This window comes from Xiphophorus maculatus, chromosome 6 (genome assembly GCF_002775205.1).
Source record: "Xiphophorus maculatus strain JP 163 A chromosome 6, X_maculatus-5.0-male, whole genome shotgun sequence".
NCBI lineage: Eukaryota > Metazoa > Chordata > Actinopteri > Cyprinodontiformes > Poeciliidae > Xiphophorus > Xiphophorus maculatus.
Genome location: NC_036448.1, coordinates 6,535,336 through 6,603,445, shown reverse-complemented (window position 1 = coordinate 6,603,445; position 68,110 = coordinate 6,535,336). Strand labels below are relative to the sequence as shown.

Here is a 68,110-nt window from a genome sequence, read left to right as displayed (position 1 = left end):
GTTGCTGCCGCTCGCCGCGAACTCCTCGTCTGTTTTATTCATGAAAAGAAGAAGAAATAAAAAGAAAAATAAGGCCACTAAAATCAGAGATGAGGGAAATGCATTCGGATCAGATGCCAACAAAACATGCGATGCGGCTGAATACAGCGCAATTCAAGAGAAAGGTTTAGAAGAGAAAGGTTTCCAGCTTGACGCACGGAAAGCGATGTCGATTCCTCTCTGTCTGTTTCCTATGGAACCTCTACAATGTCCTCCAGCCAAAGTCTGATGACATATTAGGGCCATTGCAGATAGAAAAGAAAAAGTGCAAATTTCCACAAAAAAGGAGATTTCTGAGTTTGAAAGTCTTTTGAAGAGTTTTGAATCTCAGAAATTTTCTAGAAAAAAAACACATGCAAGTATAAAAATTTTAGACTCTCGGAAATTTTGAAACTCAGAAATCTCCGTGTTTTGTTTTTTTTGTTTTTTTTTACAGAAAATTCCTGAGATCAATCTCACAATTTCTGAGTTTTTCTAGAAAATGTCAGATTTTCTTTTTTTTTTTGCCAGAAATTTACTCCTCTTTTTTTTCTGTCTACAATATCCCTAACATGCCATCAGAGCCAAGTGACCAATGACATTCGTGCATCTGAAATTTTGTTTGGCGGTTGCTATTCGACACGAGAAAGTCGAAAAATGTTGACCTATTTGTGGCCGTCGTTTCCCGTGAGTTGGGTTTCAACTCGAGTGGCAATCGCTTTCTGTTCCCTGTCAAGACCGTTTACCAATGATAGACACAAAAAGCTAGCTAGCCTGTTAGCAACGGTAGATTAGCAGGTAGTTAGCTCAAGTCACAGATTGCGATGAAGTTATCTGCGTGCAACTCAAAACTTTACAGTCCTGGGGGGAAAAAAAAATACATTTACAAGAATATATGAATATATAACACCTGTGATTAAAATTCTATTTTGTTTTATAAATTTAAGACATTTTAAGACTTTAAAGGACACTGTTTCAACAATGTTGCTGCTTTGTGTTGTTGATAAAATGTGAACAATTTCAAAGAAGTCAAATGCTTTGCATGTTCTGCTGGACAGTAAAATAAACGGACCCTTACCTGAGCTCAGAACTCCTGATGGGATGGTGGGGGGCATGACTGGAGGCATTGGTGGTGGGGCGGGGTAGCCCGATCCCGGAGGTCCTGCAGGTTGCGGCTGTCCTGGGTACGGAGCGGCAGGATACCCCGTTGGTTGGCCCGGGAAGAGAGGGGCATTTGGGCCGCTTGGATAGGGAGCGAAAGGCTGACCCGGCTGAGGACCACCATAGGAGGGGAAGCCATAAGAAGGTGGAGGCGGGTAGCCCCCACCCTGAGGTGGGTACATCGGACCATGGGAGTTGTCGTACCCTGGAGGGTAGTCTGACCTGGACATGACGCCTGTAGGGAAGGAAGTGGAATCAAAGAATCCTCATTGTAGTTTTTTTTGCTATTTTTTTAAACAGAAAATAAATAAATAAGTTCTCGGAAAATTGCGACTTTCTTCTGATAATATCCTCATAATATTCTGGTAATAATCATGACTATTCTTGTGATTTAAAAAAAAAAAAAAAGTCTTAGCCTGGCTGCAATATTCCGTTATAGAGTTGACCCGAATTCAAAGTCCAAATGAACAGAAGCTGTAAAACACGCTTGCCAAACAAGATGGCGGTCCTGCTGACATCACTCTGAAATATGAAAACCCAAAAAGTGCGTTGCTTAAAAACTTTTTTAAAAAATCCAAAATATTAAATCTTCAAAAAACTAAAATTCCACAAAATCATTAAAACCAATTTATCGTCCAGTTCTAGACCTGGGTGATACTATGAAAATATGGTATTGCAATGATAATGTTGATAGTGATTAACCCACATTTAGCACACTGCTCTCTTCCTTTACCATGATCACAACATCTCCCTCCCCTCTTCCTCTCATAGATCAGGAGGGGGGGCTCACATATACATGCAGCAACTGAAAATAGCTAGCCGAGCTTCAGCGACTCTTTATATATAGAAACGTTCCTTTCTGGCTGACGTTCATGTGTAACTAGAAACAGACTCTGTGCGTTACGTCACGCTTTGCTCCTCGGCCCTCTCTTCTCCGTCTTTAGAGGAAAGCACAACAAAGTCGGGCCTTAACGGGAAAACCTGTAACCCATCAGCCATTCCCAGCGGTGGATTCCCCCCCCCATGAGACCCTGCTACATTATTATTATTCTAATACACTCCGGTATGACCTTTGCTTTTCCCTACTGACAAAATTAATCATGGAAATCCAAATATTTCAATATAAACAACGGATAAAAAACAGAGTCCAACTATAACCCGGCTGTGTGCGACTGTGTGTGTGTCTGTGTAAATATTTTATTTAACACTTCCAACACGCTGGGCAACATCCTAATGGATGTGGATTCGAATAAGCATGTGGTTAATTAAAAACACATGGACCTCCAGTAAATCTCTTAAAAAAAAGGAGGAACTTTTTTTTTTTGCAAAGCCTGAAATATCATTTAAACAAGCAGAGCCACCGTATTAAAAAGAACAGATTAGTGGGTGGTTTTCCCATTTACATGTTGGCGTCTAAATGCAGCATGGTTTTGTTTTTAACAGGGCTTTTAGGGGGAAAATACACACACACACACACACACACACACACGCCTGTCGTGAGGTCACATAAGTGCGCTGCCAGGCAACCACCGGACACAAAACAGTCGCTGGAACTGGAAAAGCGCGGTCACAGAACAAGCTGCGGAGCTGGAGCCGATGATCTCCTTGTTGGAATCGGACGGAGAGGAGCGTCAGGTTTCGCTTCTAGACGTGTCTGAGCAGCAGGGCGGAGCTTCGAGCTTGTTGCAAACCATGTCTGTCAGTTTTTCATGAGGGTTTTCTGTTTGCTTGTTTGTTGGTGGTGGTGGTTTTTTTAAAAATAAAAGCACCACGATAAGCCGAAGTCATGCGGTTCTGAGTCATGGTGACCCAGGAACAAGCGAATGTGCAACATTTAATAGAAAACTCTCCTACTTCCCATACAATAAAATCCATTTCCTCAATTTGATTAAATATCATTTAAAAAAAAAAGATCAGCCATGTTTCCTAAGATTATTAAAATATCCATTCAAAACAATAATCTTTAAAGCTACTGTAATACAATGCCGCATGCAAATGATGATTCGGGTGAGGAATTGTTGCTAAAACTGTGTTTACATGTAAGAAAATGTACGAAAATAACTTTCTAATCAACTACAAGAAGGTTGGATTATGATTGCTCTCGTTACACGTTTGTCTACAGACTCAGATAAAGTTCCTTGGAGATATATTTCAGTAAAAATATCCAGGAAAGATGGCAGAGAGAAGCGTGTGCTTCTACCTACACTTTTGTTGGTCCACTGTGTTCCTGCCATCGACAGGAACTTCAATATTGCTCAGCTATTTCTGTACTAGTTTTGTCTTTGTTTTTTATTTCAGCATTTTGTGTTTTTTTCCTATTTCTTACACGTGTATGGAAAGATTGAAAATGACCGAAATTAATAAATAAATCTGATCTTTTCGTTAACTGGAAGTTGGCAATTTGGAATGGCAAAATGTCATCTCAATACTATATTTACTAATTTAACAGCTTTAGAGAGTTGAAGTTTTTTTTCATGAGTGAAGTGTGGTCATATTTAAAATACTAATGAAGAGGGGTTTTTTTATAACCTGAATTTACATTTCATGTCAAACCAATTGGTGTCAAATTTGAGATTAAAAAAAAAGTGTTTCTATCAAAGACATCTCTCTATGTTTACGTTTTAAGCTAATTATGCATTTTGTGTTTTAGATAATTGTCAGAAAAAGGTTATTTCTGTGTCGCAAACACTCACCCTGCTCTGTTGGATGTTGCTCTGTAAATTCAGGCAAAGAAAATGTCTGATGAAAGCTTAATTAGAGATGTGATGCACATGACAATAGATCATTGGTATTGCGGATCAATAAACATGGATCACTCGCTACGTCTCTATGACAAATGTGTGCAGAAATGTGCCAATATCCCGCAAATGTAGAGAAGAAAAAAATATTTCACAATTGAGGGGTTTCCCTTAAGAAACACAAACTAAATCATATGTAAATAAGTTTGTTCACCTAATAAATCATTAAAAAGATATGCCCCACCGTGGTCCTCAGACTACTTCCTGTCGTCTACTTCATCTTAGTGGTTTGTGCTGGTGACAACATCTGGATGTTGATCATGTGACTTGTGTGGAGTGAAAAAAAAAAAAAAAAAAAAAGTGTTTCCGTTGCAGTTTTGTGAAATTGCGCAATTATATGGTCAATGGAAATGCAGCTACTGTGTTGTCTGGGACTGCAGATTGGTGAAACTAGACTGGAGTGTCTTTTCTCTTGTAGAGGAAGATTGATGTCCATGAAGCTGCAATGTACATAACTGAGGATTAAACTGATGAGGACGACGTTATAGTTTCCCCATTGGATGTTTAGTTTAGTTCTTATAGTGTTGGACTCCTTATTATATTAGCAGAGGGAAATCCGGCATAATAAATACCACCAGCTATGAAAAGATTCGGGTAGCATGTAGCTACATATGGCTGAGTGGGGGAAAAACAAACAACTTTTAGGAGTAATCTTACTTTTACTTGAGTAAACTTTCTGGATACTCTACCCACTGTGAGTAACTTCACTGAATAAAGAACAAGCTTGTTTCAAACAAGAAAAAAATAAATAAAATCACCAGATAGACACACACCTGCAGTTTTTGTTGAAGTCCCATATTGAAAGAAATTAGTTTGGAAAAATGCTTCTTATGTCTGGCTTTATGATTTTGTAATCATGTTATTTATCTAAATTATCAGTTTGGCCTTTAAAAAACCACGATTTCCACATAATTGTATATTTTGGTCTCTTCGACGGTGTAATTTTTAAACATTAAATGACTGATGTATTGGTCAGTTTCTTCGTACTTGGGTAAAATACTGTTTTACCCGAGTAATTTCTTGGACGGCTACTTTTTACTTTTACTTGAGTAAAAACAAGTGGAAGTAGTTCTTCTCTTATTTGTGTACAGTTTTTGGGTACTCTACCCACCTCTGTGTCCTTTATGGAGTTAACTAACTATGTTTCCTTTATTTTCTTGTTTTTAAGCCAGTCACAGGTGGATTTGCTGGCATCTTTTGAGTCATTGTCCTGCTGTATAACCCAAGTACACAGTTTAGGGTCAGAAACTGATGACTGGACGTTCACCTTCAGGATTATATAAATAGATGCTGTATTCTCCCCCAACTCAGGACTTGTGGTTCCTTAGTTGTCAGGTTCTTTTGTGAATCCCTGGATGAGTTATCACTGTGCTCTCAGAATAATACTGAAAGCTGAGCGAGGCCAAAGATATTCAGCACTGCTCCATGTTTTGATGATAATGGCTCTGTAACCCTTTCCAGCCTGACAAATGTACATTTCATTCAGCCTGTTTAACACTGTCTGCTTATATATATATATTTCATCCTAGAGATTAGGACTGGGTGCTGCTAGAGAAACCACACTCATCTTTTGAAATACTGTTTGTAATCTCAGATAATTCATGGTTTAACATGGTGGGTGGTTGCCTTTTTCAAAGTGAGGTTTAGAGTTGTTTGGGTTTTTTTTAAATTGATGTAAATTATTTGAAAACTGCATGTTGTATTTACTCGGCTTACATTTGTTTGCTAATAATGCTTTCAGAAATGAAGACAGTCTGCTCAGGTGTTGTCTAATCTAAGACTGAGATCAGCATCCAGGTTCAGGTTCATGATGTCATGACTTGCTGTGGCTCTTTAGGAAACCAGCCCTATTGTTTTCACAAAAACCAGTTCTATGCCCAGCTATGAGTCCAAACGTGAACCAGAAACAAAAAGGTGCGTCCCGTGTCGGGGGGAAAACGTTGAAAACGAAGAAGGTGGAAAACAGACGAGATTCACACAAGAAGCGAAATGAAGCTGTTAAATCTACCAAATAAACAATTTTACCTATTTCACAACGGCTTCAGGAAAGGAGACTAAACAGCTGCTGTCGAAAGAATAACTTCTTAAGTGACTTTATTTTGACTGAACGGCGGGACAAAAACATGGCTGATAAAGTTTGAGTCGGAATGCTCGAGCGTCCTCCTCCACCCTGATTCGGAGAGACGAACCCGAAGTAACAAACGAGCCGTTCAGGTGAATCACCGAGGCGCTGTCCGCTCACAAAACTCACCGACACCATAATATCAAAATTTGCCTCCACCGTGAATGTGCAGCCCTGTACGGCCCCATCAGCTGCCATGGAGACTATGAGGTTCAACTTACCAAATTATGAAGCGTCCAGCTGCTTCTTGTATTCCCACAGTTATCTGCCTCGAGGTGGTCACTTCCGGTCCCGTCACAGCGAAGACTGGTCGCTTTTAAGTCCGCGAGACTGAAGCAGTCGGGCCGACGCGTAGCAGCTGCAGCGACACGGTTTTCCACGAAGTGTGGAGAGAGGACGGCTGCTGGGTGGAGTCCGGAGGAATCTGTGAAACACACCCAACACACACCCGCAGAGGGAGCAGCAGGGCCTCATGGTCGGCCCAGGGTCAGCTGCATTAACATTAGCAGGGTTGGTTCAGAGCAGCCCACCCTGGTTTATTCCTTCTTTGACCTCCGGCAGCAGTAACAATATTCTTGACTCTGATTTTTCTACTTTACGCTTCGATCTGAGCCATTTTAAGTATAAACCTGTGAGCCTATTATTACTCTAATGTTTATCCCATGTTGTACTTGGGCTTAAAATCCATCAAATACAACTTATGGGTAATATGACTCATCACCACCCAGAGTAAACTTCCACTAGGGGGCGGCACAACCACTCCCCAAACAGGCTCTTTTAATGCTACTGTAGCATTATAGGGTAAAGATACTGAAATCAGTATCTGATTTGCAGAATCCACATGGCACTTGATTCTATACATATACATAACATTGTTTACATTTGATCATCTGTAGCTTAAAAGGTTAAATTCTTGGACTGGCTTTAAACTCACTTTGGATTAAGACAAACATAATAAAAACATAATTTAAAGACTAGCCTGGGATCAATTGTTTGATCAGAAGGTGATTGAAAACACTGTTGTGGTTTATGAAACTTTTACCCTGCTTACGTCTTAACCTGAGATGTAGCGCTGTATGTGGGAATATGACATGCTCGTTTCAGTGTCTTAAGCAAACGCAGTCGCAAAATCCAAGTGAGACGTCACAGTTGCCATGTCTACAATTTAAATACAGTTAATGTAAAGAGAAATGCATGTATTTCAGCAGTTTATGCTTTGTTATTCTCACTGCTTAGCAACTGAGGTTTATATTCAAATTATTGGAACTGACATCAGAGTGTGACACCGTAACATCAGTGTGTGAGACTGTGACGTCACAGAGACACTGTGACATCACAAAGACACTGTGACATCACAGAGGCACTGTGACGTCACAAAGACACTGTGACATCACAGAAATACTATGACATCACAAAGACACTGTGACATCACAAAGACACTGTGACATCACAAAGACACTGTGACATCACAGAGGCACTGTGAGATCACAGAGACACTGTGACATCACAGAGACACTGTGACATCGCAGTGTCGCATTCTCATGTCAGTGTGACAGTGTGACATCAGACATTACATTAGAGTGAGACACTGTGACATCACAGTGCCTCCTGTAAAGTCTTGGTTTCCCTCAGAATGCTGTGCAGCAAGGAACAAAAAGTGAAATATCTCACTTTTGAATGGATGTGATCAAAACATTTTTTATCTTTAACCTAAAATGCTAAACACATCACTTTTGATGAGTACATTCCTGAGACTTTGACATGTTCCACAAACTCTTTGTATCAAATCTTCTGCCCGTCGTCTGGCCTGTAGCAACACACCTGTATTAAAGAGTCCAAGATGGCCACACAAAGCAGCATTTTTAAGCAATGGAAGATCTTTTCCATTGCTACACTGTGTTCGATCAGTGACCAGCACTGCAGTTCTTCTGTGAGAACGAAACAAGTAACACAGATAGACCTTTTTTCATTTTCTTATCGATTTATTTCATACATTTCAAAATATGTGATTCTATGACAACTTTTATGTTTGATTGACCAAAATGCAAAAATTCACCTATCAAACAGAACCATTCAGAAACTCAAAGACTCGTATCCAGACACACTTGTAAACTAGAGTCCAGCGCACATCAGATCATTTAATACGTAGGCACGGTTCCAGACAGTTCAAACAAATCTCAAGACGAGCCTCTTGGTGAGAGTGTATTTGGGCTCTGGCATCTGCCTACTAGGTATCAAACAATGGTTGTTGACCTTCCTGTTCACACGCGTTAAGACGGTGAGTATGTCATCTCTGTTCGGGCTGTGAAGAAAACAAGAAAAAGAAAACAAATAAAAAAATGATGCAACCTGATTTGTCCAAACTTAGCAACACAACACCAGAACACAGTAAAGAAGACCAGGGTTGCTCCAAACCAGGAAGACTGGAAACATTTTAAGGTTGATTTTTCTGGACTGGATTATGGCTGGCTTCCTGCTTTCTTTGTGCTAACTGGCTAAAATGTTACAAGGGGTCACCAGCTATGTTCAGGGTCAGCAAACGGCAGGACGGGTTCTGGCCGCCATTTTGCAAATTAATGCATAGCTTAAAACCTGTTATTTTACTTCGTCCCTGACATCTACTACTTTTCTCTAAGACATATGTTTTTATGTGTAAACTAATGGCTGACTTACAGACTGGTAGGTCACTAACAAACCGTTTCCAGGGGCCTACTTAAGGAGTGTTAGAAAACGATTTTTTAAGAGACGAAAAGAGATTGAACAGAAAATATTAACCAATACATACCAACATGTATTCATGCTAAAATTAGTTTGTTTGTTTGGTGTTTGTCATATTTACATAAATTTTAGACTCACCTGTGGCTTTAAGTGTTGTACATACATATATACTGTATTTTTATATATATATGTACTGTATACACTATATACCGCCATTGTTGGATTTTAAGCAACTTAAGCCAGGTTGAAACAAATTTTATTGTTTGTTTTTTATGGAGTAGTCTGTGGAAAAATTAAGAAAAAAGATATATATATATACAGTATATACAGTATATATATATATATATATATATATATATATATATATATATTTTTTTTTTTTTTTTCTTAATTCTACTTTTTACAGACTACTCCATAAAAAACAAACAATAAAATCACAACAAATGACAAATTCATCCTGGCTTAAGTTGCTTAAAATCCAACAATGGTCGTAACACTCAAAAATCATACCCGGCCTTTGTGTGACCTGGAGCGAATACTTTGCCACAAAAAAAAAAAAACGTCTCACCTTTTAGCTGCATTTTCCAGCTCCTTGCAGAGTACCTGGATGTATATGGAGCCATTTTCTGTGTGCCGATAAGCTCTGCTGTAAGGAACTGTGGCCATGCCAATCAAAATGTCTCCATCCTTAGAAGGACAAGTCGCGTCCGAGTAGACAGAATTGGATGGCGTCTCTTTGGACGGCTCATCCTGGTTTGTCTTTTGAGGCACCTCTTGCTGACATGCCTGAATGAAGAAGAGCTTGGGCTTCCCAAACAAGGAGGAAACGTTCTTGAACGGCTCGAATATTTGTTCCAGTGTCACTTCCTTTTCATCGGTGCCAATGATGCTGCCTATTTCTCCGTGGGATAGCACACACACCACCTTACAGAGGATAAGAAAGAAGAGGGGGATGGGGGATGACTCCAAGGTGTATCATCTCCTAGTTTGACTTGGATTTAGATCAATTTAGCTTAAACGGCAACAACTAATCAAATAAACCTAGTGGATTTGAGATGGTAACATCCAGCTAACAAATCAGCAGCAATTGTGTGATCCTAGCAAGTCAAAATGGACCAAAAATATCTCAGGAATGTAATCTTGTTTAATACAAGGAATTAAAGCTGCAGTATGCAAATTTTATTTAAAAATAAAGAAGTTTTCTTTCTTGACTTTTTTTTTTTTTTTACATAATTGTTGAAACTGCCACTATGTCATTACAGTATGGTATGAGTCAGATAATCTGTGAAAAAATTGAACTCCTCAACCGTCTCAGTGCTGACTAGAAACAACCAATCCAAGTGAGCCAAGACCCTCCCCTTAGCTCTGATTGGTTGTTTTTGGTCTGCATGTTTCTTCAGGCAACAATAGTGGCTTAGGGAGGAGATGTAGGAAACCAACCTTTTCACAGATTATCAGTCTTGCAACGACATGGTGACAGTTTTAACAAATATGTACAAAACATTTTTTAAAAAAAAATAAAAGTTACAAAATGGACATTAAAGGCAGTTCCAAAGAAGGTGGTCTAAAGTTAGCTGGTAAATGTGAGTGTATGTGATTTACACTAGTTAAAATACATAAATAGAAAACTTTTTTTAAAAATCCCTTACCAAGGCATCCTCTTTAGAAAAGTCCCTCTCGCTCAGCTTCTTGAGCGTCTCTGTAATCTTGTCGGCTGTCAGGTCTTTGTGTATGTCCGGAACAAAGCCGAAGTGTTTGAACAGTTTGCTTAGATTTTCTGCGTCACATAGAAGACAAATCCAAATCAAAGCACATTTAGATTCACGACTGCAACAGGCCATTAAATGCAACTTAACATAAATAGGTGAATCAGGACCGAAAGTTATTTAAAAACTAGAAAAACCTACCGTTGTCCTTGTTGCTTCCAAGACGTTTTTTGTATTTAGAGCCCATGAAGTCCTCGTTGCTGATGATCACACACAAGCCTCGAGGATTCTGTGTCAGACTGTAGAACTCGTCTATCTGCAGGACACAAGCACAGAGCCAGCTGAGACAAAGGCCTGAAATGAACGAACAAATGGCAGAAGAAGCAACTCGGATTGTCAAAAAGTCAATTACGTCTTCGGATGGCGCCGTCGCCTGTTGTGCACTACGATTGTTAACGCCTCCTTCTGGACCTGAAAGACAAACAGACATAAATTGTATTCATTTATTTTAAATACAGCAGCATAAACATATCTTTGTACTTTGGTCTTTCGCATACAAGCACTCTGTTTTCCTGGACAGTTCCTTTAAGCTAAGTTTTAGTAGCTTAAATCAATGTTTAGTTTAGTTATTAGAATGGCTTTCACAAAATGATGCGTTTCCAAAGTAATGAAGGTTTTCCTGCTTTTTGCACCAAATTGTCTACGCCAATATTGTGATTAAGTATAGCTGGATTTGTTCAATTTCTTCAATGCCACGTAGGAAGTCCTAATTTGGCAATATGTTCCGGATTTGTTTTTACCCGTTACACTAAAAGTCTTCCTTGGATTGGGTCATCAAGTCACACGTGCTATCTCTGTCTTTGGCTCTCCTACGTGAGTTGAGTGACAGAGAATCAAAAAGTCAGAAGAACATGAAGAGAAATTTATTCCTTCTAAAATGATCAAATTGCCAATTAGCCTCTTACTTTGGTTAACTGTTTTTTTCCCATCCGCAAAGTACAATACGTTTGAATTTCAAGGGTGGCGCTTCTGGAAGGTTTCTCAAACAGCGCAGTGGAGCCTGCTTTAGAGGGCATTGAGGTTGTTCATCAGCAATTCGGATGCATTCAGAGTCAAGTTGGGAATCTCTTGAACCCTAAAGCCCTGGTGGCAGAAGAGAACTGTTACTTTACAGTAATGTAAAGAGAAATGCATGTATTTCAGCAGTTTATGCTTTGTTATTCTCACTGCTTAGCAACTGAGGTTTATATTCAAATTATTGGAACTGTGACATCAGAGTGTGACACCGTGACATCAGTGTGTGAGACTGTGATGTCACAGAGACACTGTGACATCACAAAGACACTGTGACATCACAGAGACACTGTGACATCACAAAGACACTGTGACATCACAGAGACACTGTGACGTCACAGAGACACTGTGACATCACAGAGACACTGTGACATCACAGAGACACTGTGACATCACAGAGACACTGTGACATCACAAAGACACTGTGACGTCACAGAGACACTGTGACATCACAGTGTCGCACTCTGATGTCAGTTTCGCACTCTCGTCACAGTGTGACACTGTGACATCAGACATTACATTAGAGTGTGACACTGTGACATCACAGTGCCTCCTATAAAGTCTTGGTTTCCCTCAGAATGCTGTGCAGCAAGGAACAAAAAGTGAAATCTCTCACTTTTGAATGGATGTGATCAAAACATTTTTTATCTTTAACCTAAAATGCTAAACACATCACTTTTGATGAGTACATTCCTGAGACTTTGACATGTTCCACAAACTCTTTGTATCAAATCTTCTGCCCGTCGTCTGGCCTGTAGCAACACACCTGTATTAAAGAGTCCAAGATGGCCACACAAAGCAGCATTTTTAAGCAATGGAAGATCTTTTCCATTGCTACACTGTGTTCGATCAGTGACCAGCACTGCAGTTCTTCTGTGAGAACGAAACAAGTAACACAGATAGACCTTTTTTCATTTTCTTATCGATTTATTTCATACATTTCAAAATATGTGATTCTATGACAACTTTTATGTTTGATTGACCAAAATGCAAAAATTCACCTATCAAACAGAACCATTCAGAAACTCAAAGACTCGTATCCAGACACACTTGTAAACTAGAGTCCAGCGCACATCAGATCATTTAATACGTAGGCACGGTTCCAGACAGTTCAAACAAATCTCAAGACGAGCCTCTTGGTGAGAGTGTATTTGGGCTCTGGCATCTGCCTACTAGGTATCAAACAATGGTTGTTGACCTTCCTGTTCACACGCGTTAAGACGGTGAGTATGTCATCTCTGTTCGGGCTGTGAAGAAAACAAGAAAAAGAAAACAAATAAAAAAATGATGCAACCTGATTTGTCCAAACTTAGCAACACAACACCAGAACACAGTAAAGAAGACCAGGGTTGCTCCAAACCAGGAAGACTGGAAACATTTTAAGGTTGATTTTTCTGGACTGGATTATGGCTGGCTTCCTGCTTTCTTTGTGCTAACTGGCTAAAATGTTACAAGGGGTCACCAGCTATGTTCAGGGTCAGCAAACGGCAGGTCGGGTTCTGGCCGCCATTTTGCAAATTATTGCATAGCTTAAAACCTGTTATTTTACTTCGTCCCTGACATCTACTACTTTTCTCTAAGACATATGTTTTTATGTGTAAACTAATGGCTGACTTACAGACTGGTAGGTCACTAACAAACCGTTTCCAGGGGCCTACTTAAGGAGTGTTAGAAAACGATTTTTTAAGAGACGAAAAGAGATTGAACAGAAAATATTAACCAATACATACCAACATGTATTCATGCTAAAATTAGTTTGTTTGTTTGGTGTTTGTCATATTTACATAAATTTTAGACTCACCTGTGGCTTTAAGTGTTGTACATACATATATACTGTATTTTTATATATATATGTACTGTATACACTATATACCGCCATTGTTGGATTTTAAGCAACTTAAGCCAGGTTGAAACAAATTTTATTGTTTGTTTTTTATGGAGTAGTCTGTGGAAAAATTAAGAAAAAAGATATATATATATACAGTATATACAGTATATATATATATATATATATATATATATATATATATATATATTTTTTTTTTTTTTTTCTTAATTCTACTTTTTACAGACTACTCCATAAAAAACAAACAATAAAATCACAACAAATGACAAATTCATCCTGGCTTAAGTTGCTTAAAATCCAACAATGGTCGTAACACTCAAAAATCATACCCGGCCTTTGTGTGACCTGGAGCGAATACTTTGCCACAAAAAAAAAAAAACGTCTCACCTTTTAGCTGCATTTTCCAGCTCCTTGCAGAGTACCTGGATGTATATGGAGCCATTTTCTGTGTGCCGATAAGCTCTGCTGTAAGGAACTGTGGCCATGCCAATCAAAATGTCTCCATCCTTAGAAGGACAAGTCGCGTCCGAGTAGACAGAATTGGATGGCGTCTCTTTGGACGGCTCATCCTGGTTTGTCTTTTGAGGCACCTCTTGCTGACATGCCTGAATGAAGAAGAGCTTGGGCTTCCCAAACAAGGAGGAAACGTTCTTGAACGGCTCGAATATTTGTTCCAGTGTCACTTCCTTTTCATCGGTGCCAATGATGCTGCCTATTTCTCCGTGGGATAGCACACACACCACCTTACAGAGGATAAGAAAGAAGAGGGGGATGGGGGATGACTCCAAGGTGTATCATCTCCTAGTTTGACTTGGATTTAGATCAATTTAGCTTAAACGGCAACAACTAATCAAATAAACCTAGTGGATTTGAGATGGTAACATCCAGCTAACAAATCAGCAGCAATTGTGTGATCCTAGCAAGTCAAAATGGACCAAAAATATCTCAGGAATGTAATCTTGTTTAATACAAGGAATTAAAGCTGCAGTATGCAAATTTTATTTAAAAATAAAGAAGTTTTCTTTCTTGACTTTTTTTTTTTTTTACATAATTGTTGAAACTGCCACTATGTCATTACAGTATGGTAGGAGTCAGATAATCTGTGAAAAAATTGAACTCCTCAACCGTCTCAGTGCTGACTAGAAACAACCAATCCAAGTGAGCCAAGACCCTCCCCTTAGCTCTGATTGGTTGTTTTTGGTCTGCATGTTTCTTCAGGCAACAATAGTGGCTTAGGGAGGAGATGTAGGAAACCAACCTTTTCACAGATTATCAGTCTTGCAACGACATGGTGACAGTTTTAACAAATATGTACAAAACATTTTTTAAAAAAAAATAAAAGTTACAAAATGGACATTAAAGGCAGTTCCAAAGAAGGTGGTCTAAAGTTAGCTGGTAAATGTGAGTGTATGTGATTTACACTAGTTAAAATACATAAATAGAAAACTTTTTTTAAAAATCCCTTACCAAGGCATCCTCTTTAGAAAAGTCCCTCTCGCTCAGCTTCTTGAGCGTCTCTGTAATCTTGTCGGCTGTCAGGTCTTTGTGTATGTCCGGAACAAAGCCGAAGTGTTTGAACAGTTTGCTTAGATTTTCTGCGTCACATAGAAGACAAATCCAAATCAAAGCACATTTAGATTCACGACTGCAACAGGCCATTAAATGCAACTTAACATAAATAGGTGAATCAGGACCGAAAGTTATTTAAAAACTAGAAAAACCTACCGTTGTCCTTGTTGCTTCCAAGACGTTTTTTGTATTTAGAGCCCATGAAGTCCTCGTTGCTGATGATCACACACAAGCCTCGAGGATTCTGTGTCAGACTGTAGAACTCGTCTATCTGCAGGACACAAGCACAGAGCCAGCTGAGACAAAGGCCTGAAATGAACGAACAAATGGCAGAAGAAGCAACTCGGATTGTCAAAAAGTCAATTACGTCTTCGGATGGCGCCGTCGCCTGTTGTGCACTACGATTGTTAACGCCTCCTTCTGGACCTGAAAGACAAACAGACATAAATTGTATTCATTTATTTTAAATACAGCAGCATAAACATATCTTTGTACTTTGGTCTTTCGCATACAAGCACTCTGTTTTCCTGGACAGTTCCTTTAAGCTAAGTTTTAGTAGCTTAAATCAATGTTTAGTTTAGTTATTAGAATGGCTTTCACAAAATGATGCGTTTCCAAAGTAATGAAGGTTTTCCTGCTTTTTGCACCAAATTGTCTACGCCAATATTGTGATTAAGTATAGCTGGATATGTTCAATTTCTTCAATGCCACAATTTCTTCAATGAAAACGTTGGAAGACTGTCTGTATGCCAGAGCTAAACGTTCCCCGGGGTCAAGGGGAGAAGGATGCATTGGTCGCGTTAGCGAAGGGTCCAAATGACAGAATAAGGGATTATATTTCCAATTTTGCTGTGATAAATAACTCTGACAGGCTTGGACCTTCTGAAGCTCTTGGTTTCATCTGTTGCCACCTTGTTTCTTTTCCTCCTTTTGGCAAAACAGATCAAAATGTAGCTGTAGGTTTTTCAATCGATTTCTTAGGTAACTTTTGATAACTTTTAGATTCTGAATCAGCTTTACTTACCAAAGCTCTTTAAATGAATTCATACCTTTGCATTGATAAGTAGTCTGTACTACTAATCTACAGACTGTAGATTTAGCTTATGTTTGGTCTCTTTTTAATCTTAATAAACAGTACCTAGATGTCAGCTGATTCATAATATATTTGATTTTTATCATTAAACTACTATTATTCTTATCATAATCTTTAAATGAGATGTTCATTTGTTTTTTTTTTATAAATAATCCAGAAAAAAACTGTTAATATCCCCAGATTTCTCTTAAAATGAACATCTTACTGCACAGAAAGAGCGTATTTTCAGTATTTTCAGATTGTTTTTGAAAACCACTCGGAGCGATTTAACATTAAAGCTAACAAAAGCTAACAATCTTCATCACAAAACTTGTGTCACAGTGCTCATGTTTACCTGCGGGAGGGAGCCTGTCTTTGTACCTTTTGACAATTTCTGCCAGCGGTTTATTCCCAATGTCGATCATGAGCTCGTGGAGTTTATCCACGTTGCTTTTAGAGATCACACCTGCCTTCTCCATTTCAGCAAACACGTTTAAAGCCGTCTGTAATATTCAGAGAGAGGAAGGTTTTTTGTTTTCTTTTACTTAAGGTTTTCATAAATTTTAAGAAAACTACAAAGCCCGTCACGACAGAACATTTAGCTGGATAATAAATCACCTTAGACGTTATTGCGATAAAAAATATTGTTGCTTTGAGACCGTTTTCAAGTGTATAAATAGTGCAAGGACACTTTCTATAAGGCCAGGCGGCTTTCAATTCTAATGACCATTTAACACTAGAGCTTTACATTTTAAATATCCAAAACGACAAAGCAAAACATTAAATATAATGAACTGGGAAGTCTCTGTAAACAAAACAAAGTTCTTTAAAACAAGACTCAAAAAAGGGCTGGTTGAGACCGACTGAAGACTTTAGTCATCCAGTTTTTGGTACAAAGAGAGAGAGAATAGAGACAAACCATAAATCATGCGATTCAAAATGATGGGAGCTCAAATTAATTTATCATCTGATTAATCGAATACCTGATTTATTGCGACAGGCCAACATACTGCTGAAGGACAAAGTAGTGATTCGAGGTAATTATTTGCTATTCTGAATGACGAGCGTGGCAAGCTGACGTTCAAAGTGTGTGGGTGTGTTCTCACGCTGCTCATGTCCAGGTGTCGTTTGGCGATCTGACCGTTGACCAGAAACTTCAACGTCTCCACCTTGTCGTCGGTCAAATCCTCGTGTATTTTATACAGCATCAACCTTGGGGTGAGAGCATACAAGTTCAAATAAAACAAGTCGAAACTTATTCAGTTCTGTTCTAATGTCTAGAATTCGATTTCAGTATTTTCTTTGTGTCCGCTTTTCTTTCCCTTCTTTCTTGTGTCCTTCATTTTGTAGTTTTTTTCTTGACTTTAGTTCCCTCCATCCTCCCGTTATGTCCTCCTTTACTGTGCCTTTCCCATCTGTCTTGAATTTCCTTTCTTTGTGTCCGTTTTCTTCCTTCCTTGTGTAATTTTGCTGTTTTTCATAAGACTTATACTTCTTTTGTTGTCGTTGCACGACAATAAAATTGGCAACAAAATGTTGTCGCATGGCCACAGAAATATCACAGGTGTGCCTATAAATATAGAAATAAATATACGACTAACACTTTATTGCTAAAAATATATGACTTAGCATCTTCAGACAGTCTCAGTGTTATTCCTCCCTTCCTTCGTTTTGCTCTTCCTCATATCCTTATTCCTTCATTCTAGTTTCTCCTTTTCTGGTTTCTTTCTCGTTCTTTCTCGTGTCATTTCTCCCTTTCCACCCTTTCTTGTGCCCTGTTTTTCTTTCAATCGTTCTGTCATTTTTCCTTCTACTTCCATTTCCCCTTCGTGTCTTTTCAAGACTTCATATTTAGCTTGTGTCAAAAGTACAAATATCTGCCACGGATGCAAGGCAAACATTAGTGTTTTCACATTTAGAATCAACGTAAAGGCCTGAGAACGTGGAAAAGTTCATTGTGGATGTGTGGGAAACCCTGAACCTCATATTCAAAGTAGCAAGCCAAGTACGACTTGATCAACACTGCTACATCAGTGCTCTTGTTACCTGTATTCAGGCAGGTAAGCAGGAGAGGCGTCCGTTTCCTCCCTTTCTCTGCCGTCGCTCTGAAGCAGGTTGAGGAGATCTACTCGGCGGGTGGTGCTGAACAGCTCGGCGAGGAATGCACTGTTCAAGAAACCTTTCTCCTCCAGTTTCACGAACAAGTCCCTTGCACACTTGATCTGCGGGATGAAGAGCGAGAAAAGAAAAACACACAAATAGATGCTGAGGAGAGAAACTTCAGACACACTTGAGAACTAAAAACATGTGCCGCTGACCTCCTCAAGTTGCTTTCTGTTGATGACGTCGCTGCACAGGAAGCACAGCTCGGCCACCTCTCCAGCGTCCAGGTCCTCGTCAATCCGGGACAGCAGCAGCCTGTCCATTGTCCTGTCCTTAAAGCTAGAGCCGCTGGGGGATAAAGATTACAACAACAAAAAAAAATAACATAATCAGAGAATATCTGTAAAAAGGTCCCAACAGGATATGTTTCTTTCTTTTCCATCAGAGTGATAAACTCCAGAAAGTGAGAACTCTACTGACTCCCCTCTTCTGTGATGAAGTAAGTTTGGATTTTCGTTTTTTTTTGTTCTGACTTGAACTAAATCGTTGGTATGCTCCTAGAGAAATTACATGGAAATACAGCACAGTGAAACTGGGAAGAAAAAAACAGGAGTACTTCCGCATTGAAACAAATGACTCATAATAGACAGAGGCTGTTATGGATTTTTGATTATTTTGGTGCTACTGTTAGTGTGTCTGTAAGTAAAAGTCATAGTTCATGACTGATCAAAAAGTAATTTGTTAATTTAAATCAATAAAACATTTTTTGTTTTACATTAATGTTACACATACAACAATCCAGCTTACGTCGTAATGTCATCACTGAAACAAATAGACTTTAAATTGTTCTTACTAAAAAAAGAAACTATTTCAACGACCGAAAACGTTTTCACACCGCGCTGGGTATCATTGCCTCTCATTACCTACATTTTTTAAAAAAACTTTGTCACCCCAGGAGAGCTACGGTGGCCGAAGTTTGAAACCAACGAAGTCTAATATACTCACGGAAGCCGACGGCTGACAAGGCTGTCAAGTAAAAGCGTCAAAAAGAAGAAAAGTCTCTTCAGAAGTTGATAACTTGGTGGGGGGATTTCTACCCGAAACAAAAACACGAAGTACCAAACTGGGTGGCGGTCATTAAAGCAGCTCCTCGCTGAGTGAAGCGGGTTTGTTTCACTTTCAGAGGAAGTGAGCGTAATGAGCAGACCGAGCAGAACGTCATTATCGTTCAACTCTGCGATTCCTGCCGCGCTTTCTTCAAATTACGTGACGTTTTCTTTCTTTCTTTTCTCTCTCTTTGATTTATTTTTATTTTTTCTTTTTTTTTTTTTTTTTTAGAAAATTAGTCTACGACAACTTAGTTTAGAGTGCTTGGTAAGCGTTCTTAATATTCACCGAAACACTCCGGGCTTTTAATGATGAAGGTACGCTCTGCGTTTCCTGTTTTTGCGTTGCGAATCCAGAGGGTCAGAAGACGTAGAAACGTCCAGAAAGTACGTCAAGGTCGCCGCCATGTTGTGAGTGGCATTTGCTTGGGATGTAAGGGGGGGAACTTATTTAGTTCATGCTGTCTGAAGTAAAAACAAAAATAGTATTAACATTTTTTTGATACCGGAATGGTCTTATTGCGATTATCAAGGTGGCATCATAGATATAGGAAAATAGTTCCAACATTTTCTTATCAATAAAGAGTGTAATATCTGAGGCACATCTTACGTAGAAACTTTTTTTAATGGTTAAAAACGTTTCCAGGGGCTACATCTTGTGAAAATAAAATCAGAAATGAGGAAAAAAGAGAAAAGGCAGAACCCAATCTATAATTTATTGCTATATTAAAACGACAAATATTTCAATTTATACAAACTGAAATCAACACAATTCATTACTAATGAATAGCTAGATTAAATATTTCTTTAGTGTTGTTTTGCAGAAATCCTTAAATATAAAGAGAAGAAAGTGTCTCAACACTGAGAATATTTAGAATCTAATTCCAAAGGTGACGAACAACATAAAAATAATTTTAGTGTGATTAAAGTTTTGGACTGGGATTAATAGTGTCCCAGTCAGAGTCTTGTCTTGAATCTCAGGGAGATTCTGTGAAGAGACGCAAAGACTAGGGTGACAGAAAAGAAGCATTTCGAAGTGAAAGACTTGGAGCTCATCACCAAAGACAGAATTTCATAATGCCGGTGGTAACATCCAAATGCCCAACCAACCTTTAACAGTTCTCTTTAAAACAAATCAGTTCATTTAGATCCCTTAGATGACCAGGTCTGCGATTTTGAAGTTTCCCTTCTTACCTTAAATTCTACGTTAAATATGCAACATGGCGTGAATAAATAAGGTAAACTAATTAAAAATTACAATGAAGTACATAGAAGCATTGACAGGCAGCGAGCAAGAAAATAATGTTCTTGGGTGTGGGCGATGTTCCTGCTGAAGTGCGTCAGGGTGAGGCGGTTTTCAGGCTAGACCTCGGGGAATGGTAGGTGGAATAAGGAGGGAAGTATTCTCGAGCAAACTGGAAGATGTTGTCCGGTTTCACAATCAGCAAGTCCTGTAGGAAGTCGGACAGGAGTTCTCGGAGCTCCGGGTGCTCCCTCAGGTATGAATTGTGTTCTGCCTTCAGAAAGTCCTGCCACAGTGGGAAACAGGGATGCGATTAATACTGTTCTGTTCTTCGGGAAGGTTTGTGATTACCTCGACCGACTTTAAATAAATAAGCATCCGATAATAAGTTTTTGTGTTGTAAAAACATCACTGGTTACCTTGTTATCCAAATACAGAGAGTACAACTGCATGTCTTCCTGCCAGACCAGCGGGACCTTCATACGCCCTGACACAGAGAGAAAACAAACCTCTGTCAACACTGCTCCTCTCTGCATGGGATATTTTAGGGTCATTTTGTGTCCATGCATCACATTTTTGTCCCATTCTACTTCGTTTCTGCACAGGTAAAACAAAGTATTGTGTACCCAGGCAGTGAAAAAGTTATTTATATTGAAGTTTTTTGATGATCTGAAACATTTAAGTATGACCTAAAATAGAAAAACAGAAGAAAGCTGTGGGAAGAAAAGGTGGGTTTTTTGGGGGGGTTTTGCCAAAAATGACTTTTGGCAAAAAATGACTTAGGCCATTATTTTATTTTTTATATATTCACAGAATATGTTAAAAATGTTCACATATTCTTCTATGGAAAAATATGTGAATAGGCACATTTTTTGCAAATAACTTGAAGTTCATAGAAAAATCTGCAAATCCACAAATATAGAATCGCAAATGAGCAGGAGTACACTGTATTATGAGATAATCATAAATAGAATGAAAAGTGACATGATTTACCTGTGTATTATTAAGAAGTTTTTTTTACACCTTGTTTCTGTTGATTGTGGTTCTGATACCAGCATAGAACATCTGGAATCTGATAAAACTGAGAAATAACGACAAACTAAAATAACTGAGAGGGCTCTTGTTGAAAGATCTTTTATTCAGAATCACATAACCAAATTTCCTTTGAGAAGACTTGGAAAATTATTTTCTCTTATCATTTGACAAAGCATGCGTGAAAACATCCTGTGACGAACGGCTCAGTAGCTCATTAAAGTAATGGAAGAGGTCGAGTAGGAAACCAGCAAAACTACAACAAGGTGTCAAAACTTGAATTATTTACCTCTGTCTTTCTTTGAAAGCTCCCGTATAACCTTCATTGTGACTGGAGATCCCACCTGTTTTCTGCTGGCCAAGTAACTAATAAAAAAAAAAAACACATTTCAAGTAAACTAAAACCTCAATTAGATCATTTTCCAAAATGATTTTTAACAGTAGTTTTCACATGCGCAACCTATTTGTTGCAAATCAAATTTCAACTACTTGTCCTAATCACGAACATGAACTCACCCGTTATTGAGGAAGTAGCTGTGCCACGTGGAATGGTCGCCGTCAGCGGAACAAACCATCCTCTCAAGCCCAAATACCTCGACGGTCTCACCGTGCACCTGTATTTTCTTCGCGGCCAGCTCACGCTGATTGCGCGCCAAAACATCACAGTTTACCCCAACATGCTAACGTTCTCCTGGCGCACGCTCACAGCTGCAGTTACTTACAAAAGTGGTCTGAGTTATATGTAAACTTCGGTCCAAGATGATGAAGACCATGTTCTTTGGAACCTTCTTCCTCAGAGCCATGAGACGCATCAATAGCATGCTGGATCCCTCGGTGACCAGGCCGCGCAGGACAGACATGGGATAAGACACGCACTCCTCCTCGGTCACGTCCTTCGCTCACATTCATTCACACGCACACCAAGAAAAAAATACAGCCAAAGGTAATCTGACAACCGACGGCATGCTATTGTCTGCCAGGTGTCAACGCAAAGACGGGTTGACGCTAAAAATGTTTTCAAAACTATTCATAACACTTGGCATTTCTTCTGCCTTACAAAACAGAAGAAATGGTTTGAAAATTATGGTTTTAACATGACAAAATGTGCAAAGGCTTGACTGTATGAATAGTTTTCCAAAGGCACTGAAAACATAAGACGCGACATTGTTCATTTTTACCTCTCCCATGGCGGTGATTTTGTTGATGACCATCTGTTCGTCACGTTGCGCCATGTGCCACTTCTTCTCCACATTGTAACTGTCGAGCTTAATAAGTTTTTAGAGAGGATAAGCAAACTGTTAAAACAGTAAACTTTGCTATAAACAATTAGGTTATTTCTTAAAAGTAGGCACATTTAAGTTAAGCGGCTGCTTAAGTCCTCCACATCACCAGGGGGCTCCCAAGAGCAAAAAGCAAGCGTGATTTAAAAAAAAAAGAACATTAAATAATGTAAACTAAATGCTATCACACATGGAAAAGCAACAGGCTAACAGGTTATTTGTGTTGGTACACACATCATAGGCTAATTTCTTCCACTGTTTTGGGAAATATAACATATGTTTGTCTGCTGATGTTAGTTTTAAATATTTAAAATGATGTGGTACATTTAAATACCACCTTGGATTTCAAAATTCAAATATCTTTTACAATAACACCAGTACCATGAAAGTTAATTACAAACAGCGCTAATAATTGATACACAGGCTGACATATGAATGATGGAGCGTCTGTTGTTGAACTGTTTGTTTGGTTTGTGGGGGGACCCAAATGAAAATCTGCACAGGGCCCCAAAGAGGATTGGGTCGTCCCTGAAAGGAGGTGATGTTTAAAGGGCTCACCTTGACATACTCATGGTAGTCTTCCTCCAGGACCTCCAGGTCAACGGTTAGGTAAGCTTAAAAGTCAATAGTAGAAGAGAAGACATACAGTGATATGCAACATAACGCACCCGGAACCATCAGTGATCACCTGATGGATAACTGATCTCACCGGTCACCGATGTTCCACAGGGAGAGCCGTCGATAGCTCCGTGGCTCCGAGCATGCAGAATCACGCAGGGCTCCAGGGCTCTGTGTGTTAACTCCACAGACATACTGAACTCCCCCAGGACTCCGCCACAGTCCGACATCACCAGCAGAGACTCTGAAAACACGCACTTCTGCAGCTCCTCGGGCTCTGGCGGAACAGACAAGCCACCGCTGACACCACCAAACACCTCTGGTGATGTTTTCCCAACCCGCGTTTGCTGTTTTTGACACAGAACTGGACGTTTGAATGTCAAACTTACCTATGGAGGTCAAGAAATTGACAGCCTCTTCTGAAGCTTTGAACTCTTCTTCAGGTTTGGACACTCCGGAAACAGCCTCGTCTGGAACTTTGAACTCTTCAGCGGCAGCTTCCTCTGAAGCTTTTGACTCGTCCTCATGTTTGGACTCTTCAGCGGCAGCTTCCTCTGAAGCTTTTGACTCGTCCTCATGTTTGGACTCTTCAGCGGCAGCTTCCTCTGAAGCTTTTGACTCTTCCTCATGTTTGGACTCTTCAGCGGCAGCTTCCTCTGAAGCTTTTGACTCTTCCTCATGTTTGGACTCTTCAGCGACAGCTTCCTCTGAAGCTTTTGACTCTTCCTCATGTTTGGACTCTTCGGCGACAGCTTCCTCTGAAGCTTTTGACTCTTCCTCATGTTTGGACTCTTCGGCGGCAGCTTCCTCTGAAGCTTTTGACTCTTCCTCATGTTTGGACTCTTCGGCGGCAGCCTCCAACTCTTCCTCAGGTTGCGACTCTGTAGCGACTGCAGGAACATCGTCCTCCTCCATTATTGACGCAGCTTTATTTGGTCGCTTTTTCTCCCTCCAGCAGTTTTACAAACTCCTCACGAACAACGGTTGAGTTGCGTCGTCCTCTCTGCTCGGAGACAAATTTGGGTTGTCATGGTAACGACGCCGTTTGTCAGCGCGCAGCCGCAGTAGAACCCGGATATACAGTCTTGAGTAATCGAGTTTTTCATGTATTAGGTCAATTAAAGGACAAGAAAACATTTTTTTTGCCCGTTTGTTTTTGATTAAACATTAATAAAGCATCTAGATATATATTTTTTTATTCTAAAGAAAAAAATATATATCTAGATGCTAAAAAATTATTATTGCTAATTAAAATGGGTTAAGAAAAGCAAGGAACTGGTGTAAAAATAACGGTGAGACACCAGGAGAGCTTTAAAAAACCACTTCTGTTACAAAATGAGAGTAAATGAATATGATATGTGACAAAAAATTGTGTTGGGCAGGGTAAATCCATCTAATAAAATTAACTTTGTGATATGAATTCTGTAACTATGCTGTTGCAATCTAATACATCTAACAAACTGCAGTGCAGGATTTGACCATTTGCTGGTACCAAAATCCATGCAAAACCAAAGGAGGTTTGGAGAGCCATTAGTTGATCAAAGTCCAGACAAACCGTCCATTTGGCCACAACTGGACATTTCTCAGCTTTTCTTTTTCCCTCTCTTGTATTTTAAAGGTTAAACAGTCTGACTTCGGTCTGCTTTCCGTGTGGTCCCATTGCTCCTGACAGAACTTGTATAAGTCTGGTTTGTACCTGCACAGGTGAGCCTTCCTACAGCCAAATATTTGTAAATTAATAAAAATGAATGGAAATCAAAAGCTTTTCTAAATTGGTTACGTTTCTTTTAAATTTGAAGACGGTAGTAAAAGTTGTTTCTGTTATTGCTTGAAAAAAATATTTAGGCACTTGAGCAACACTGGGTTTATTATTGGGATTTCATGTTATGTAACTTAAATCTACACATGTGGGCTTATAACACACAGTCACAACATTGTGAATATGTTAAAATTGAAAATTAAGCTATTTAGTGACTCTGCTGGGTGCCAGAATTTGATATATAGAGCAGTTGTATATTTGGCATGTGTATTTATATGTGTTTAATAAAGGAGACAGCAGAAAAAATAAAAGCAGACTGGCCACACAAAAGCAAAGGAAAACAAAAGTTGAGACTTAAAATTAGATTGGAAAATACAGTATGCTAAGGAAATTACACACACTATACATTTTTCAGATGTATAGTGAAAAATATATCAATATACATGCATTTAGATAAAGAATCTTCTTAAAGCCACACTCTTCTGCAGGCACTGTTGGACTTCAAGGGCAACGTGGCGACAGAACAAGTTTCTTCCTCAGAGTGAACTTCACTTCAGGCGCCTGCTTTACCAGACCAACACCGATGGAGCCCTCCTTCTGGCCCACCATGTCATTTACTCGATGCAGGATGGAAGTAAAGTCTTCACCACTGAAATTAGGAGAAAAACAAAGAGGGCAATGGTTATACTGTTAGAAGTACAAAACGGAAAACATTTTACATGAGATCTAGCAGACATAATGAGTTACCTAGGGCAGTGCAACTCCAGCTGCTCACACACCGACTGGATAAACCAGCTTCCATCTACTACGTGTCTAAACGATGCGTAGCCTTCAACAGTGGAAACGGCAACGAGAAAATCTGCTTCCTCAGGAATGGATGTTGCACTATCCTCCTCCACATCGTTCGGCAACACCCCTCGTTGTGCTGCAAACACCTTGTCGAGTTGGCAGGCCTGAATCAGGAACACTTTGGGTTTGCCAGTGAGGGCTGGCAGCTTAGTGGCCACAAAATGTTTTTTAATTTCTTTAATGACAAGAGGCTGTGAGTCGACCCCATAAACTTGACTCAATGACCCGTGGGTCAGAATGCAGCAGACGAAGGCGTCGCCGTGCCTAACCGGCTGCTGGGGAGCAGAGAGGCAGTCGTCGCACCATTCCTGAACACCCAGCTCCAGTAGCTGGAGTTGCCTCTCCTCATGAAGAGGAGAGGCAACTACCTTCAGTGTCTGTTCCATCTGGTCCCTGGTTTGGTCTTTACTCATCAACACCTTGAAGCCCAGCCAGCTGAACACCTTCGCTAGTCTCTCTGTGGGAATTTTTTTTTTTAAAGAGAGGAATTAAAATTGGCCAAACATTTTGAAAAACAAACTGAAAAGAAGACATACCGGCATCTTTGTCTGTCCCCCTTCTCTGTTTGAGGCTGTGGAAATTCTCATTGTTTATGATCAGGCAGAGACCAACAGGCTCGCTTTTGAGTTCATAAACCTCGTCCTAAAACAAGAGACAATGTGACGCATTCAAACTCAATTCATAGCAAAAAAAAAAAAAGAAAAAAGTTCTATTCAAAATTTCTATACTATTCTGAGTTTGCAAACCTCTTTAATGTATCCAGGTACATTCCAGAAAACTTGAATATCGTGAAAAAGTTCAAAATTGGAAGTTGACGACATCACACACAAAACACATCAACTGCCTCGTTTCCATTGAAGAGCACAGGATGTATTGGTGCAGTTTAGTACAGTATCTTATGGTCCGGCATATTCAGGACAGTTTCAATTAAGGCTGAACAATATATCAGCAATATTGGTACTGCCTGATTAAAGTAAAGGAAATGACAAATGATAAAACTAAAAAAAATCCAAAAAAAATCAGCATGGCTAACCTAGCTTAAAATTCAAGGATCATGTCATGACCTTCACTTTTTTTTAAACAAATTTACCAAATTAAATGAACTTTTTGGTGATATTGTAGTTTAGTTGAAGTACCTGCATGTTCATAAAGCAATAGTTCCAGTTAGTTGTTGTAGCAAGCTGCATTATTCTACTTTCTTAAAAATATTGGGAAATCAAGCTTGTTTTCTTGTAATAACTATTTAAAAACCCCATTATCTTGAGAATCAAAGCTTGAATTATGAAGATAAGGAGTTAATTCATTTCAACCCACAGATCATGTCAGCAATGCTTCCCGTTTTTTCAAGTTGTACAACATCCTTTATAGACCAATTTATTGCAACTGCTCATCATCCCTGAATCTAACAACTGAAACGAACAAAAATGCAATAATTGGTCATTTGTGCCATAGTTAATAAAATAAAATAAAAATAGGAGAAAATAACCTCAATTTAAAATGTTTCAAATTATCCAAACTAAGAAAGCGATACAAGCAAATTTAATATGTCATACTTTTAAAATCTTGTGTAGACAAGAGGACTTCCAGACTTAAGAAGTGTAACAATATTTTAATATAAATTATTCTTGAGTTACCTGAATGAATGAATGCAGATAAACCTCTTATCTTTAATAAGTCCAGGGTAAAACTAGCCCGCTTAGTCACAGCATTCTGCCGTTTCCGCACAAGGAACTCACCTTTTTCAGCCTTTTAGCTTCAGGCACCATGTCTGCTAAAAGTGAAAGCAAAACCATACGAATTAAATCTCTTTCCTCAACCTCTATAACAGTATAAATATGCAACACAAGCATTTTTATTACCACTGCAAGGTGAGGTAGCTTGGACCGGCTTGAGTAAAACGTCATGGAGCTTCATGCTCTTCAGGTCAGGAAAGGTTTCAACAATGTCGTCGGTTTGCAGTAGCTCCAGAAAGTTTTGGCAGGTTTCTTCTCCTTTATTCATGATCTTGTCCACAAGCTCTATAACGTGGCCCGCCACATGCTCTTTGTTGATGCTCTTGAGATTGGTGTACTCCCTCGAAGTTACCAGCTTATTCTCCTGAACTTTGTTGAGGATAAATGGATAGTCAATACAAAAAACGTCGATGAGTTTTGTTTTATTACGCTTCAGGGTCTCCGTGGCGGTCTTCTTGGCGGACATTACTGCGACAATTACACGCGCTGGCGCTCAAGGATGCGAAACGCGAACCGTCTGAACCCCGAATATCTTAATGTCGTTGCTTTGTTTTATGTCCTTTGAAGCAGGATTTCTCAAAGAAAGCAAGTAGTAAGAGGTTAGAAGGTCAACAACGACTTACGAGCCAGAAGCAGTCAGCCGAACTTCTACTTTGACACGACTTGGACGGTCCAAAAATGGGCTCAAGTCTAAAAGCTATAAAGATGAACTTGTCAAGGAAGTGAAACTCCCGCCACGGATAAGTAGAAAGAAGTCCTTTCTTACTTTACTAGTAGAGTATCTTTAACCAAAGTGTGGCGTTTGCTGCCCCCTCATGGTAAAAGACTATGCAAAACTATGCAATGGCATTTTCTCGAGAGGAAACAGGAGGCTGTCATTTTCACATGTAATTAAAGTAACACTGGTAAGCTTTAAAAAAAAGAAAAGAAAGTAAGTTTTAATAAAAGAAAAACTCTCATAGTGCTTTGTCTTCCGGTTCTTCTAGATGTTACTTTTGCATAGTCCATTATAAGCACATTCATAAATCATTTACACACTATTTAGTTTAATACAATTACAATAAAACTGAACTGCACATTTTCAGTGGAGTTTAATTGTTTCATTTGTGAGTCTCATGCCTCTATCTGTTCCTGGTCACTTTGCACCTGTCACCTGAACTCATGAGCAGAAGGTTTTCCTTTGACTACACTAACTTCTTCTAAGGAAGTCTCTTACGTCCATATTTCTCAGACATGCCACCTGGCTGCGCCTAATAACAAAACACATGTACACCGATCACAGATTCAAATGTTAATATAAATGAAAGCTGTGATATTAAAATACATCCAGCTTACACGACCCTGGCCTAAGATAGAGGCGGCGGCTACAAAATAAGCAAGAAATGTCAGAGCTAATCACTGGAGTTCGTGAGAGATCTGCAAGGAAATGGGCTGCAGTTTCTTTCTAGGCCTTAGTGCTCAATAGAGATCTGAGATATTGAATATTCTGGTATGAATGCATACCAAATAAATACTGGGACAGTATCGCCAAAACTGATACATATTATTTAAGTAAATTATCCTAAAGGACAAACTTCTGGCCTTAGTTTTTGATTTCTTTTCCTCTTTTCAATTATTTTGTTAAAACTTTGGACAGACGTTTTAACAAAATAGATCAATTTATGTGCATTGTTCATCTAAATAATAATGATCCTTTTTGAATAATCTAAAGAAACATCTTTTACAGTACAGTGGAGGAATGACAACACAAAAACTAAATAAAATTTCAAGATGAAATCTAAAACTAAGCATCTTACCAGGCTGAATCGTGATCTGCATCCGTTTTATTCCCCAACACTGAATTCGGACGCCTTCTGAAAAACGCAGGCACCAAACGCCGTAGTTTCAACTTCCCATCAACATTTCACGTGTCGAGCTCGATAGGTTAAGGCCAACACTTTCCATCTAGTGAAGGTATTAGCCCATTAAGTATTAGAATAAAATAGAAAAATGTCCAACCAAAGTGTAGTCTTTGCTGCCATCTCGTGGTTAAAAAAAGGAAAGCAATGAAATAAGAGTTTTAGCTTAAGAGTTTTGTACCATCCACGTGTGGTAAGTCTATGGTAGGATTAAAGCAACACATAACACCGTGTACCAACATTTTTACTGTTTGGGAACATAATATAAACGTCAGCAATCAGCAAGTTTTAACTTCCCGTAGCAGCGCTGAACGTCATTTGACCTTTTTGTTTTTGACGTTTTGTGACCGCTTTGCTGAAGTGGAAACCAACTGAATGTCCCAGATTTGGACATTCAGTTGGTTTCCACTTTTTACTGCACTTTCCCAAAAATGTTTCCTTCAGCGACCTTTTAACTATGCCTCCTACACTTTTTTTTTACTCCAACTTAAAAAAAAGACAATGGTCTCTGAACTTAAATGTGTGATGTAAAGAGAAAATAGACCCACAATCTGGTGAATCAACATAAATGATCTATAAACCTTTAAACTACAAAACTACAGAGCAGCACAGTTTGAATTGTTTTATTAGGATCCAAATAGTGCTGACGATGGTGTTGAGTGGAGTTTTACCTCGAACTCTTTTAGAGGAATACAATAAAAACAATCCTGAAATGTTTTCAATATTAGGAACTTCAGCTTAGTTTGCTTAAAGCCTACTGAAAACTATTGCTATTTTTGTTAAAGTCAGAATTAAAATTAGTTTGAAAAACATACACTGGTGCCTGTTAATAAATTAAAATATTTTGAAAAATGCAAATGATTCAAGTCTTTTTATTCAAAAAATTAATCTCAGACTAAAAGCATTCATCTATATGAATTCATTCAGCATTTATTTAATTTAGATGATTATGAGTCATAGCTAATAAATCCCTCCCCCCAAAAAATATTTTTTTCTGAAAATATAAAAATTACTCAAGTCCCAAATATAGTGGATTTTGAACACAGAAATGTTACGGAAAAAACAGAGTCATGGAGAAGACTGCTGACTGGATAATTGTCCGTCAGAGGGTCACCAAAGGTCAATGGGAAAGATGCTGGTTTGTCCTCAGAGTTTTGTGTAAAAGCGTAACAAAGTGGGAAAGTTATAAATGGAGTGTTGCTCGGTGGACTGAAGTCGCATGTTTCAGATTATGATGGTAAAGTTTTTATTTAATTTCTAAACCAAGATCAGGCCAGAGGAAGAGGGGATAAGTGGATCCACGTTGCTTGAAGTCCAGCAGTGATTTGAGGAGAAATGAAGCCGAGATTTCCACCAGTCCAAAGTCTTACCTCAAAGTTATAGAGCACGTCGCGCTTCCCTGTGCTGACGAGCTTTGTGGTGACGCCGATTTTATTTTCCAACAAGACTCGGCAACCGTTCACCAAACACTCAGGTTGATTGACCAGCAAACTGGCCTGACCTGGTTAGAGTTTCGTGTAGGGAGACCGGGTATGGTTGTAACACTTTTTGCTCCAGCACCTTTAACTCACAGAATTTTTGAGCTAGAGTTTTCAAACTTTTATACAAAATACCCACATTTGTTTACTACAAATGGCACCAATTCAAACCTCTGCAAGAATATCACAGACCGCATGAGTTCATGTCAAATACATGGTGTTCCTTTGTTACAACCTACCCTGCTACCGAGGTAGGTTGTAACACCTGCTGGGGTAAGTTGTAACAATTAGACAAAAGAAGCAAAAACAGAGGCCACACCATGTGATATGCTTCAAAAAGAGGTTTACTGAATTAAAAGAACAATACAAGAACAATGTCTCTCTCTCTGTGACTGACCATAACTCAAATATACTCTGTGTGTGTGCATGTGTGTAAATTATTCTACTAGAATAAACTTCCTTAACATGTATAATGTATGCTTAATGAACACTGAACAAACATGTAGGTCTAACAAAAACCGACGTCAATGTGTGTGTGTGTTTGTGTCTATGTGTGTGTATCCTTAATCAGAGTCACAGTGGTGATAAATGAACGATGGTAGCCCAGGAGTGCAGGCTTGGTGGGCCCAGAGACTGCATAGGGCACATTTTACCCACAATTCCTGTGGCTTTGAGTTGCCAAATGGCTCCATACAGACAACACAAAAATATTCATCGTCTGAGGTCTCAGAATCCTCAGCATTGGCTTTTAACATTTTCTTGGCAGGCTTTCTCTCCTTCCTCTTTTGCTTGCCTTTATTCTTTGCAAAGAAACTCTTCCTTACATTTTTGCTTCCTCTTCTCTGTTCTTCTTCCATCAGTGCTTGTTTCACTGGTGTGTCAGTGAGTATTTCAGATTTCCTTTTCTTCCTGATCTTGCCAGTTGTTTTCCTTGGCCCTGCTTTTGGAAATGGCCGCATAGCCAAAGAATTGAATGCCTGACCAGGAGACACCCCCGAGGTGCTTGGCTCATCTGGAGCACAGGACATGGTCACATCATTAACTGCAGAGGAGCCAGAAGTAGTAGTCTCCAGGTGAGTTGGAGGAGAGGAGGCCGTCCCCAGGTGAGGAGAGGAGGCCGTCCCCAGGTGAGTTGGTGGAGACTGCGGCTGGAAAGCTCCAGATGTCAGTGATGTACCTGGGTCAGGACGGTCAGTGACTTGTGAGGGTGCATAGTCACACTCCTCAAAAATGTCAGGATTGAAGGGCCAAATACCTGTGGATTGGAAACCGGCTTGAATGTTTTTCGGTGTTGCAGCTGCAGGCAGAGCAGTCTTCACAATACTTGGAATATCATATATCGTCATCGTCTTGGCAGGATTCATCTTCATCCAGGCATCACTTGCGGCATTCACCATTTTCTTAAATGGGCCGTAGACACTGCGATCCAGTGGCTGAAGTTTATGACTACAGTGGGGTGGGGGGGGGGGAAGGTAAGTAGCACTATTCCCTTTTGCAATAATCAATAGCTTTAACAGATATATGTGAACAGTGATTATCCAGCAAAAGTAAAACCTTCTTCTCTGGGCTGACCTTTGTGTGTTTTGCAAAATAAGCAAGGAATAAGAGGAAGTCTTCCTCTTGCATCCATCCTGAGGCGTTACCACTTCCTGCACTTCCTGTTGGCCCACTGTGAATGAAGAATTCCTTGTAACGTTTACGGGGGAATACAAAGAAGGGAGGAATTGCATTTCCCAGCGCTTGCACAGCGCATGCTACTGACCCGAGCACACCTCTCTCACCTGATGTCATCGCACCCACCTGCTTGACACCACGACGAGCAACAACACGGTCTGGTGACTGGACTGTTGTTACACCAGTTTCATCTACATTCCATATATCGCTCCCGTCGAAGTTGTATCTCTCAATGACCTGTCCAAGGCTGTTGAAGAAACGTTCCACATTTTGGTGGTTAAAACTTGTGGCCCTTGTAAGGCTGGTTGCCTCAGGACTCCTTATTGACAGGCTAGGGTTCCGCTTCATAAATAATGTGAACCATCTGCTTCTCATCCCATGTTTGTGGGTGCTTGATGTTATATGTTACTGCCAGTTGATATGCAAACTTTCTGACCTAAAAGAAAGGAATAGAAAATACATAGACACAAAAAGCTTTTAAATTTGTCTAGCACCTACGCTGGTATTCAATTCTTCTCTTGTCTCCAGTGACTAACCTGTCATATGCTTACCTCACGTGGAGTCAGTCCATAATACAGGTCTGCTGCCTGAGTCAAATAGTCAGCCAACGCTTCCTCCTGCATCTCAGAGAAGACTTTGTTGCTGCTCCAATAACCTACACTGGGAAGATCACTGGACCCCTGTTCTCTCAGCTTCTGCAGTATCTGCTCAGTGTTACATGGCAGATCCCATGCGCCTTCGCAACTGATCTGACTGATTTGCTCTTCTTTGTGACCTCATCAGATGCCTTTTTTAAAACATCTGCAGGCACACCTCTATCAGTCTTTCGTATCCACTGCCTAGGCATTCTGTAAAATTATTAAAATCAAAATGTTCTTAGTTGTATGTAAGGGGATGGTTGTAACACTTTTTAAAGATGTGTTACAACCCACCCCAACCCTGTCAGCCATGTTTAGCTAGCTGTAGTAGCATAGCGGTTTGAAATTAGCAAGGGAAAATGCATCACATTTTGCCTGAGAAATTACACTTTCATCTAATGCAAGTCACATGGTTTTATCTGCAACAGTATAAGTGCTAAACAAAATATAGTCATGGTCAAAAAATTTACTTTCTTACCTCAAAATCCGTTTTTTCTCCTTGGTATCTGCATGTGCCTGTTTCCAGCCTTGACAATCACAATATGGGATTGGGGAGGAAGCGGGTAAACGCTGAAATGATCATGTGACTCCTATCTTATCCCTGATTGGTGGAACTGGTGGTGCGACAACCCTCCCTATGTTACAACCATGCCCGGTCTCCCCACAGGAAGATGAGAAAAAGTGGGCTGTTGACCTCCGGGCCCCAACTATGTGCTAAATGCATAAACAGTAAACTGCATTGTATTTTTTTTTAAATCAAAAATATTTTTTTTATATATTAAAAAAAATAAAATATATTGTTCTATTGTAATACAGTGAACCCTCGCTATATCGCGGTTCACCTTTCACGGTCTCGCTGCTTCGCGGATTTGCATCGTGCATTGTGTTCTGCCTTCTGATTGGCTAAACAGTCTCTCTGCTTCTTCTCTACCTGTGTGTCAATAACTTTGCGGTTTAATATGTACACGTACTGTACGTAAAACAGCTTGCCAAATTTAACATAATCGATGGTGGCATGTCGGTTTATAAGAATCTTTTTGCCCAGAAGAAAAAAGAGCAACATCTACCGATAACTATGTTCTTCTCTCGAAAAAACACACCTGCACCAAGGGCTTTAGAAGAAAAAAACAGAGTGGAGTCAGGATGCAGCGGCTCAGTCAGAAGAGCAGTGAAATATTCGTTAGTCACTAATTGTCCTACTGTACTTTGTTTTGTTTTTTTTCATAATCATTTTTTATTTTCTCCCGTTCTAATCCAATAACTCAGGTCGCGGTGGGGCGGCGCTGATCTCCGCAATTCGGGCACGGGAATTCGCCTTCAGTTCGTATTAAAATTATTATTTTACAGTACAGTAGTTATTTGTAAAAAAAAAACTAAAAAAAACAGTTTATACAGTACTTTTATTTGTTAAACAAATGTTTGGGCCTGTAAAAAGGTTTTGTTCTTTGGTTTCAATGCATCATGGAGTATTTTATTGTATAAAAATTGTAAAAAAATAAAATATAAAGGTTATTACTTCGCGGATTTCGCCTATCACAGATTCTTTTTGGAACGTAACCCCCACGATAAACGAGGGTTCACTGTACTTACATATTCCGAGAAACTGAATTTCGGGGTTTTGTCAGCTTTGATCATTAATAATCAAAATACAAACATTTTTTAAAACGTCTTCACAATATGAGTTATATTAAACTAATTTAAAAAAATTTTAAAAATCAAATTTATTAAAACTCAAATATGTAAATTTTGCTCTTTTAGAGTGTTTTCCACGAAATGTTCACGTTTCAAGCTGTGTAACTGTGTGCCGGTACTAAGATGTGCGCAGCATACACAGTGATCAATGTGACGAAAAACAAAGCGATGAGGGGAAAAAAAAGAAAAACTGCTTTGGTTTCCTGAAGCTTTGTACAGTAGGTGACGTCATGCTTCGTATTTCCCCAAAATCGTCCCCTCAAAGTTATAGAGACGTTGTGTCTCCTGGCAGAAAGTGAAACGCATTCAGCAGCATCGTAGAGAGACAGAAGGAGGTAAGGACACCTTATTAACTCTTTATCTAATCGTTTTTCTGTAGCTTAACAGGCAAAAGGCTCTGCTAGAGTTTCCCCACTAAGGTATGAGTTGATATGTACAGTAAGAGGTCACAGCTGTGTCCATTTCTTGAAGTAGCCGTGTGTGTAAACACAGTGGAACCCAGATAACTCTTTGTGTCTCTTAATTGTGGTTGAAAACTGAGTTTCTGATCGTGTAGAGAACCAGTACTGAAACCAGAATAGCAGTTTCTTTAAATCCATTTGTGCCCCCTCTGAGGTGGCTTACAAGAAGTCAGCCTGTGTATGAAGGAAGCTAAAAAGGGGAAGTCTAAAAAGCCAGGAAATTACCCGCAGTTAACTCAGTCGGTCGCTTCTTTGCTGCTTGTGGTCCAACGACTGCCCAAAAACTGAGGCTGAAACTCATGTCTGGACGGACATAAGCAGGTATTCGCTTACTTACGGAAAGGTAAAAGTGTCTAATATCGACGAGGATTCCTTGCATCTTCTTAATCCAGTTGTGTGAATCTGATGTCTGTGTGTGTTTTGCCAGTTTTGGACCGACTATGAAGCTGTCTCCTGCTCTTCCAGTCCTGTGGTACAGTTTTCTCCTGCTGCTGCGAGTCTCACAGAGTGGTGGGTGTCTTCTTACACATTCCAACTTACAATTAAAACAAAAATATGCATGATTATAGGTAGGATGCTACTATAATGACCACAGGATGGTGGCTCCTTTTCTCGTTAGACAAACATTCCTGGACACTCCAAAGAACGAGGATTTAAGGATATAACACAGAGCTGATGAATTCAGAATGGTGCATTGATACAAACTTGCTTCACTGCAAAAAAAAAATAAAAAATCTTACCAAATATTTTTTGTTTTGTTTAGAGACCAAAAATTTAATTAAGATAAGTGCATATCTTAGTACACTTGAATTAAAACAAAACTTACAAACAACTTTTCATCTAGAAATAAGAGCTTTTAAGCCAATAATTCCTTTATATTAATTTGAAAAAAGACAATCATTTCCATTTATAACAAGACATTGTTAAAAGTGACAACCTGCCAGTGGATCTAGAACTTTTACATCAATATTAAGGACTTATTGACTTAAAACAAGCTCCTATAACTTGCTGAAAAGTTGCTTGTAAGTCAGTTTTGTCCCATTTCAAGTGTTTGAAGATATTTATAGAAACTAGACATGAACTGACACGATGACGAGCCACATGAACCTGATGACGAATGTCCTCTCTCTCATGTTCTAACTCTGGATTTGTGTTATTTTCTTCTACCAGAGTACGAGTACTATGATGCAGACGTCGATATCCCTTCTACTGTACGAGCACCAAAATTTTCTTTCACATTCAAAATCCCCTTGTCGCTTTTAACATATGACATTTTAGTTTCCAATAACGTTTTAGTTTCTCCTAAATTTTCTCCTCTTCCATTCATTTGCAGAACGCGACGGGGTGCGAAGAAATAGAAGAAGAGACGGAGGAGGCGTCTGTCGTCTGTACGGTGTCCCGAGCGAACAAGCTCAACTGTTCCTGGTCGCTCCGCGCTCTGGAGACGGGCGCTCAGCTGTCCGTTTCTGTCAGGTAATCCCAGTCACCGTAATCCGCTCAAAACAGAAAACATTAAAACTCTCCTAAACTTAGAAACGTGTAAAACACGACTGTCAGGGTATTTCTGTTTGTTTCTTTGCAGGTTGTTTGAGAATGAGCGCTTGGTCGATTCTCGGAACCAAAGCTCAGCGAACGGCGTTGGCTTCATATCCTGGACAATCGATGGCGGCCAGGAAAAGTCTGTAGTCGTCGATTTTGACGTGATCCTGCGTGGCGCCAGGACGTGTTACACCGCCGTGTTCGATGAGGATATATTGAGTAATCTTCAAATCCACACACTGTTCTGGCCGAGTACTCTGTAAAATTATTTCTTTGACAACAAACAGCACCGTGAACATCGGGAATCTCAGGCAGGGAAGGTCAGGAGCAGTAGTTTGAGAGAAAGCGATATATTTTAATATCTAACCGTTCAGTCCTTGAATGGCCCGTCTCCATGGAAACTGGTTGACAGAAAGATTGATGCGAGTAAAGATGGGGACGGTCCTGGAAGGAAACCCGTTGGATGATCACCTTCCAGCAGGACGACCTCGAGCCCCTATAGCCAGAGCAACAACGGAATAGATCAAAGCATATCCACGGCTTAGACTGGCCCAGTCAAAGCCCAGACCAAAATCCAATTGATAGTCTGATACAACACTTGAAAAGAACCATTTGCGCGTTCTGTAGGTTCCAATCTGATTGAGCTTGAGAAAATGTTAGAATAAATAATAATAATAATTTTTAAAATCCATTTTTAAATGCGTGAAACGGGTGGAGACATACCTACGGAAGAGCACAGGGGCCACTGACCAAAACAAAAACAAATCTGACCATTTTTTCTCAAAATTCTGACTTTAATCTCAGAATTCTGAGAAGAAAAAAAAAAAAGTCAGATTATTTTCCGCCAGTGGCCCCATTCCTCTTCCATACATACTCAAAAAGACTTTCTAAACCGTTTATCCTTCACTTTCCACTTCATAGTTATACACTACTTTGTGTTGGTCTGTCACATAAGATCCCAATGAAAGACACCAAAATTTGTAGTTTCATTGAGGAAAAACTTCAACATCCAAACCCGCTTTTACAAAGTCCTTAAAGTTAGTGCCAGCATTAGACTCATTCTCCACTTCCTGTCTGTGTCACTCAGCTCTTTTATTGGCAGAGTAATGCAAAGTACTGAAAGCACAGGATTTGAATAACCTGAAACAAGATAATAAGATTATGTTGATGATAATATGATGAGTCCAAATCCATCTGTGTTTGTTTTCTGAAACATTAAATTAAAAAAACATTAAGAAAAGCAATTGTAGGAATGATTACAAGGGTTTTGAAAAGGAGAATTTAAAACCCGACTTGAGAATTTTAAGAATTGGAAAGCACCCATCATACCCATGCACTGAGCTATATACATCTTTAGTGTCATTAATAACTCCACATCTGCTGAATGTTTACTCCACACCAGACGGTAGAGTCCCACAGCTAAAAATAGCCCCTCACTGTTTTTCTAGCTGAAAACATGAGGACAGGAAATGATCAGGTTAAAGTGTTGACACTGTAACCTGAATAAACTTGACAGTTTTGGACTGCAGCAGGCACTTCATTAACAACTCGGGGCGTAATGTCAGAGATCAGAACTCATTTGGGCTTTAGGAACATAAAAGCTGTCGTCTTGTGACGCCCTGCTGATGGAGCAACACTTTCTCGTTAAAAACTCCGGATTTTGAAGAAGTAGAACAGCTCTTCCTATGTATGCTTATATATTCAAAGAATTTCTCCCAGAGAGTTATTTCTGGTTGGTTCTGCTTCATGTTGAAGTAGTTTTTTAAAATTTTTTTTAGTAAGATGAAAAATTAAGTTACTTGCAATATGAAAGCATCCGACAGCTGCCATGACACATTTTTGTCTGCTCTGATTAAATTCAGGTCAAAATTGAATAGTGGCTACACAGTGATGCACTGAGATGATAAAAGAGATGTTAAATATGGAATAAAAATTTCTTGCACTCTTTTTGGCAATAGATTCTCTGATACTGTTCCCAACTGCAGTCAAAGCCCCATAAACACAAAATACTCTTTTTCAAAAAAAGCAAATAAAATCAAAACTAACTGATAAGACCACTTCAAGACTTTAGACTCATTCTAAAGCTAAAGTGGTGCAATTTTATCCCCAAGCAGATCACAATGACAGCATTTAATGACATTAAAAAATATATTAATATGTGTTGCTGTGTTACGGAGGAAAAACGTAGAAAAAACACCAACAATACTTTTTTTCCACATCATCATGGAGAGTTGTTTCTGCGTTAAGTCAAAAGACACAACGATAAATATGTTCAATAATTACCCACCCTTCATGATAAAGAAGAATATTAGGTCAAATGGAAAAGAATTACGAGACCAACATTTTTTTTCCCAGTGGCCCTAATGTTCTTCCATACAACAGCATACTCGATATATGCTAATAGACTAATATTAGTCTATGGCCCTAATGTTCTTCCATACAACAGCATACTCGATATATGCTAATAGACTAATATTAGTCTATGGCCCTAATGTTCTTCCATACAACAGCATACTCGATATATGCTAATAGACTAATATTAGTCTATGGCCCTAATGTTCTTCCATACAACAGCATACTCGATATATGCTAATAGACTAATATTAGTCTATGGCCCTAATGTTCTTCCATACAACAGCATACTCGATTATGCTAATAGACTAATATTAGTCTATGGCCCTAATGTTCTTCCATACAACAGCATACTCGATTATGCTAATAGACTAATATTAGTCTATGGCCCTAATGTTCTTCCATACAACAGCATACTCGATATATGCTAATAGACTAATATTAGTCTATGGCCCTAATGTTCTTCCATACAACAGCATACTCGATATATGCTAATAGACTAATATTAGTCTATGGCCCTAATGTTCTTCCATACAACAGCATACTCGATATATGCTAATAGACTAATATTAGTCTATGGCCCTAATGTTCTTCCATACAACAGCATACTCGATTATGCTAATAGACTAATATTAGTCTATGGCCCTAATGTTCTTCCATACAACAGCATACTCGATATATGCTAATAGACTAATATTAGTCTATGGCCCTAATGTTCTTCCATACAACAGCATACTCGATATATGCTAATAGACTAATATTAGTCTATGGCCCTAATGTTCTTCCATACAACAGCATACTCGATATATGCTAATAGACTAATATTAGTCTATGGCCCTAATGTTCTTCCATACAACAGCATACTCGATATATGCTAATAGACTAATATTAGTCTATGGCCCTAATGTTCTTCCATACAACAGCATACTCGATATATGCTAATAGACTAATATTAGTCTATGGCCCTAATGTTCTTCCATACAACAGCATACTCGATATATGCTAATAGACTAATATTAGTCTATGGCCCTAATGTTCTTCCATACAACAGCATACTCGATATATGCTAATAGACTAATATTAGTCTATGGCCCTAATGTTCTTCCATACAACAGCATACTCGATATATGCTAATAGACTAATATTAGTCTATGGCCCTAATGTTCTTCCATACAACAGCATACTCAATATATGCTAATAGACTAATATTAGTCTATGGCCCTAATGTTCTTCCATACAACAGCATACTCGATTATGCTAATAGACTAATATTAGTCTATGGCCCTAATGTTCTTCCATACAACAGCATACTCGATTATGCTAATAGACTAATATTAGTCTATGGCCCTAATAGACTTATGGTCTATTATAGACTTATGTTCTATTAGGGCCATTGTAAATAAATAAAGAAAACAGGAGTAAATTTCAGCCCCAAAAATCTCAGTAATTTTCTAGAAAAAAAAGACACGAAAATTTGAGTTTCAAAAGACAAAAATTTGCTAGAAAAAAGCTCAAAGGTTTAGATTAAACCCAGACATTTTCTAGAAAAGGTCAGACATTTTCCACTTGCCAAACTCAAAAATGTTTCCAAGTTCCAAGGAAGTTTAACTTTTCAAATTTCCTTGTTTTTTTTCTAGAAAATTACTGAGGTCAATCTCAAAAGCTCTGAGTTTTGTTTGACACAAATTGTACTCCACTCCCCAGCCGCTGTTCCATCTATAATGACCCTAATGCTCAAACGGCTGGGCAGCTATTAGAAGGGTCCGAGTCCCATAAATAAATCAGATTATTGCAAGTTTGGAGTGAAACGCCTATGTTTGACTGTTCTTTTAAGCCTGATTCTCTTTTCACATCGTTTTTCTTAGAAACAAACTTCCCGTTTTGAGTCATTTCTGGTTATTTTTGGTTTGGCCGCAGATATCCTGAATCCTCCGGCAAACCTTAATGCATCGATCCAGGATGGGAACCTTCATGTAAACTGGGATGTGCCAACCAGTAAAATTTTTCCACATTGTTTTGATTACCAGCTGGACATCGGCGACCAGGTATGTCTGTCTCAGTGTGTGTGTGTGGCTACATAGTGGTATGAAAGAGTGTTTGCCTCCTTCCTAATTTAATATATTTTTGGATGTTTGTCACACTTCGGTGTCTCAGTGTTGATTCTTTCTTCGTGTATTCATTGGTTTTATTGTTTGTTTTTTTTACTATTTTTGTTGCAAAGCACTGTATGAGTGCTGTCTGAAAAAGGTGCTAGATAAATAAAATTTATTTTCTTTCCTCGGGGTAATTTTGGTTGGCCTGCCTCTCGTGGGAAGCTTCGCCGCCGTCCCATGTTTAGTTACTTTTTTTTCTCATTTGTTCCTGAGTTTCTTTCTTCCTCAGCATCATGTCTGGGTGTTGAGGATCGCTTGGTGTTCTTCCCTTGGTCAGGCAGGTCCTAAGTGATGTCTTGATTGAGAACAGGTGCTGCAGTAATCAGCTGGGTGTAGCTAGACGCAGTGCTTCTCGATTCCAGTCCTCAGGACCCCCTGCTCTGCATGTTTTAGATGTGCCCCCTGTTCCAGAACGGCCGATCCAAATGATCGTACGACCTTCTTCTGAAGAAGTCTGTTAATCACCCATAGATTCAATCCAGGTGTGTGGCAGCAGGGAAACACCTAAAACATGTAGGGCAGGAGGGCGTGAGGACCGGAATTGAGAAGCGCTGGGCTAGAGGCAGTGTGTGTCAAACAAACCACAGTTAAGTTATGATTTAGCAGCAGGGGGGCAATCACTTTTTCTCACAGGGCCATGCAGGTTTGGACTTTTCTCTCTCTTAAAGGAGATCTATTATGCAAAATATTCACATTTTGCACTTTTTTTTGTACTTCCATTTTGGTTTCTACTGTTTCTAAAAGCAACCCATGTACTTTAAAAACCCAGCCAGGTTTTGGCAACAAGTTCATATTTTTTGGTGTCTGGAAAATGAGCCGTTTCAAAAACCTCTGTAATGTAACGCCACAAATCAGCAGTTACTGCCCCTCACCTGGCAACCCTAGCCACGGCTAGCCCATCAACTATCAACCCAAGTTGAGTTTCAGCATGTTTGGTCAGCTGGTTTTACCGCTGTATGTGTTGTACAACGGCTGCTGGAAAAGACAAGTGTTTTGTTATTGATTTCACGTCCAGAAACCACTTGCTGCGTTCTTGTTGATTGTGCAGGAGGCTCCAGTTTTGCTTTTTCAAACGGTACTATACAACTTTCACAGTTGTATAATTGTGCATCCATTTTCACATATGAGCGCAAACGTTGAGTTGGTGGGCGTGGCCAGCAGCAGCTTCTTTGATTTAAAGGATTTAAAGTGACAGAGACCCTAAAACAATTCGATCTTAAAGGAACTCAAATTAGGGAGAACGGTGAAACTAATATCTTATCTAAGAATGATTTTGTGCAAAAAAACAAAAAAAAAAAAAACATGTAAAAACATGTCACTTTAGGTCCCTTTTAATAATTTAAGATCTGCATTCTTTGTTTATTTGTGTTGTCTTTCACTGTTTAAATTGGTCTGATGTTGTGCAACAAACACTGAAGTCAGTAAGTGGGGCAAACACTTTTTCACACCAGTGTAAATGGCACACCAGCCACAGTATGACTCAACCTGAATCAACCAACTGAAGTGAAAAATAATCTTTTCAAAACAGGAAAAACCGAGAATCTTTTCAGCTAAGCTGCAATACGTAGTGCCAAACGCTGCCGCTCCAGCCTACAGGGTGAGGATGAGGGCGAAGGTATCGCCCACCTGCTACGGGTGCCCCCACTGGAGCGAGTGGAGCCCCACAGTCAGTGAGTTTTATTTATTTATTTATTTTTCTCAGATTGAACGATCTGACCGTCGACTCGTTCCTGTTTTCACTCTGACAACTTCCAGCTGAAGTCTTCAGTGAAATAACTCATCTCCATGTGTGTGTATGTATGTGTGTGTGTGTGTGTGTGTGTGCGCACGCAGCGATGGAGCGGCCAACGTACAGACTCGATCCTCTCGTAATCGCCTTGATTTCGCTCGGAATCCCCATGATCCTCCTGGCCGTGCTGTTGATATTGCGCCATCAGAGGTAGACTGATGACCCGTTGTAGCCGTTTTCATCTCCTTGTTGCTCAACCAATTCCGAGCTGACGCATGACTTCTCATAATTATAAAGCAAAAAAAAAAAAAAACCCCAGACAAAGGTAACTTTTAAGTTTGCAGAAGTTGTGAAGTTTCTTTCAAAGAAGAGTAAGAAGGATATGAGTAGTCTCTTTCCAAGTGAGAAAACCACAGGCCAGCGCCTTCACCAGACTGTTTTGTTCTCATAAAACGTACGCTTGAGATGTTCAGGAGTAGCCAATAAGAGGAAGGAAGTTAAATGATAATGAGTTCAATACGTAATAAAGAAAGCCTTGGTGTTTTCTTTTTTTTTTTTCCTTCAACATTTCCATGTCATAACAAAGTTGGTATAAAGTGACTTTGAAATATGGATTCAAGATCGTCCTAAAGCGTACCTTGTGTCTCTCAGGCTGGTCAAAGTTCTGTTTCCTCCGATTCCTCGTCCCCCCGCCAAGTACAAACATTTCCTGGAAAAGACCGATCCGCTCAACGTAAGCACATCCTCATACTGTACACACACATTCGCTCGCACTTTACAGAAGTTTTCACACCCAGTGTGGAAAGGTTAATTATTTATTTTTAAATTTTTTTTTTATTTTTCACAAAATCAAACTTGAAAATGTTTTTGTTTTTTTGTTTGTTTTTTATGAGGATTTCATGTGATAGACAGTGAGGCACCAAAAAAAAAAGTATGATTGTGTTGAGGAGGAAAAGGGAGGGTGCGGAAATGTGTTTTGTGTGTGTGTGTGTGTGTGTGTGTGTGTGTTATCAGGTAATTTAGTTCCTTTGTTGTCTCGTCTACACCCTGATTAGCTCCAACTGTCTCTTCTTCTTCCCTTTTTTATGGCGGTTGGCAAAACAACTTTTAGTTGCATTACCGCCCCCAGCTGTCTCTCGTGTGTATTTAACCCCTCCCGTGTCTCTTGCTCCCCGCTGCATCCTTGTCTTCGTCACGTCATTGTTTGCCTACCGCAGTTCTTGTTCGTGTCTCGTCACTCACCTGTGGTTCCTGGCTTTATGTTCTTGTTGGACTTTATTAAACGTATTTCTCCACCTCATCCTGGGTCCGTCCGCGTCTTTCCTCGTCTTCGGCAACCCATTTCCTCACAGATAGCAGGTCTTCTGAATATTTAACAAAAAATAAATTAAACAAACTCTGGCGCGGGTTGAACGCGCACACAGACCGCGTCAAGACACAGCGGACTCCGCAGACCGCTACAAACGACTATAGCGCAGGGCATTGTGGGTAAATACAACCAACTCAAACGCGCGTGTCTAGCGCTAGCTGGAGAAATGGTTCGTGGTCTTTAGACAAAAGAAAAGACATTCTACAACCACTAAGATGTGACACTACTCCGTTTCTGTTTACATTTTCCAAATGAGAAAGTTTGTGTCTTCTTCTGATGTTTTCATGTCGTTCTTGGTGCAGCGCCGCCACAGGCGATGTGGAGAACAGTTTTTCAAAGGGTTTTTTTTTTCTCGTCTGACGCAGTGCAGTGTGAAAGCGAAACGCGATGTAACTTTGATCCCCAGTCGAACCGAGTCTATCAGGTGTGAACACACCTAAAAACATAAAGTTGATATAGTTTATTTATTTATTTATTTCGAACATGATAGAAGTATAAAATCACACACATGAACAAGGAACGCAAAAGACACACATTTTTGTACCACAATGATCTTAACATGCTCCAAAAGGAGTAGGAAGAAGTAGGAAACTTATGAACTCCTACCCCATAAACTCATACAATAATCTCAGATGGACCCTTGTAATTAAATCAAATAAAAATAAATAAATAAATAAACATAGATTAATTAATTATCAATTTTTTCTGGGTTTACATATGTCTAAACATATACATCCATACCCACACACTCAAACACATTAGCCTCAATTTACATTTGTGCTAAATCTCACCCATATTTTTATATCTTGTGAAAATAAGCTCCTTATATTTCCTTTTAAATTGTATTAAATTTTGACTTTGTTTTAACTCCTTATTTAACTTGTTCCAGTTTTACATACATTGAAATACAACAGCTCTTTCTTGTTGTGCGCATACTACGAATCCTTGAGTTTGAGTAACCCCTTAAGTTATATCCCTAGTTTTATTGCCCTGGACTATATTTAAGCATATCCAAATAAAGGATATCATATCACACATTTCTGAATTTAATTTGCAAACAATTTTGGGAACCATTTACGATTTTCCTCCCAATATGCATCCCACTTTGTATCTTTGGCACCAGTGTAATCATTAGTGTCTGTGTCCATTTGGTTCTGATGTTTTTCTTCTTCTTCTTCTTCTTCTTCTTCTTCTTCTTGTGTTTGCAGTTCTTCCATCCTGTTCCAACAACTAAGCCCGAGGAAGAAATCACTGAGGTGGAGGACGCAGAGCAACCGCCTGCAACAGCCCATTAAAACAGTTCAGGGAGAAGGCGTGTTTTGACTGCCAGCCATTCTGTATCACACTTATACTGACGAGCCAGCACACGTATGTAGAGGGCACATAATGCCGCAGATATATAACAGCTTGTGTAGAAATTGTATTTAAATGCATTCATAATCTTCTTCTGTGGCGCCTGGTCTAAAATCACGTCAATAATTCATATTTTTAATTGAATCTGAAAAACGATATGCAAGATTGTGAATTTTGGAGCGAATAGTTAATTCCTGGAATTGTGAAATGTCTTGCTACAGGCTTAGAATTTAAGACTTTTTAAGACCACTATGAATGAAATTTAGGACCTGCATCAACAGAGAAATGTACAATAGGAGACTGAATATTTGATATAATAGTGCCAAGTGTCAACACAGAGGCCACCAGTGTACAAGCAATTTGCAAAGCATGGTGGAGGATCTTTTGTAGTTCAGTGGAAGTTTTACGTCTTTTAATGAGAAGCCAACAGAGAAGGGCTGCGATGGAGAAATAAACTGGAACTGACCTGACCTAAATACTGACCTGGAATTGTACAAACTATGTTACATATCAGATATTGCTTGTTTGCACGTGTTTTGTCGTTCGATTTTTCCAGTCGTACCTGCAGAATCTGAAGAGAGGGGCGTGGTTTAAGATGTTTGCACATGTACTAAGCTGAGATTGATCCAGCGTTTATTCCGATGTTCTGCAAAACTTGGACTCTTTATAATGTTTAATAAAATTGAGTTCTTGAGTATTCCATTCGATCTGGTACTCCAGTTATATGATTATTTACCCTTTTTTTTAATTTTTACGAAACATGTGACTTTTAGACACAAACCAAAGAGTTATTAAATGATTCTGTTAATTAAAAGAGCAACCAACGTGGAAAACTGTAATTCGGGACACTTTTTTGTAACCATGGCGCCTGGTCCGGTGTTGTACAGGATTTCACACCAAACCCCAGATGGAGCATTTATTACTGAAAAAGTCTTTAGTCTCTTCTGACCCAACAATACGGTTCCAGTTAAATCCTTACTGGTTTTAATAACTTCAGATGTTACTGTTCATGATGATAAAACAGAAAAGGCTTTATTTAAAAAAAATATTAGACTATTTTTTTTGAAAAACCATTGATGTAAATGACCTCTAAAGCGGTGGTGTCCAAAACGTTTCCACAGACCGGGGGCCAAAATCAACAAGTTGAAAGTCGTGTGGGGTCACACTTTTCTTTCCCCCCCCCCCCCAATTAATAGCACAACATTTTATTGCAAATTCTTCACCCCAAATTTTAACCATTTGGAGAATCCTGACATGTTTATGCTTCTGGAAAATAAGTAGTTCTGGTTTATGTTGGAGAATCGAAAGGTGGCTAAACTCTTAAATATATAGGTAAATAAATAACGTATGGAGACACGATTCTTACTGCTGCCGGCCACGACGGGTTTGGGAGATTTATTACACTCTTCCACGGATTCGTCTTACAGCTTCATCAGTCCAAAACCAAAAATCTCTCCGTATTCTTAAGATCACCCTTTTTTATACAGTCTCATCTTTGTTGATGTGAACTGGACAATTGGAAAGTTTCGACCAATAGCAACACTGCCCTTGATTTACATAAGGATCCTGGCAGCCCCTAGACTGAGTGTGTGTGCTTCTGCTCCATTTCAGAAATGCCGAATAAGCCAAATCATCACAAATTGTTGTTCTTATCTGTCCAAACAACATCTAACCCAAGTCATATTTGGTCCAACTTTTTGACAGGGAGAGTGTCAGGTCAGTTTGACCCAAAGAGGTGCCAAGAATCCTCTTGCAAAAACATCTCCATAAATAGTATTTCCTCTCTTACTATTACTTATTAAAAGTTCCTAAACACTGTCACCGAATAAAAAAGTATTTTAAGAAATCACAATTGCTTCGGTTGTATGTGTTTTATAGGAATTATGTAGACTGTAAATGAGTCTCTTACTTCTTAACCACAGACAAAATTCTTGAATGAATGGCGGCTTCTTTCTTCCAAGAATTTCAGCAGGTGATTATATCCTAAGATTTTCACACAGATAAGTGATATATGTGGATTAGGCTTTTTTTTTTTTGAACATATAAAATACTCTTGAATCTTACATTGGTTTAGTTCTTTTCTGCGTCTATGCTCTCAAACCTTCAGTTAGTGGCGGCAGATTTGCGCCCACGCTGAGCCAGGTTCTGGTTCTGCTGGCAGTTTCTTCTTGTTAAAGGGGAGTTTTTCCTGTTCACTGTCGCCATGTGCATGATTGGTATGAGGGATTGCTGCCAAGTCCACAACATAACACCAACGATCGTCCAGGAGGAGTGAATGCTGCAAGTCTGTGACTCGATGCAATCTGAATAAGAAACTGAACTATTTGATAACTAGGACCAATTTTAAAATTTGTACTTGACTTGGAATCTGTCTGTATGATTAGACTGAACCGTTTTTGTTATTTTTGAAAAGGGCACTCTGGTAAATTGGTGCAATATAAACTAAACTGAATTACTTCAGCTATCCATTTTTCAGACGTGTTAACGAAGCTAAAATAAATATTGTTGCAATTCTCAACAAATGTCTCAAGGCACTTTACAAGGAAAAAAAAAGAAGGGAAAAAGTCAGGTGAAATTCTTTACTGTATTATATACCAGTTGCATGGAGCAAAAGCTAAAAGTTTAGTTGACAAACACCTCAATAATTAACTTGTTTATATAACAAAAAGGAAGCAAATAAAACCACACGTGCCCTGCAAACGAGCGGTCCAATGCAAAAGCTTCAGTCTTTTTTTTTTGTTGTTGTCTTGTTTCACCTGATATCACAAGCGAGTGGAGGCTTGTGGCGCAAAAACGAACAATTAAAACTCCCGCAGTGAAACAGCCTCTCCCGCAGCGCGCGCTCGCGCACCCGCCGCGCGCTTCTCCGTTTCCTCCACTGCTGTCGCCTGTCTGATGCCTTCAGATAACAGGGAGGAGAGCGAACCGCAGACATAAAGAGGTTCAAAACAGAGCCATTAGCTGAAGCGCACAGAAAATCCCTTTGGTGTGAAATCTGAAGGAAAGCGTCGGGGCTGCGAGCCGAAGCCGTCTCGCGCAGACAGGCAGCGATGGAGCTCAGATAAAGAACGCAGGTCTGCAGAGAGGAAACCACAGCAGATCAGACAGAGGATTACACCCCATAATTACGCTGCATTAATTCAAGGCAGAAACACCTTCACCACACACACAGACATCAGCAAAAAAAAAAAACATACACTCTTCAGTGCTCTTCCCAGGAACTTTAAACGCCAAAGGGTTTACATTTATTTCAAAAAGCATATCAGAAAATACAAACGCTAATACAAAAATAAATATGGAAAGGTTTCGGCTGAAGCAACAGATGGAAGAAGATGATCCGAGAGCGGTCGGCGTGGCGACGGGGTCTCACTGGCCGGACTGGCCGCCGCAGTTCATCTCCATGTAGACGAGTCCTGCGATGAAGGAAGCAGTGGAAGAGATCAGGGGGACGTGAGGCAGATGCTGTCTCTTCTTCTCTTGTAAATCAAAACCATTAGAAATCTCTGACTCATATCAGATCATGCATGGGAGTCGGTCTGCACCAATAATAGCATGCAGTGGTGAGTGGAGGTGGGGTTTTTTTGCTTTCAAATCTGTTTTGCGTCGCACCTTGAATCCAGTTGCTCGGTACCGTCGCTCGGTCCAGAGGAAGGGTGAGGGGAGCTACGCCTTGATGGGAGGTCGGGTGGCTTCTGTAGTGATCGATCAGCGACTCAACAGTCCCAAACTTCAGCAGTCTTCCTCTTAAATCCTGTTAAACACACACACACACACACACACGCACACGCACACACACACACACATTCAAACTGTTGTGAAAATCTCTTTGGTTCCCTTTCAGACTTGTGTCGTGTTTCTGGTTTTGTTTTTTTTGTCGCAGTTAATTTGAATGTTTCGAATCCTCAAACACATCCGGGCCAGATTACACTGAAAAAACACAAAATCTTACCAAGAAATTTTGTTGTGCAAATATCTTAGAGACTAAACTAACTAGTAAGTAACTTTTCAGCAATAAATAGCTTTTTTATAAGTCAGTAATTCCTTAATAGCGATGAAAAAGTACTACTTCCACTGGCAGATTATCTGACTTATAACAAAACATTTTTCCCATGTTAAGTGTAATTATCTGCCAGTGAAACTAGCACTTTTTGGAGGGATTTTTAATCAATATTATGGGATCATTTACTTAAAAAACTCCTATCTTGCTAAGAAGCTACTTGTAAGTTAGCTTTGTCTTAATTCAAGTATAATAAAGACATCTGAGTCGATACCAAAAGTCTTTGGCGAGATTTTGTGTGTTGGCAGTGTATTTCTATACATCCATCCTGACCAGTGCTACATATGAAGGTTGGTTGAACAGATCCTGCCAGACAACATGAAGTAGGTTAAAAGATCTCAAAAAGCAACACCTCATGCCACAATCTGAAGGAGATTCAACCTGAGGAACAAAGTCGCTGAAATCTATCGGTACAGAAAGACTGATAGATGACATTTCCAAGGATTTGGAGAACCTTCCCATGAGTAACCAGACTATCAAAATGACTCCAAAGGAGCATCAACAACTCATCCGGGAAAACACAAAACAACCAAGAAGATGTGCATCCTGTTGCATCTGGTGTGAAACTAGCGGTCAGATGATTGCTGTGTTCCCAGAAGCCTTTGTGTTACTGATGCAAAATGTTTGGCCATCAGTTTGTATCTTTAAAGGTGCAGCATTATGTGTTTTCCAGCCACATAATGACATTTTATACCACAATCAACTATGTTACCTTCGGTTGTCAATAAAAAGGTGTATATATCAAATATGACAAGAGAAATTTGACTTTGTAGTTTAACGTCTTGAAATTGGGGCTCTGTCTCTTTAAGAAGCTCCTGCTCTTTCTGAAACTCCGCCTTCAAGAAGTCATCACAATCTAGCTCCTCCATTAACCCTTTAACGACGTTTTTACCAGTGTTATACCAAAGCTTAGCTCCTTTAATGAGCTCAGCAGTTGTGAAGTTCCACCAGGTGTTTGCTAATTGCTGCTGGCTAGTCTGAAGGAGCTGAGAGGGGAAGTCACTGCGTTCTGTGAAGCGGAAGTTTGGAAACATGGACACTGCGTCTCAAAGACGGCGCCCGGTGCACCCAGGCGTGTTGCACAGCTGACTGGTTGCCATGGAGATAAAAGGATTTCTCAAACATGCATGAAAGACTCAAAGCAACACTCCAGGTGTGTTTTTGATGATCATTACGCCATCATGTACGTAGATCTCAATGAAAGTCAGTTTTGTACAACACTGCTCCTTTAAGCCCAATCTCTCTGGGATTACACAGCAGAACAATGACCCAAAGCACACCGGCAGGCCCAGCGCAGACTGGCTCAAAGCAAAAATGTTATGAAGATTTTTGAGTGGTCCAGTCAAAGTAAGGACTTAAATCTTGAGTTAAATGCCGTACCATGAGCATAAACAGGTCAAAAATTCCTCCACAGTGACGTAAATAACTCATCTCCAGTTATCACACATGCTTGATGGCGGCCGTTGCCAAGGGTTACCCTTCCACATAAGGTCGGATTAATTTGGCAAATATCTTAAATTGAATATTTATGGAAGTGAATTTTGTGTGATTTTATTTTTTGACCCAAAAAAACAAACAAAAAAAAAGCCAAAACAGAAAAAATCTTTAGAGAAACAAGCTGTCTTTTTTTTTTTTTTTTTTTTTAGCAGCGTTTGTGTACAGGAGTGGAAACAGCGACTGGCTTCCTGGTCTGCGTTTCAGAGTCTGTACATGTGTCACCTGCTCCTCTGATCTTCACCCACCTGGAGGTACCAGCCGTCGCCGTCGCGCTCCAGCCTGTAGGTGTGTACGAAGGGCGCCTTCCTGTGAAACAAAAACTGCTTTCAGACCACTTCTGCAAAACCGAAATAAGAAAACGTCTGAAACGGGGCAGGTAATCTGGATCTGAGGCCCACGGTGACTCACTGACGTTCGGGGCGCACTCACTGTGAAAGCAGACATCAGTCGCTCTGCTCAGCGGTGTCGCTTTCGCCTGAAACATTCTCATTTTACCGCAATATTTTAGAATTTTAATCACTGCTTCCAATATTTATTGGGGGGGGCAGGTTTCGCTTTCTTTTTGTTTTTTTGTGTGGCCGATTTCTTCAGAAACGAGACCTGGCTTTAGCTCCTAAATGATTCATCAGAGCAGCTTTACATACGTTAACATTATTTTAATTTCTACTTAATCTCTGTGATTTGACTGTGAATATTTTTTTTTAGTGTAGAATATAATCTTTCTTAGGGTTTTATTGGGATTCTGCGAAGAACCCGGCTGGCTCAGCAATGAGACGGGTTTCCAGGGAAAAAAAACAAACAGTTTCTGGTTCCTGGTCCGACCCGTGAACAGCCATTAGAGACGGGACGGACTGAACGCTGATTAAACTCAACAGTCAGATTTTAGTGGGTTGGTTTTGCAGGTTTGACCAAGGCAAAAGATTTGACCAAAAGATATTTTAGACCAAAAAAAAAAAAAAAAATCATCACTTTTGGCAACAAAAAAAAAAAAAAGACGTAGGCCATTATTTTAGGAAATTGGCGACGTATCTGTTTGTTTGAGGTGACAGAAATTTTTAGGACTTGGTGGAGATTTTTCCCAAACTCACAGAGGTGAGACAGACGTCCTCTGTGTCTCAGGTAGAGTTGCTCATATTACCGATAACGGCCAGCTTTAAAGACATCGAGCGCCATTCAGCCTCTGTAGAGGGTTTTATATGGACGGCATCCATTTCACCGTTTAGCATGAGCAGAGAAAACGTCTCAGAACGTCCTGAAGCTCTTAGAGCTTCAACTTATTGACTGATGAGATGCTAACGGCTCGTCGCTCAAAGTGTTTTAAATTCAGATCATTAGAGGTGAACTATGCCTGATTTGGTTCCGTTTTTGTTTTTGTCCGGTTTGGTGCCGACATTTCTCATCAGGAAGTATCTGACCTGAAATATTTAATAGTACAGCTTGTATTAAATTTAAACTTTGATTCTAGTAATAACTCTGGAGGATTTTTTTTTATAAAGCCCTGAGTGACGTGTCGTCGCCTAAGACAGAAACGAGCGCTGAGAAATAAACTAACTGAGTCTTTTTGAAGCGTAATATTGTGATTTAAAACATGGCTACTATGTGATACACCAGTCTAGATGATTTAGTGATATTTGCACAAAGAAGCAGCAGCATGTGATTTGAAACTGGAGTCATTTATTGCTCACATTTTCTGATTTGGGAATTTTTCATTCGTCTAGAAACGTATTCAGAATATTTTTCCCTTTACGTGAGAATTTGCTCGTCCAGATTTTTTTCTCTTTTTATTTTTTTTGGTCAAATTTAAATGTTGAAGACAATCAAACACATATGATACAAAGAGCAGTTTTAGAGTACTGATTTCAAATGTGAATGAAAAGAAGACATGGAAACCAGCCTGGCCTCAGACAGAGCAGTAACTGAGGAAAACCACACTGATGTCGAGTCAAGAAATCACAAACAGGAAACAGGACGCACGTGGCCCACCCTGAAAAATCTCTAAAAGCAACACATCCCGAAAGAAATCCAAGAACAGATGAAAAACAAACTCACTGCCACCCGTCAGTCAGGGAAAGGTCAAAAGGTCATTTCTAAGTGTTTGGGTTCGCCAGTAAACCACAGTGAGAGACGGCATCCACAAGAAAGAACCGGGAGCGTCGAGGAAGTGGTCGACCTGCCAGCATGACTTCAACAGTGGGTTGATGATTCAACCAGGAGCAACATCTGAAACGCTGCAGTCCTCTCCTGGCCTAGTTAAAGCTCACGATTTGAAAACAACAGAGAGAAGTTCAAGGCCAAAAAGAACGCAAAGACCCGTTTCACAGCGGCTAGTAAACATCTCCACGCATCCCAGGATTTTTTTATTTTTATTTTTTTAAAGTATTCTGCAAACCAACAAACGTGAAACTTTTGATGCGAAATTAGCACGACATTTAAGAAAAATGAAATTTGACCAACAATCAAACATGGTGGCGGCAGTATTGTGCTCTGTGGACGGAATTCGCCCATCAGGAACACTCGAGGGTTATGCAGCAGGGCAATGAGCAAAAATATGCAAAAAGGATCTCCTAGAGTGGCCTAGTCAAAGTCCAATTGACTGCTGAAAGCCCCCCGAATGTGGCCAAACTAAAAGAATCGTGCATCGGATGAGAACAGGTTTTGCCAGGGTGCTCGGTTCCCCATCGCGGCCCGACTCTGCTTCGAACGAACGCAGGTGATCACAGACACGCAGACTTGGTCTGCAGCTGTCACTAAATATATCTGACATTAACGAATGCTTTTCTGTGACGTTGTCGTTACATGTACACATGCTGTTTGTCGCTGTGGTTTCGCAGCTCTCTGCTCCATTTTCATTTTTCTCTCTCTCTAGCTTTTCGTTTTCCCCATCTTCGTTAAGACTGAAATAAACCAAAAGGCAAAAAAAAAAAAAAAAGACATGTAACTTTCCACTTGGGAAGATAAATCAGTTTAAATCTGACACTCAGACAATAGTTCTGATTGCCGTGCGGCCGGACGGGCACACTAAAAATAATAATTATAATTAAAAAAATACAACTAATCATCATGAATGATGTATGTGAGAATGTGGCTGTTCTTATTTATTAGTTTTTTTTGTTGTTTTTTTTTACCAGTTATTTGTTAATTCTTACATTGTGTGTGAATTGTGAGAAAGTTATTTTTTGTTTTTAAGCATATGACTGATGGCACTTTTTAAATTTCGTTGTTCTTGTGACAATGACAATAAAGATTTATCTTATCTTATCTTATCTTATCTTATCTTATCTAACTATTCTGCAAAAAATTTAGACAAAATTCCTCCATGTCGACATAAAAGATTCGTTACCAAGAAGCGCAACAAACAATTAGGCTTAGAGGGAGATTACTTATTGCTTTTATTTTTAGGTAGCATATTGGAATCTGTTTAAAGAGCTGAGAGATTTACAGTCAATTCACCAAAATTAGTCAGGATACTTTAGATGTAAAATTAGACAGATTAGGACTTCAAACTACTGTACTTTAAACTAAACGGTAAGTAGTCGTTTTGTATTTATACAAATGTACTTTTTAATTGTACGTTGAAAATGATTTTAATAATCGTTGGAAAGATCTTTTTGTGGCATCAAAACTTTCAAACCCTTCTCATAAGTCATAATCTCTGCGGGGACTTTGAGGGTTCATCTGACCCCCTCCACAGGTACGGAACAACATTCAAGTCGAAATTGTGTCTGCGTCGCTCCGAAACGTAAATATTACTGCCGGCCAGAAGAAAACATGTCGCTAAAATAAAAAAATAAATAAATAAAAAGATTACTTTAAACCTAAATCTGACAGATCTGATGAATCAATTTTGGGGGCTTAGGTGTAAACTGGATGTTATAAAAACGTTTTTAAAAAAGGGAGAAATATATTTATGTTGCTTTTTTTTTTTTTTTTTTGCAGTGCAGCTGAAGAGATTTCATCTTTTATTATTATTATTATAATTATTAGTCACACTAATTAGAGACCCGCACATTTCTTTTCACAGCTCCGTTGTTGGGGCCGTTCCGGTCATGCTAACTACTGTATAATTACACATAAAAAGCCTCATTTTACTTTAAAGCGCTTCATTCACATCGTCACACCCGCAGACCACCAGCCAGGAAGGTCTCGTCAGAGGAATTTGATATGACTAAATTTAAAAAAAAAAAACATTTAGTCTGATGTGTTAATTACAACTTCTTCAGAAAAAAACATAGATATTCTTTTTGTTGTTGTGCCGCCTGTTCTCAGCAGAGAGTTTTGCTGCTGCTGTTTCATAACCTCTAAAAATATTCTCAGCGCTTTCAGTTCTAGAAAACGGAGCCGTTCTTGGGCAGCGCGATGCGTGGCGGCACACAGAAGACGGCGCGGCAGAGACTGTGCTGCCGTGGACGAAAAAGGAAAACGCCGAGATCACGGCTGGCGAGAAGGCTTTCGTTGGCCGTCAGGAGTCATTTCTGCCTGCTTTCTGGGAACCTTTTTTGTTCCGTTCCTTGTGTTTATTTCTCAAGTCTGCGAAGCCAAGCTGCGAACGTGGAAATTTGTGCCCGTGGACGAAAGCGTCCACGGGCACAAATTTCATTTCTGCTAAGCATCTTTTATCGGAAACGTGTGAGAAAACTGTTGAAATCGAGAAAAGGGAAGGAAAAAAAAAAACCCTTAAAAGATTTGTGGTAGAGCCGTGAAGGCAGGAGTCTTAATCCTGCCTCCGTGGGACCAACTGAGAAAATGCTACCAAGAGAAAAACGTGAGGTAAAAAAAATCTGCAAAAGCGTGTCTAGTTTTTACGTTTAGATCAAAACCAATGCAACAAATGAAAAAAAACAAAACAAAACACCCCTCCACCATTGTAAGGTGAGAAGAGAGAAGAGAGAAGTGAGAAGTGAGACGTCACCTCACGCACAGACAGTAGGCCCCGGGCACCGTCTCGCTGTCCCTCAGCAGAAAGCTGCCGTCGCATCCGAACCTCTCCAGCAGCTTCTCGGTGACTTTGCTCCCGATCCGGCCGTAGTAGATGGAGCGAACGGCGGCGCCCTCCGTCTCCATGGCGCCCTCAGAGCCAGGTGCCCATCTGCTGCGCTCTCTGCAGTTGGAGGTGAAGGCACTCTGCTGCACTACCAGAGAGAGAGAGAGAGAGAGAGAGAGAGCGTGCGAAAGGTTATACGAGGCAGGAAAAGCGTTTCTGGTTTTCACACTTTTCTGTCATGCAGACACAAAACTGCAGCATGCATGTGATGATTTCTTTTTTTTTAAAAACCACATTAAGGAGTTCACGGGGTGGAGCAGAAAAACAATTACTCTCATTCTTTTGCTTTTTCTCCTTTGGAGGCGCGAGTGTCTCTTTTTGTACAAAATTAAAAAAAACCCTGAATCGTTCGATCGAATTTAATCGATTTTTTTTTTCTTTTTTAACCCAATCTGACTTTGATTTGTGTTTTAAACATGTGGAGAAAATGCGATGATTTAGCGGCACGTTTTATCTCGGACAGAGAGGAGAGGATTCGGGCGAACAGAACGTGGCCCCGAAGCGGACAAACAACCAGCAACCCCCACGCTCCACCCAACGCCCGCAGCTACACAACACCAACAGCAGCTGTGGTTTCATTTGAACGCCTCAGGCCTGCTCACATGTTTTAAAGTTTTTTAAAAAACACACACACAAAAACCATTTCACCTGAGAACGGTCAGCCCTCTGGGGCACGACAAAGAGCAACAACAGGATTGAACGGAATATAGAGATCTATCTAGAATCGGTCCGAACCATGAAATGCCCTTCCCCGTCGTTGCGTTTGTAACGAATAAAAAAAGTTTGAAAAATTCCAGCTGCATATGTTTTCACACTTTTTTATCTCACGGTTTGTTGAAGCTCCTTTTTTCCTTTGCTGTGTTTTCAGATTTGTATAGTCTTTGGTTGGAGTCTGGCAGCCAACACACATCTCGGCCTCGCCACAACCTTCTCCAAAATCCATCATTAGTTTTGTATTCTGAAACCTTTAGTTCTTCATTCTGGTAATTGTCATTCCAAAATTATGAATTATCCTCTCACAGAGTCAGGTTTTTTGTTGTTGTTGTTTTTATCCCACTTTGGAAGCTCGCTTTGACTCGCCGTGATGCTGAAGGACAAAATCTCTTTCCAGAGGACGTCTGAACCTTTTTGGTCAAAACCGGCTGATATTCGGAGCTTTTTATGATTTATGATTGCTTCACAAAAACCCCTAATTCTATCTGAGTAAAATGAAAGCCCAGAGCGTAATCCTCTGGGATTGTCCTCTTGTGTATTCGGTTCTTTTCAAAAGGTGCCGTTTCATTTTGCTGTGTAACTTCACATATTCTACATTGATCAAAAGTTCATCCGTCTTTCAGGAACCTGGATGAAGAAATTTTGCCTCATAATTACGAAATGTAGGTCTGCGACTAGCGATTGTTAGTGTGGTAACTCTTTATTTGACATTGTGTGCATAAGACTGACATGGCACTGTCACAAACATGAAGGAGTCTTTGCGAATGTCTATGAATGTCGTCATGAAGTGTCATTCGGTAAATAATGACATGAAATAATGACAAATAATTACTTTAAAAGTTGCACTGAAAGTCCATTAGAAGTGACAACTTTGCATTAAGGTGTTATTATTCACAAAAGAATACAAAGTTGGCACTTTTAATGCAACTTTACATTAAAAGTGTCATTATTTACCAAATGACACTTCATGACACCAGTCATAGACATTCATAAAGACTCGTTCATGTTGGTGTTATGTCACGTTTATGACAGTGTCAAGTCAACCTCATTCATACCTCGTCAAAAAATAAAGTGTTACCGATTGTTTTAACCACTTAACCCTTTATATGCAACGTTTGAAATGCATTAAAAGATGCAAATAAACAATAAATTGCTTAAAACGCAACTACGTCGCATTCTTTTAGTAAATTTGAACCAGGTGAAGCTGGCCTGTAAAACACGTTTACAGACAAAGATGTTTTTGTCTTAAATGTATATGTTGCACAGATTTGTCTTTATTGCTGCTTTTTCAGAATATCGTCTTTGCATTTTTGAGTCTGTGTACTCCACTCGACGACTAATCGATTAATAAATGAGTTGACGATTTTTTTCCCAATGATCGATACATCATGATGATCCGATGAATCGTTTCAGCCCCACTGAAATGTAATATTTACCTTATCTCAGAAGGGAAGGGAAACATGACAATAAATCTAATGTGTTGGAATTCTTTGGAGCTTTCTGCTCTCGGCACCAGAACCAGGACCAGAGAAAGAATTGGCCGCCTTATCCGGGTCCAAAATCTGACTGCCGGTTTACTGACAAAACCAACTGGGCTTTCCACAGTTGTGCGGTTCCTGGAATCTCAACACAAAAGGCTGATCTCTTGGTGTTCCTTAAATCCACCTCGGATTAGGGAAAGGGTTGAATATGTAAGGAAGACGCTTTGAAAGGAAGTTAGTATGTGACTCTATGTAGGATGTGGAGAAAAAACACAACAAAATTCTTGAAGGAACTTTACATAAATTAGAAGAATATAGCAAAATGTAAACAAAAATACCCATCATAATCAAAAGGTGATCATCTCTGTTGATGGATGCCCTGGGTCAGTATTACTCTAACTGAGTCATAGTTTGACCGCAGCACTTCCTGGTGAGGAGACATCACAAGGATCATATAAACCAATCAGAATACTTTGGGTTACATGTAATGAAAATTTGCTTCCTGGAGGCATGGTCTCAGTTTAAAATTTTGAGATTTTAAATTTTACCCCGTCGCTAACATTTAGCCGTGGTGCGTGATATGAAGCTGACCAGGAATTGCCTGCGCTGTAAACGACCATCCCCCAATTAGAAGAGAGAAGTGCCGATCCGGTCCAAGGCGGCGGTTAGCATTGATTCCATTTTTTGGAAGCGTGGCCAACACGGACTGAACGGCTTCGTTCGCTTCCTCCGCTCACGCTGCTAAAACTAAGATGCCGCAGAAAATCAACGTCAGCGTTCACCGGTTCTCCTTCTGTTCGCTGATTGGTTGAAATTCTACTGGAGGAATCCAAGTCAATGGGAGAAAGCCCAGCCTGCGCTGTGAAGGGAGACGAGAACCAAGTAGGATTGTGTAGAAAGGCGATGGCCCGGCAACTGAAGATGTAATGTGCTCAAGAACACAGCAGCTGTATTTTATGACTGAGAAGCAAAGGCTGATGAATCCTCGCTGATATTTGAGAAAATGTCCCTTGACAAATTGTACCTTGATGACATCTTCAACAAGCTTCCATCTTACTACTGGCCGCATGTTTGACTATTCTTCTTGGCAGGAACTCCATGTAGATCATGAATACATTTTTTTTTACCTGACCCAACCCAAGCCCATCAGCATCGCCTCCATTCTGACCAAAAATCATTTACTGCATTTATAGACTCGAGCCTGAAGTAAACCCGACATATTATTTAAATGAATCTATTTCTGCTTTTGTTTTCAGGCTATAATTTGAGGAAGAGGTGCAACTTGTCCTGTTCTTAAGTTTTTCTTTAACGTCTTCCAGCTCCATCTTGTTGCTGGTTGTTACCGCAGGGTGAGTTAAGTGCAAATCTCCTGAGATGTGTGATTGATAAGAGCAGAACAGGGTGTGGCTGTGTGCGCACTGTGCAGCACTTGTTACAGCCTAATAAACGTCTGAACCTTTATTTCTTTTGACAGAATTAACTGACAGAATCTCCTCCACTTAGACTACAAGTACATTAACACAACTTTATATTGTGCATTTGAATTTTGGTTTTCTCTGTGCTCTGTTAACAACCCGACCACAAAGCAATTCATTTTGGCCTGGATTTCGGGTCAGGTTCAGACCATGAATATAAATATATACCCTGACTTAAGGTTTTCCCAACAGGATCAGATTTATTGCCGAGAACCACGACTACAGCAAAGAAACGACGGATCAAACATTTCATTTTTCTACGTTTTATTTGGACCTGAATGTCGGATTTTGAGCCTGTTTGAATAGGAGAACATTCAAAGCTGTGAATCAAACCATTGCTAAAAACACAGACATGCTGTCGTGTTGGAGGATTATTGTAGTTAAAGGTGGAGAAAAGCTATCAATAGCCTTCTCCAACATAAAACATATAAAATAAAAGCCCTTTAAGTCAAGCCACATTTTGTATTAAAACAGTAAATTATTTAAAAAAAATAATCTTTGGATATTTTTGCTAGATATATAAACAGACAGTTGATATTATTGGTAGCTAAAGTTTTTTCGTAATTTTTTTTTTTACATTTAGCATTTGTCCCCCGTATCCCTTTTAATAAGTGCATACAGTCGAAACAATAAACTGTGTACTGCTGTTCCCCAACTTGTTCTGACCACAGACCATTTTAAGCACCAAGATCCAGCCCACATAGAGTGTAAAACATACTCTGGTTCTCTTTTAACTTTCTTCTCCTCCTTTAGCCTCCAGAGAGTCGATAGCTTGGAGCTCGGAGGAGAACTGCTCTCCTAGATCTTTGTTTGCCTGGAGGAAACCCCGCAGCCGTTTCAGCTGCTCCGCGTCCTGAGGAGCAGACAGAGAGTCGGGGTGGGGGGGGGGGGGGGAAACGTGCGTCACGCATTCTTTACGTCTTGTTCAAAAGAAAAGAAAAAGAAAAATGATGCAAGTGCGCGGTTTTTGTTCCGCCTACATGCGTCTTTGCGTCCTCGTCTTCCTCGTTAGCAGCACGCAGACACTCCCGCAGCATCTCCCGCAGCAGCTCGGCTTCCCACCGGCTGACCGACTCGGCGCCGGACTCCGGCGAGGCAGGGCCCGAATCGGCCGATGGGCCAGCGGAGTCCAGTCGGTCGACACCAAACACGCGTATCGAAAGATCTACGGTCAGCATCTGGATCACAAAAATATATATATATATATATAGATAAATATATAGTGTCGTGAAAACTGGCATAGAGTGGTGAGATCTTTCCTGGTTAACGCAAGAAAACAGATCATACAAGCCTGAGAGACATAAGTAATCTTGTATCTTGATTTATTGATGATTATACAAAGAGTAGATGTAATAAAAAGCAGATCAAGAAATGAATAACATGATGAATAAAATGGAGAATAGAATTAAACTCAGATGATTATTAAAAGAAGTTATGTTTGAAGAATTAAGTCAGAAAGATGATTATGTTTGATGATTTATGATGATCATACAGAATACATGGAATTGTAGCTGAAGTAATCATACGTTGTGTGAAGCATAGTGATATGTGATTCTCAGACTGTGTTATAATTAAGAGTAGAGGTCAGGGTAGAGGTCAAGGGTCTGAGCTGAGCGGGAAGGCAGAGGAAATCCAAAACAGGAACTGGAATGTTTTCTCCAAACCAAATGGTCAGTGGACTCATTTTTTGTTGTTTTTCTTTTTTTTTTTAGAAAAGTTACATACTGCAACTTTCGTGGAAACACAACAATTGCGTTTTCCTGACATTTTCGACAGTCTTGCGCACGTTTGCAATGGAAGCGCAGCAGTAAAGAGCCCGAACGTGGAGCTGCCGCTGTTCTCCAAACAAACTCACGTCTTCGATTTGCCTCCCGACGGTCAGCATGTGGGGCACGAAGCTCAGCTGCTGCACAAAGTGCCTCAGAGCCGTCCTGTAGCGCCTCATCCAGTCGTCCTTCACCCGAAACTCGCAAGAGTGCATCAGCTCGTTCCTGCACTGAATCACCTGGAAGCAGAAACACAGGTGCGAAAATGCGGTTTTTAGTCCCGACATGAAGCCGCATTGCAAGTCTTTTTTTTTGTTTGTTTGTTTGTTTTTTTCTTTGCTCCACTGCTCACCTGTCTCACCAGCTTCGGATCCACGGAGCTGAAACAGTCGCAGTAGTTGATCAGGTTGAGCAGAGCCGAGGCGTCGAACTCGTCGGCGCGGCTCACCTTAGTCTGACCTCGTGGCATGTACGCCTGAAGACACACAGAGCAGCAGAGCGTGGGGACCCGACACGAGGAACACAAAGTCCAAACCTTCCTGATGGACTCGAGGTGGCTCGACGTTGAGCTGAAACGGGACGTTTTTATTTTTTTTCCCTTTCTGCTCCAGAATGCGTCCCGTCACCGTGGTTTCCGTGTCTTCAGCAATGATGAATCCTGATCCTGTCAGAGATGTTTGTTTACGTTGTGCCTAGCATCTCGTCTCAGGTTGGCGTTCACGCGTTTTCACTTCCTCTGAGTCCAGGCAGTGATTTCTGCTGTGCGCTTACCGGTGTGTTGAAGTGGAGCAAAAAAAAAAAAAAAAATCACACACACACACACACACGATTCTGAAAAATCTGACACGTGTGTTTTACATTTGTACTCATCTTATCTCAGAATGGATGTAAATATGTTCGGGGTTGGGGGGGTTGTGCTGATGTTTAATGTAATTTCCCATGGTATAAAAAAGTAGTTATCCATCCATGAATAGTTTTGCAAATTCTACAGATTTTTTGTTAAACATTTAAACCTTTTTTGCACAATCTAAGAAATACATTAAAATATGCAAATAAATAATTAATTAGATCCCTTTTTTAAATAAGAAACTAGACATTTTATTGCCTAAAATGCAATATAATAGCATTCCTTTTGTGACTTTGAACTGGGTGAGTATATATTGTTTTTAAAATACCACTTGAGGATTTAACACTTAAATCAATTACTAAAATAGTTAATCATTCCAATAACTGATTAATCACAATTAATTGTTTCTGCCTTAGTTAAGCAGAACCTCTAGAAAATTGAAACAATGAAATAGCTGTGGCGCTTTTTTAAAAATGATTTCATAATAGGTATTGGATGGCGCATCTGTTTTTTATTTCAGATAAAAGCAGTACTGCCATCTAGCGGAACTTTGCAGTACAGTAAGTCTCTATGTGTACAGCTCAGGAGTCTGCTGCTACAAGTGGCTCTTCGGATGCCTCTTAATCATTTTGGCTGAAAATAATACAGTACTGACAAATGTTTTTAAATATGAATATAGCAAATGCAGGTTTGTGGCTGTTTTTATCCTGCGATTTTTGAATTTGGTTGCAAGTAATATGTTTTAGATCTGCTTTCATTGTCATTCGATTGGAATCTAAATGCTTTTTCACAATTTTGTTTTCCATCCCACAAAAAAAACAAAAAACCCCCATCCTATTCTTAGCATTTTTTTTTTAAAAAAGAGTAATACCAACCTTCCTAGAGTGGCTGTGTATCTGAAATTATAATTTATCATCCAGCAAAATGTGTTATTGTGACAGGCCTACCCGGTGAGCAAGCTCTGCACTGGCAGCCAATAAAACATCATGGAGACATCTTCACTCCAACCAAACCCTCTGAGTTTCTGATGTCACTATGCTAAAGCTAAGTTACCTAATAGTCCCATGCAATGGTGAAGATTCAGATCTTTTCGGGGAGATATTTTTTGCAGTGAATGAGTCATTTTATGCTCAATCATCTATAGACAACACAAATTGTCAGCACAAGAAGTGGAGGAATGAAGTTTGGGAAGCAACTTTGGAGTCCCTCCCACAACTAATGCGTGACGCGGTGCGTCAATTTTTATCATCAATCAGTTTGATTCAGCACACGTTTCTGCGACATTGGGTTGACTTTGCGAGTGGATGGAGTGATGTGTGGTCTACCTTGGCCAGCTCCCAGTGGTCCGTCCTCCAGTAACTGGGAAAACAGTTTGTCCAGTGGATTGTGCCATCTGGCTGTCTGTGGTGTTTCAGGATAACTCTCTGCCACTCTGCACACACCCTGCATACCGAGACAAGCTGCCAGTACGGAAACCCAATGAAACACACTGACTGCGGGAAGTTATAAATGGAATACATTTACTGGAATAAAGGGTCAAATCCCACCGTATTTCCTCTGGGTTTACAGGAAGAGGTCTCGCAGGGTCTCCGCAGGGGAGGATACTGGTTGAGCAAATCTCCGTGGAAAGCTCTCAGCTGCTGGTCGGTGAACGGAAGGAGGCCGTCCTTCAGGATGAGCAGGCAGCGTCCTGCTTTCAGCCAGTTCTTGTACTCCTCGTCGTTCAGACGGAACGTCAACTCCTCGCGGCCCATCTCAGCTCTACTTCCTCATGAAGTGAAAACACAACAAAGGGGCAGGCCAATGTTCAGGCCACGTGCCCAGCTCAGCCCACTGGCTGCAGTTCAGCACGACGGCCACCAGATGGCGGTGTGTTACCGTAGCTATATGATGCCGGGGCGGGAAAACCAGGTGGGCTGGTCGAGGGAGACAACTTTATGAGTGAAATAAGGGAGTTTATGATATAAGGGAGTATGTGTGGCAGAGAACTCTGAAAAATTGGATTAACTTAGTTTTGAAAGATTTTTATCTGAAGCTGAAACATGTAAGAACCTCATGTCATCACCTGCAGGACCAGGGAGGTCACCAGAGACTACTTGGAATCTGTCAATACTAGTGAGACTTAAAATCTCAAATATTCATGTTGAGGATATTTTCATTTCAGATCACAGATGTCCTTTTTAATTTGTCTTTAAGCATGGAATTATCTAAAACTCATCGTTTCATTGGCTCTCGTAATCTAGTTCGTAAATTTGCTGAAAAGTTTTTATTTCTCTTGACACGGCAGTTACGACATTGATTGTCTAGCTAATGTTTTTAAGCCAACATTTTGGGGAAATTCTAGATGAAAATCTCTTTATCAACTCTGTACCTTGTGGGAAAAGTCAGACTGGCTCTGCAGAGCAGCTATGTAGGAAGACTGGATGCTTGTGGAAGCCAACTAGGCTCTCTGCCCATCTCCTGCATTTGAAAAAGGTTTTGATTTCCCACAACTAGCCCACTGTATAAAAAAAGTTCAATTTTTCTAAGTCATCTCAAATGTGAGGACAGAATGATTTCAACATCTTCTGCTATAGGTATTATTCCAGCATCACTATTTAAAGCCGTTTTCCCTTGTACTGTAGAATCTATTAGCTACCCCCTAAATTTTGGTCAAGTTTCATCATTCAAAAATGGTGCATTTCTCCTCTTCTTAAAAAGTCTCCACTTTAGATTCATTGTGTCCGAATACTTATAGGGTTTTCTCAAAACTGTCTTTCCTGGCCAAAATTATACAGCAACCGTGGGATTCTGATGATTTTAATATTTCAGCCATATTTCAGTCTGGTTTTTGAAGAGCCTATTCAACAGAGTCAGGACTCCTTAGAGTGACTAGCGGTTTGATGATGTGGAAATGAGAATCGTTGGTGTTAGCTGGACGTAAATCTCAGATTTATGTTCAGCCCTTTAGTATCGGGGATCACTCAGTACTGCTTGTGAAATTGAGTCTTTCAGGAATATTTGTGTTGCCCAGTCCAATTTTAACTCAAGGTCCGTTACTCTCAACCATGGGCTTCTACCGTGTTTCTGTTTTTGGGCCTCATTTATTTGTCTTTGTCTCCTTCCTTTATGCAGTCTTTTAAAATCTTTTAATGAAATCTCTTATCATTACTATGCTGATGATACTCAGGTTTTAATTACTTTTAAACCCCATTCAATTTCCAAGCTATCTCTTCTACAATGGTATATGAAATCAAGCAAATGAAGGTCGAATAATGATTTTCTCCAGTTGAATGAAGAAAAAACACAGGTTCTTATCTTTGCCGCAGAAAACTTGGTTCCTTCATTTTCTGACCACTTGACTTCGGTTGCCTCATACATTAAGCTTCCTATTAAAAATAATTTTTTTGATGGTCCTGTATTGTTTTAACAATATGTGAAGGATGTTATTTATTCCTGCTTTTCTCACTTGAGGAACACTGGTAAACTCAGGTGTATCATTTCTAAAGCTCAGATGGAAATGGTGATTCATGTATTCATCTGTTCTTGTATTGATTATTGCATTTCATTTATTACCTTTTCTCAGTGAAAGTTCTAAAAATCATTCAACTGCAATATTTTTGACTTCCATATGGGCTCCAAGGCAACACCTGATTACTCTTCATAAACTACCAGTTCAGCACAGGACCCAGATCAAGGTTCTCGTGTGGACCCATAAGGTTCTTTATGGTAATGTTTCTGCATACATTACTAGACTTTTACGTCCATGTGTCACCACCACCGGGTCGCCACGGTTGACTGATCTGGGATTGCTTTACTGTCCTAAAGCCAGGATTAAAAATCAAAAGTGAAAGTATCTTTGCGGTTGTAGCTTCTCACGAAAACATGGGATTCAAAGGTGTTTTCATGCAGCCCAGAAGTGTCTCCAACAAATCTATGCAGCCCTTCCAGCAAGTTTTGGATCTGGCCACGGCTCTCCCCCAAGTTAGCCGGGTCATTGCCTTTCTATGCAGTACCGCTCCAGTCGAATCTCTCTTCACTGCTTTGTCAGGTTCTTTTCTTATTGAAGTGGATTGTCTCTGGTAGAATTTCAACCGGGTCAATCAGGGAACTGAAGGAGAAATTGTGAACGATGGCATCATATTTCTGCGCTGTTTTATAATTGTAGTCTGTCTGTAGCTTTGGCAATGGCAGCGGAGGAAGTGAATAGAGCTGTTCAGTCCGTGTTGGTCTCGCTTCCAAATACTGAATTAACATTAACAGCCATGTTGTTTGGCTCGGTACTTCACTCTCTGCAGTAGAGGATGGTTGTTTACAGTGCAGAAGATTTCCGGTAAGCTTCACTGCCTTGAACTGGCGGATTACACACGTCACAGCCAAACATTAGCAATAAGGTAAAATTTAAGACTTCAACAGAGACTGCGCTTCCAGGAAGCAATCGTTTCTCAATAGCCAATAGTTCAGACTCTCTGTACGAAGCAAATCGTACAACAAGGAACTAGGGTATGGGAAGCATTGCATAAAGATGCCCGAAATACCTTAGCTGATTTCTTTCAAAGTGGAGGAGGAGGCTCTGAGTCTTCCTTGATACAGAGTTTCTCACCGTATCTCCAATGCCAAATCCAGCCATGAAACAGAGGACTTTCCTCTCAGCTGCTTCACTCTCCTTCTTTTGATCATGATCCATCTCAAGAGAGATGAATCGGTAAATCAAGAGCTGCACAGTTTGCTCAGCTTTATACTCCATGACAGATCGTATACCCATTTACTGTTCTATCCTAACGTCAATCATGTACAAAACAGAGGGAGTATTCCACGTCTGCTGATTGAAACAAAAGCTAATGCAGCAGGTGGTGCAGTCTTCAGCTGGTGAAAATATGCAGACTTTCAATCAAGTTATTAATTTTATACAAACGCTATTTTTTTTTGTCTCTAGTCTACAGGCCCTCTGGTAGTTATCCACTTCTTAAGAGAATCTGTGCCTTCCCTAGAGGTCCGACCATTTTAGTTGATGTTGAAACAAAGAGATTCACAGTTTTCACTCCTGACTCAGTGGCTGAAATTCTCTCATGTTGTCTGCACTGCTCTTACTAAAGTTTTCCTTTGCATG

At 39.8% G+C, this 68,110-nt stretch overlaps 8 protein-coding genes across 14 annotated transcripts in view; 1 reads left to right on the top strand and 7 right to left on the bottom strand.

Annotated features, from left to right (window-relative positions):
* tmbim1 (transmembrane BAX inhibitor motif containing 1) overlaps window positions 1-6,564 on the bottom strand; it is an 11,861-nt gene extending 5,297 nt beyond the window's left edge. Inside the window, exons 1-3 of the mRNA XM_023335874.1 lie at window positions 6,321-6,564; window positions 1,097-1,414; window positions 1-29 (exon numbers count right to left, since the gene is read on the bottom strand). The exon at window positions 1-29 is cut by the window's left edge and continues 39 nt beyond it. Coding sequence (XP_023191642.1) covers window positions 1-29; window positions 1,097-1,409 — 342 coding nt within the window. The 5' untranslated portion in view covers window positions 1,410-1,414; window positions 6,321-6,564. The remainder of the gene's footprint in view (window positions 30-1,096; window positions 1,415-6,320) is intronic.
* A 1,270-nt stretch (window positions 6,565-7,834) lies between these two features.
* On the bottom strand, window positions 7,835-11,351 carry LOC111608841 (caspase-8-like; the record flags this gene model as incomplete). Its single annotated transcript, XM_023335218.1, has 6 exons — window positions 7,835-8,401; window positions 9,386-9,741; window positions 10,467-10,594; window positions 10,725-10,839; window positions 10,936-10,994; window positions 11,324-11,351. Coding segments are annotated over 6 exons (822 nt in total), but the record flags the coding sequence as incomplete, so codon positions are not given.
* LOC102236921 (caspase-8-like) lies at window positions 11,326-19,451 on the bottom strand. Of its 2 annotated transcripts, XR_002752947.1 has the most exons (11): window positions 19,193-19,451; window positions 18,403-18,535; window positions 18,131-18,306; window positions 17,191-17,296; window positions 16,440-16,587; window positions 15,380-15,438; window positions 15,169-15,283; window positions 14,911-15,038; window positions 13,831-14,186; window positions 12,364-12,844; window positions 11,326-11,666 (listed from the first exon to the last, which is right to left on the bottom strand). XR_002752947.1 is itself a non-coding variant. In XM_023336012.1 (10 exons), the coding sequence occupies exons 2-10, from the start codon at window positions 18,508-18,510 to the stop codon at window positions 12,709-12,711; spliced, it is 1,332 nt and encodes a 443-aa protein (XP_023191780.1). In that variant the 5' UTR covers window positions 18,511-18,535; window positions 19,193-19,451; the 3' UTR covers window positions 12,113-12,708. The 2 variants fall into 2 exon arrangements, 1 of the variants encoding a protein (XP_023191780.1); XM_023336012.1 differs by lacking the exon at window positions 11,326-11,666 and having other exon boundaries at window positions 12,113-12,844.
* Window positions 19,452-19,943: 492 nt separating this feature from the next.
* catip (ciliogenesis associated TTC17 interacting protein) lies at window positions 19,944-24,558 on the bottom strand. Its single transcript, XM_005804599.2, has 9 exons — window positions 23,856-24,558; window positions 23,558-23,743; window positions 23,407-23,462; window positions 22,747-22,833; window positions 22,291-22,461; window positions 22,085-22,209; window positions 21,858-21,934; window positions 20,956-21,023; window positions 19,944-20,822 (listed from the first exon to the last, which is right to left on the bottom strand). The coding sequence occupies exons 1-9, from the start codon at window positions 24,379-24,381 to the stop codon at window positions 20,634-20,636; spliced, it is 1,485 nt and encodes a 494-aa protein (XP_005804656.1). The 5' UTR covers window positions 24,382-24,558; the 3' UTR covers window positions 19,944-20,633.
* A 757-nt stretch (window positions 24,559-25,315) lies between these two features.
* LOC102237443 (caspase-8-like) lies at window positions 25,316-28,567 on the bottom strand. 2 transcript variants are annotated; one of them, XM_005804600.2, is made up of 5 exons: window positions 27,934-28,567; window positions 27,811-27,845; window positions 26,611-26,716; window positions 25,973-26,531; window positions 25,316-25,874 (listed from the first exon to the last, which is right to left on the bottom strand). In XM_005804600.2, exons 1-5 carry the CDS (start codon window positions 28,271-28,273, stop codon window positions 25,727-25,729), a joined length of 1,188 nt encoding a protein of 395 aa, XP_005804657.1. In that variant the 5' UTR covers window positions 28,274-28,567; the 3' UTR covers window positions 25,316-25,726. The 2 variants fall into 2 exon arrangements, with proteins under 2 accessions (XP_005804657.1, XP_023190692.1); XM_023334924.1 differs by having other exon boundaries at window positions 27,811-27,842.
* A 6,848-nt stretch (window positions 28,568-35,415) lies between these two features.
* Window positions 35,416-46,850, top strand: LOC111608997 (interleukin-5 receptor subunit alpha-like). 3 transcript variants are annotated; one of them, XM_023336180.1, is made up of 10 exons: window positions 35,416-35,522; window positions 36,076-36,158; window positions 36,819-36,859; window positions 36,982-37,121; window positions 37,231-37,406; window positions 41,457-41,584; window positions 43,221-43,362; window positions 43,526-43,631; window positions 44,073-44,154; window positions 45,999-46,850. In XM_023336180.1, exons 2-10 carry the CDS (start codon window positions 36,089-36,091, stop codon window positions 46,083-46,085), a joined length of 972 nt encoding a protein of 323 aa, XP_023191948.1. In that variant the 5' UTR covers window positions 35,416-35,522; window positions 36,076-36,088; the 3' UTR covers window positions 46,086-46,850. The 3 variants fall into 3 exon arrangements, with proteins under 3 accessions (XP_023191948.1, XP_023191950.1, XP_023191949.1); XM_023336182.1 differs by lacking the exon at window positions 35,416-35,522 and adding an exon at window positions 35,848-35,969; XM_023336181.1 differs by lacking the exon at window positions 35,416-35,522 and adding an exon at window positions 35,848-35,991.
* Window positions 46,851-48,710: 1,860 nt separating this feature from the next.
* LOC106699774 (SH2 domain-containing protein 1A-like) lies at window positions 48,711-61,216 on the bottom strand. Of its 3 annotated transcripts, none has more exons than XM_023335872.1 (5): window positions 61,127-61,216; window positions 56,616-56,826; window positions 51,943-52,003; window positions 49,753-49,894; window positions 48,711-49,556 (listed from the first exon to the last, which is right to left on the bottom strand). In XM_023335872.1, coding segments are annotated over exons 1-5 (462 nt in total). In that variant the 5' UTR covers window positions 61,128-61,216; the 3' UTR covers window positions 48,711-49,509. The 3 variants fall into 3 exon arrangements, with proteins under 3 accessions (XP_023191640.1, XP_023191639.1, XP_014326313.1); XM_023335871.1 differs by having other exon boundaries at window positions 49,350-49,556; window positions 56,607-56,826; XM_014470827.2 differs by having other exon boundaries at window positions 49,350-49,556; window positions 56,607-56,821.
* On the bottom strand, window positions 60,656-64,819 carry c6hxorf38 (chromosome 6 CXorf38 homolog). The gene is made up of 6 exons (XM_005804601.3): window positions 64,569-64,819; window positions 64,347-64,481; window positions 62,527-62,649; window positions 62,264-62,413; window positions 61,389-61,586; window positions 60,656-61,261 (listed from the first exon to the last, which is right to left on the bottom strand). The coding sequence occupies exons 1-6, from the start codon at window positions 64,773-64,775 to the stop codon at window positions 61,139-61,141; spliced, it is 936 nt and encodes a 311-aa protein (XP_005804658.2). The 5' UTR covers window positions 64,776-64,819; the 3' UTR covers window positions 60,656-61,138.
* Window positions 64,820-68,110: the final 3,291 nt, after the last annotated feature.

Bases quoted from the DNA above. Each gene is read 5' to 3' on its own strand.
- LOC102236921 (XM_023336012.1), bottom strand. From the start codon at position 18,510: ATGGACAGGCTGCTGCTGTCCCGGATTGACGAGGACCTGGACGCTGGA. The intron at 17,297-18,130 runs GTAACAAGAGCA...TCTCACCCCAAG, and splicing joins GCTTACCTGCCTGAATACAG to GTTGATGCTGTATAAAATAC. The intron at 15,284-15,379 runs GTAATTGACTTT...TGTGTCCTGCAG, and splicing joins CGACGGCGCCATCCGAAGAC to ATAGACGAGTTCTACAGTCT.
- catip (XM_005804599.2), bottom strand. From the start codon at position 24,381: ATGGAGGAGGACGATGTTCCTGCAGTCGCTACAGAGTCGCAACCTGAG. The intron at 22,210-22,290 runs GTAAGTAACTGC...GCGCGCAATCAG, and splicing joins ATATAACTCAGACCACTTTT to CGTGAGCTGGCCGCGAAGAA. The intron at 21,935-22,084 runs GTGAGTTCATGT...TTTTTTTATTAG, and splicing joins AGCTACTTCCTCAATAACGG to TTACTTGGCCAGCAGAAAAC.
- LOC102237443 (XM_005804600.2), bottom strand. From the start codon at position 28,273: ATGTCCGCCAAGAAGACCGCCACGGAGACCCTGAAGCGTAATAAAACA. The intron at 26,532-26,610 runs GTATGTCTTCTT...AAATTCCCACAG, and splicing joins GGGGACAGACAAAGATGCCG to AGAGACTAGCGAAGGTGTTC. The intron at 25,875-25,972 runs GTAACTCATTAT...TCCTAATTTCAG, and splicing joins CTGGAGTTGCACTGCCCTAG to TGGTGAAGACTTTACTTCCA.
- LOC111608997 (XM_023336180.1), top strand. From the start codon at position 36,089: ATGAAGCTGTCTCCTGCTCTTCCAGTCCTGTGGTACAGTTTTCTCCTG. The intron at 43,632-44,072 runs GTAGACTGATGA...TGTGTCTCTCAG, and splicing joins TTGATATTGCGCCATCAGAG to GCTGGTCAAAGTTCTGTTTC. The intron at 44,155-45,998 runs GTAAGCACATCC...TTGTGTTTGCAG, and splicing joins AAAAGACCGATCCGCTCAAC to TTCTTCCATCCTGTTCCAAC.
- LOC106699774 (XM_023335871.1), bottom strand. The intron at 52,004-56,606 runs GTGACGTCTCAC...TTTGTTTCACAG, and splicing joins GCCTACTGTCTGTGCGTGAG to GAAGGCGCCCTTCGTACACA. The intron at 49,895-51,942 runs GTGGGTGAAGAT...TGTGTTTAACAG, and splicing joins GCGACGGCTGGTACCTCCAG to GATTTAAGAGGAAGACTGCT.
- c6hxorf38 (XM_005804601.3), bottom strand. From the start codon at position 64,775: ATGGGCCGCGAGGAGTTGACGTTCCGTCTGAACGACGAGGAGTACAAG. The intron at 64,482-64,568 runs GTGGGATTTGAC...CCGTACTGGCAG, and splicing joins GTAAACCCAGAGGAAATACG to CTTGTCTCGGTATGCAGGGT. The intron at 61,587-62,263 runs GTGAGTTTGTTT...TTTGTGATCCAG, and splicing joins TCGGGAGGCAAATCGAAGAC to ATGCTGACCGTAGATCTTTC.